General features: G+C 44.5%; 4 protein-coding genes and 1 long non-coding RNA gene across 9 annotated transcripts; 4 read left to right on the top strand and 1 right to left on the bottom strand.

Moving 5' to 3' along the window:
• Positions 1-3444: 3444 nt before the first annotated feature.
• On the top strand, positions 3445-9952 carry LOC133883600 (amino acid permease 1-like). 3 transcript variants are annotated; one of them, XM_062322976.1, is made up of 7 exons: positions 3531-3687; positions 6299-6503; positions 7950-8183; positions 8273-8366; positions 8462-8679; positions 8792-8931; positions 9012-9952. In XM_062322976.1, the coding sequence occupies exons 3-7, from the start codon at positions 8063-8065 to the stop codon at positions 9654-9656; spliced, it is 1218 nt and encodes a 405-aa protein (XP_062178960.1). In that variant the 5' UTR covers positions 3531-3687; positions 6299-6503; positions 7950-8062; the 3' UTR covers positions 9657-9952. The 3 variants fall into 3 exon arrangements, with proteins under 3 accessions (XP_062178958.1, XP_062178960.1, XP_062178959.1); XM_062322975.1 differs by having other exon boundaries at positions 6299-6556; XM_062322974.1 differs by lacking the exon at positions 6299-6503 and having other exon boundaries at positions 3445-3687.
• Positions 9953-14512: 4560 nt separating this feature from the next.
• On the top strand, positions 14513-16672 carry LOC133930096 (amino acid permease 1-like). Its single transcript, XM_062376798.1, has 6 exons — positions 14513-14609; positions 14829-15062; positions 15193-15286; positions 15485-15702; positions 15817-15956; positions 16061-16672. Exons 1-6 carry the CDS (start codon positions 14513-14515, stop codon positions 16670-16672), a joined length of 1395 nt encoding a protein of 464 aa, XP_062232782.1.
• Positions 16673-25911: 9239 nt separating this feature from the next.
• On the bottom strand, positions 25912-31869 carry LOC133883599 (T-complex protein 1 subunit epsilon). The gene is made up of 9 exons (XM_062322973.1): positions 31507-31869; positions 30629-30947; positions 28833-29181; positions 28404-28536; positions 28270-28322; positions 27689-27791; positions 26853-27019; positions 26661-26774; positions 25912-26378 (listed from the first exon to the last, which is right to left on the bottom strand). The coding sequence occupies exons 1-9, from the start codon at positions 31703-31705 to the stop codon at positions 26208-26210; spliced, it is 1608 nt and encodes a 535-aa protein (XP_062178957.1). The 5' UTR covers positions 31706-31869; the 3' UTR covers positions 25912-26207.
• Positions 31870-48384: 16515 nt separating this feature from the next.
• On the top strand, positions 48385-60114 carry LOC133883297 (uncharacterized). The gene is made up of 5 exons (XR_009902850.1): positions 48385-48585; positions 50030-50237; positions 51306-51374; positions 51591-51661; positions 59140-60114. It is a non-coding gene; the product is annotated as an uncharacterized LOC133883297 (long non-coding RNA).
• Positions 60115-60575: 461 nt separating this feature from the next.
• LOC133930457 (homeobox protein ATH1-like) lies at positions 60576-64073 on the top strand. Of its 3 annotated transcripts, XM_062377111.1 has the most exons (6): positions 60576-60862; positions 61032-61108; positions 61560-62479; positions 62669-63045; positions 63576-63636; positions 63746-64073. In XM_062377111.1, the coding sequence occupies exons 3-6, from the start codon at positions 61607-61609 to the stop codon at positions 63854-63856; spliced, it is 1422 nt and encodes a 473-aa protein (XP_062233095.1). In that variant the 5' UTR covers positions 60576-60862; positions 61032-61108; positions 61560-61606; the 3' UTR covers positions 63857-64073. The 3 variants fall into 3 exon arrangements, with proteins under 3 accessions (XP_062233095.1, XP_062233094.1, XP_062233093.1); XM_062377110.1 differs by having other exon boundaries at positions 60584-61108; positions 61548-62479; XM_062377109.1 differs by lacking the exons at positions 60576-60862; positions 61032-61108 and adding an exon at positions 61124-61385 and having other exon boundaries at positions 61548-62479.
• Positions 64074-71001: the final 6928 nt, after the last annotated feature.

The following is a 71001-nucleotide window of genomic DNA, read 5'->3' as shown; positions in this document are numbered from 1 at the left end:
ACATACAGGTCCAAAACTTTGGAACTTCCGTATTCTCTGATCATTGATGTGATCTGCTCATCATCTTGAATTAACACCATGCTCTCCAACCCCCTGCCATTTTTCTTGCAATAATACATATAGTCTGATGAAGAGTACCCAAGATGATAGATCATGCCCACCAAATTGAAATAGCAAAAGTTCTACCGTCGGTAGCATCATCGCAGCACACGTTAAAAGTACACAGCTCCTCAAATAACCTACATGGAAAATCAATGATAAATGGCAACTAAATTTAAGAATAGGTTGTGTGCATGCCTGATGACTAATTAGGAATGGAAGACCGTGGATTACAACCAAAAATAGGAACAAAAGACCAAATTTTTGATTAATTTGATAATTTCAACCAAAATTGTCAAGCCACACGTACCACCCACATCTAGGACAGTTATGGGATTCAAACCGCAACTAAAGTGAAGGAAAAGTAGATGCGTACCCACTGCTGAAACCTAAACCTATATAGATTCGTTGATGGTCTGGTTCCTTTACCCGATCGGTGCCCCTCAAGCCCTCTGCCATGCCCCACGCTGCTTTCTGCCTCCACACTCACCATCTGTTCGCGAATAGGGAGACGGAGCTCTCGTAACTGGGCCTTATACATGAGTCTACGACTACGTTAGGAGCATATATGACGTACATCGCTAAATCACCCAGCTTGAAGCTTCCATGTCAGCACCTACCGGTAGGCCCATGACATCCAAAAGAGGACTTGCTGCAAAAACTGTGGTTTTGTGTTAAATGGTATAAGGCTATGTGGTTCTTCCAAAAAAATTATTACTTGTGGTTTTGTGTTATAATGCTGCGAGTATAATGGTGTTCCTTGAAACTTGCTCTTATATTTAATACGAGTTCACGTGTTGTTAAGCCTTGATCGATCCACGAGTCAAAAAAGGTCGCAATAGATCTGCTTGAATGCCAATCTGCACGCACATCAGGACATGATCCAGTACAGGTACAACTCATCGTGTAGGCATTTTGTTTCGGCACACCTTGTCAGCTCGTAAAACAGAGTTAATAAGAAAATCAGCAGTGTGCCACGAAAAATGAAGCATAAGCAGGCGTATGCGATCGATCATTCTGCTTCCCTTGATTGCAGTTTCTTATAGTACATGCCAGTGAGCTGATCTGTTTGGGGTCGTGTTCTGTATTTGTTTCTGCAAATCTGGCGAGCATCCCCACAACGTTTGGGCTTTACAAATTGATCCCGTAACATCTTGCTTACAAACTCGATCGGCTACTGCGAATAGACCAGTGCTTACTTGGTTATGAGGCACTGTTTGAGCAAAGATTAAATTTAGTTAGGAAAAGACGGTAGGGAAGGGCGTGCTGTAGCTGTATCTGTAGCAGCAGTATAATAGTATGGCCTAGCAGAGCTAGTTAAGAAGATACACAAACGCAGCAGTTCACGCTTGACCATGTAACATGCAGTGGACTCCATGTCTTGTTGTATCCGGCCAGCGTCTTGCACTTGTGCAGCTTTGGCAATCCAGATTCCCTCGTTGCCATCAATCAATAGCCGGCACGACACTCCACAGGTCGCAACTTTCAACTCCTTCAATAATTCGCCATCCTACAAGACCATCTCTAACCATATTTCTTTTATTTCGTTCCCTTTCCGATTCTCTTCTCTGTTTTCATTCTCTTTATTTCCTCTCATATCCAACAGCTTCCCTTCGAGAGAAATTATAAAAGGAAAGAAGAGAGAATTCTGTCTTGGAGAAAATGATCCTGAGAATCCCTTCGTGACGAGAACCATGAAGTGAAACCGTTAGAGCGCTGAAGGGAACGAAAATCCCGCCGTGAAGGGATTCTAGATCTTGAAGGGAAACTGTTAGAGATAGTCTACGGACTAAAGACAATCGAATTGCTCTCTGTAAGTCCTACTATCAATCGGATACTCCCTGGATCGTAAATACATGTTATTTTGATTATAACATAATCTTTAATACATAATTTTAATAACTATTTTTTATTAAAATATATTTATTAAATTTATGATACTATAAAGGATTTTTTTAGACAAGTATATGTATATGATTTTTAAGATTTTCAAACTAAATATTTTGAAAGACATTCTTAGTCAAAGTTTAAAATTTTAATCAAACATTTTTTAAAGTGATACGAGAGGAGCTACCATTTTAGCCAGCAAGGAGTACAGATAACGGAGCACGTGTACAAACACCTCAGATGGGTCACTGACAAACGGGTCTGGCTGGATGCCCGGTTGGGTCCACCTGTAAGTGCCTTATTCGCGGAAGCCGGCACATGTTTCTAGACCGATGCCACGCTTTTAGTTGGTCAGCCACGTCACACCGTAACCCTTACGAAGCACCATGCTCCGATCTGCCTCTGTGCGCGTGCGCATTTCGTGTAGCTACGATGAACGACATGTGGTGTACCATTGAGCATGCATGCACGGCGGCGACTGTAACCCGGTCGTGCCACCGCCACATGTTGCAGCGACCAGCGACGCATAATCGTCCGGGATATGATTGATTGTCCGGGACGACTGGAGCCGAACAAAGCTGCTTTCGGGGAGCCACGGCCGCCGTACCACGTGCATGCAGGCCATATGGCGCTGGTCCCCGGCCGACGGCGACCGCGCGCAGCCAGGTCACATGATCCCCTGCTCGTGTCTTGCGTGGCCCCTCCGGCTCGCTGCTCGGCCGACCATGGATTTGGGATCCACAGCACAGTGCTAGTATTTCTCCGGGTTTGGCACCATATACTAGATCGTATAGCTTCAGCTCCGAAATTATGTTAGACGTATAGTTTGTATGATTAAAAAATAATTCAAATTTTTATTTTTGGTTTAAAATAAAGCTAGATGACTTAATTAATTACCTTTAATCCATTCACAACTCTAAATCTAAAATTTCTTACGGCTAGGTTTGACCCGTTTCAAAAAAATTTAAATCTGATACTATGCCAAATAAGACTTTAATCGAAGTCAAGAAAAAGGTGTAGCACGAGCAAGAGTAAAGATAAGTATTTGTAGGGTACTCGTCCCAGCGTTAAGAGAGGAGAGAGGCAGGGACACGTTGGAAAAAATCAAGTGCCAAGTAGACTTACCCTTTATAATTGAGTGAGATTCTATTGGTCCTTTTATCTCTATTGCTATAATGAGGTCACGTTAATCTCGAAGTAAAAATATATCTTTAACAACATGTTCAATGAACAATACTACATTCCAAACTGTACTCCATATCTTGTGGCTGGTTCAGTACACAATTTAATTCCGAGCCGAATTTTGACCCCCTACGTATGGGTACTTGTTTGGGCACGCGTTTCCACCTCTTTGACTGATTGCTCAGGATGACAGCAGAAGAAAAGAGCGCAAGGGTCAAATCGGCGATCGCCTCCCCCCCCCCCACCCCACCTCCTCACTCGTGTTCGTGTATATATACCCCCAACCGGCGGTGGCGCTCTGCGCTCTCGCCGCCGCTGCATTCACCCGTCAAAAGAAAAAAAAAACTGATCCCAATCTCCCAACCGCGCCTGCATCCCTCGTCCCCTCTAGGCGCGCGGCATAGATGACGCAGGACCTGGAGATGGCGGCGCGCAGCGGCTCCGGCGGGGGCGCGGGCGGGCCGTACCTCCCCCAGCCGCGTGACGGCCTCGACGACGACGGCAAGAAGAAGCGTACCGGTAAGCCCAGGCCCCCGCCCGCTTCTCTTGTGTTCCTTTTCCTGCCTCGCGACAAGTATGCATACATGCATGGCTCGCCGCCGAGTCCAAATCCAAACTCGAACGTGCTCCTGCTAGTCGTGTTGCTGGACTTGAAAGGACAGCAAGAGCAAAAGCTTGTCCTCTGGCGTCCTTGCGTTGGGGCCGGCCGTTCCAAGGTCTGTTTGTTCGTGTTCCCACGATGGAGCTCGGGCGACGGTTTGCTTCCCCCTTTTGGGGGTACTACGGCGACGCCCACTTGTTTTTGCTCGTCCTTTTCTCCCCCTCTCTCGGAAAAGATTGCAGCAATTCCTCCTGAAAGGATACCTAGACGTGTTCTTTTGCGGGTACGCCGGCAAAATCATCACCGATCCCCTTTGCCTTCGGCTGCCTGCGCAACGAAACAAAAACGAGGCGTGGACGCCGACGCGGCACCGATCCGTCCATCCCTGACGTGCACGGCCCAACTAATCGATTTGTCTCGAGACGGAGTGCGTTGTTGCTTAGTTCCCCTTCTTTTTTATGGTACTCACTCTGGTTTTATATTAGATGTGGGAGAGTTTTAGTTGAGATGTTGAAAAACTGTTGTTTAAGGATTTTATGGGTTATCTAGTCTGTTTTATTTTTGCAATTACTTCAATCTTACATGCACCTTTTAACTTCACTTAACATTTATTGCTGTATTGAATAACTCTCAGTACTTAAATTATGATGAGTTAAATGGTAACCTTATTTAAACCGTCTTGATATCTTAAATCCTATCTAAAACGACATCTAATATAAAATTGGAGAGGGTAGCTCTTAATCACACGCATTTCTCACGACTCGAGGGGGGGCCAGAGCTGCACATCTGGTCGCCACATGCGATTATGGTGGTGAGGAACGGCTGGTGGTGGATTGTCTGATTCTAGCTCCAAACCTAATCTAAATTTTTGGTTCAAGGAATATGATAGGTTGATCTGTTACTACCTCAAATTCCTCGTAAGCACATGATTAGCATAAAAATGATGGATGGTGTCATCCCATAAAAATTTATGTGATGATCCCATCAAGGAAGGGGTGATGATCCTTCAAACCAAACACCCGGGATTGTGCTTGGGTTACAAACTTTGAAGTGACCTCCGTGCCACAGCTTAGATATGGCCTTAGGAGCACACTACACATTTGACATTTCAGCTGCGTGAGTGCTAATATGAACATGAAGGAAAATAGCTGGAAGACTGCCCATTCACTAACAACGAAAAGAGCTGCTAGTGTGAATATGAGAGGACAAGCGTGCAAGTTTGTGACCTGTGCGTTTATACTTTATAGATGTAGATTCCTTCTTCTGCACGTGCTGGGAAAAAACATAGCCCCGTGCTTTTTGACACGAAATGTTTAGTAACACTAACCTTTACGCTAAACGTGTCTGCGAGTAATAGTCAGCTTAGATGAGACCATGACACAGTGCATTTGTGTGCAAAATGGTCTTCTACCTCTGGGATAAATTAGTTTTCAACAAATCATTCCGGCCTGAAAGCTCCCTTTTGTCTGGTCTTCATGGCGGTTTCTGAAGCAGTTGAATCTGTAACCTTGACGCGAAACCAACCTGAGATTCCATTTAGGTGACGAGAAGTCTTGCTTTTCTCCTTGATTTGGATAATAGTATGGAAATAAGTACTTGTGTACTCTTCACTTCTGAAAGATGAAAGAAAATACTACTAGTACTGATTCTAGAGATTTATGGTCAGCAGAGCCCATCAAGTACAGAACCTGAGACTATCAGAAATTATTCGCATCGATTCTTCCAACGGTAGATAGAATCTTATCAGATCCGGGCATGCCCGGCTTGTTCGCAAGGGTTATGCCTACTACCTCTAGAAGAAGAAAATGGCCACACCTTTTTGACCCGAGCTGGTCGGCCAGAGATATCAGGCAAGAGTCTGCGGCGATGAGCTCACCGATGCGGGCCTGCCTGCCATCTCTGACTTGTGACACGCACCCATACAAACACTCTGCTCCCACTGTTTTAGCAATGTTTGTTTTTTTCATGGAAATCTTGTTTCACGATATTTATCCACTTATAGAATTTAGAATTTTGTTATTGCGCAACTATTTAGAAAATTAATTAGGAGCATAGTTTTTTCAATGCGTTCATTGTGAAGTGGTCGTTTTAACACTTTTCATCAATTTATTTTTTTGTCCAAACGACAAATAAACGGGAGCTGAAGTAGTAACTACTACTGACTAGCATGGTTGGGTGTACCAGTTGAGAAAAACATGAAATTTTAATGTTTTTGGGTCTCTTTTTTCTTTGTGGACCGGCTAGCTCTGGCTTGTTGCAGCCTAGTCCATGCGGTGGTATATTTGTCACCAGGGCTTAGCTCAGCAAAGGTTACGGTGGGAAATAGATAGAGAACATAGAAGAGAAGGTGGCGGCGGCTGTTGGGCGACGGCAGCGATGTAACCACATCTCTGATCCTTTCGGTGGTCGTGGGATGTTGTAGGGCGTCATTGCGCATATATACAGGCTGGCTCTTTCTTCTCTTAGTGAGAATTTGGATATCCTCTCCATTCTCTTGTCTTTCTCACTTGTTCTCTCTTTCTGGCCTAGTGTGCTAGAGACGAGTAGAGCTCGATCTTTGGTTGGTGGTTCTGAGCAGAAAGAGATTGGGTGACGAAGCCCTTGTATTGGTGCTTGTCGGTGTTGTGTGTGCCGAGGCTCGCCCGCACGTGCCGACATGGTGTGTTGAGATATTGTATTTCTATCTCCCTCTTGCCGGCAGCTACTGGCGGGTGATTAGATTTCTAGGACAACGGTAACTGAGTCATGCCTTATCTCGATTGAGTTTGCCTTTAGCCGAATTGCACTGTGAGTATTTCGGTTTACTCCTCATTTACATCTCTACTTTCTCGATGGCTTGGTGATGTAACATGCTCTGTGATAACTATCTACACTTAAGTTGAGCTAGATGTCTAAGTACAATAGGTGTTGACCTGTTTGTTCTCTGTTGTTGTATTGGTACAGGTAGTTCTGAAATTTGTGGTGTATTTCTCTTTGTTCAGTCCCTGTGTTAACTGTTAGTGTTATGTTCATTGCTCTTTAAGCTTAATTCCTGGATAAGGAGTTGCTGTAATTGTTTATTCAATTTATTTTATTGAATTATGAAAGAACAGGCTATCCATAAGCATTGCTCTAGTATATTGTTGTTTGTTTAGTGATTTGTTCCTCTAAGAGCAACCTTCTACCTTTCAGTTTTCGTGTACAATAGCTTGTTCAAGAAGAAAGCTTAATTTTAGAGAATATTTTTTAGTCTTGCATTTAGTTATGATCTTATCTTCTAAGTCTAGCTCATGATGTGTCAAAAGGATAATTAGGGAGTAGTATATCGGTAGTCCTAGAGCCAATTGTTGAATTTCATCTGAGAGCACTGATTCAGAAGATGTTAGTTCTTTATCATGTTTAATGGGAGGTGTTTTTGCTTATGTATTGTTGGTACTTTCATATATGTTCATGTTAAGTGTAACTATTTTGTTTCTCAATTTTTATATGTGGGATTAAATATTTACTCACGTTATGGCAATATTTACAACAGTACCTAGTTTTTCAATTACTAGGAGTAGCTAGGATGACAATTAGTGCATGCTATGAACATAGAATAGCCTTTCTATGCCGGCGATCCGCGGGCGACGGCCGCAGGAGTCAGAGATTTTAACTGACCGGAGCCAAACGCAAATAAAGGGACCTTTGTTTCTGTTGACCAAGGGGCATGCATGGTGCCTCTTTTTTGTGTTGACTTTTGTTGTGAGACGGCGACGTACGCGTCTCCGGGGTTCAATGATTCATTGATTCTGTGTCTGCTGTCACCGGCCATGGAAGGGTCCTCGTATCTGAAGTCTCAACGCTCATCTGTGATGTGTCTGTCCATTTTTGTTTTCGGTTAAGGCAGCTGGCAGCAGCTAAAATAATTGATTGTTAATTAGTATCTTGTGAAATAGCGTACTATGATTCAGTGAGACTCTGGCAAATGTGAAGCTCTTCTTTCTTTTTCTGAAAAAAAAACCTTTTTGAGTTTTGAGATGAGGATGGAAAACCAACTGTAAGTTTTGATTGTACTGCGTCATATGTGGTGTGGTTAAAAGCGTGCTTTAAAGAAGTTTCCTTTCTTAAAAAAAGAAGTAAAATACTGGAGCAAATTACGACAATGGGATAGCAAAAGTTTTCAGAATGGCTCACTGCTTGTGCAATTTCTTTATGATCTTAGGAACGGTTTGGACGGCGAGCGCGCACATCATCACGGCGGTTATCGGCTCTGGCGTGCTCTCCCTCGCCTGGTCGACGGCGCAGCTCGGCTGGGTTGTCGGCCCGGTGACCCTGATGATCTTCTCGGTCATCACCTACTACACCTCCAGCCTCCTCGCCGACTGCTACCGCACCGGCGATCATGTCACTGGGAAAAGGAACTACACCTACATGGACGCCGTCGCCGCATACCTGGGTACTTCTTCTTGTTCTCACCTCAAAAGTGTTTCTGAATTTTGACATGGAAGATGATGCATGTCGTGTGCTGTGTCTGTGTATATGCAGGTGGCTGGCAAGTGTGGTCCTGTGGGGTCTTCCAGTATGTCAACTTGTTTGGAACCGCCGTTGGGTACACCATTACAGCGTCGATCAGCGCGGCGTAAGTAATTCACGCGATCGGTTCATTCATAGTGTGGCTTTTCTCTATTCAATCTCATCGTCTGAGATTTTTCTTGGTTGGATGATGCTAAGCAGGGCCGTGCACAAGTCCAACTGCTTCCACAAGAACGGCCACGCTGCCGACTGCGGCGTCTACGACACCATGTACATGGTGGTCTTTGGGGTCGTGCAGATCTTCTTCTCCCAGGTCCCGAACTTCAGCGATCTGTCGTGGTTGTCCATCGTCGCTGCCGTCATGTCCTTCTCCTACTCGTCCATCGCCATCGGTCTCTCCTTGGCGCGAACCATATCAGGTCAACTAATCTTCATTAAGAATTTGGTCTCGCAAATGTGTAGCAGTGCGCATGTTTTCTGATCATTCTGTGATACGACATTGTGCCCTGAACAACTTTTGTGCTCTCACAGGTCGTAGTGGTAAGACTACTCTGACTGGCACCGAGGTTGGAGTCGACGTGGACTCAGCCCAGAAGATCTGGCTTGCGTTCCAAGCTCTCGGCAACATCGCGTTCGCGTACTCCTACTCCATGATTCTTATAGAAATCCAAGTAAGCACTGCATTAGAGAATGTTCAGAATTTAATAATGAACACCGATCACTAACTCTGGACCTGAAACTGAAAATTCAGGACACCGTGAAGTCCCCTCCGGCCGAGAACAAGACGATGAAGAAGGCGACCCTGCTCGGCGTGTCGACCACCACGGCGTTCTACATGCTGTCCGGCTGCCTCGGCTACGCGGCGTTCGGGAACGCCGCGCCGGGGAACATCCTGACGGGGTTCGGCTTCTACGAGCCCTACTGGCTGATCGACTTCGCCAACGTCTGCATCGTGGTGCACCTGGTGGGCGCCTACCAGGTGTTCTCCCAGCCCATCTTCGCCGCCGTCGAGACGTGTGCAGCTGCGCGCTGGCCGAACGCGAAGTTTATCACCCGCGAGCACACGGTTGCGTCCGGCAAGTTCAGCTTCAACGTGTTCAGGCTGACGTGGCGGACGGCGTTCGTGGTGGTGAGCACGGTGCTCGCCATCGTCTTGCCCTTCTTCAACGACATCCTGGGCTTCCTCGGCGCCGTCGGGTTCTGGCCGCTCACCGTGTACTACCCGGTGGAGATGTACATCCGGCAGCGGCGGATACAGAAGTACACCACCAGATGGGTGGCGCTGCAGGTCCTCAGCTTCCTCTGCTTCCTCGTGTCGCTCGCCGCGGCGGTCGCGTCCATCGAGGGCGTCACTGAATCGCTCAAGCACTATGTCCCCTTCAAGACCAAGTCATGATTAGCAGATGACCGAGGTTCTCCATGAGGGTTAAGAATTCTATACAACCATGCAATGCGATAGGTCAGCGGTTAACAGTGCTTGCTGTTGTGCGATGGGTTAGCATAGAACTGGTATGAAGCCTTCGCTACGGCGTCAGCGAGAAGTTCTTCTGGAGAGGGAGAGAGAGATCTCCGGTTGTGTAGCTGAGAAATCCGTGAGAGGTTTCGAGGGCATCTTGCATATGTTGTAACTTGTACCTGTAAAGAAACTTAAGAGTTGATATAAGAATTGAGAGTTAACAAGCCTTGTTCGAACTCAAATGAGTTGAAGGGCCGTGTCATATTTCGGAAGACAAACTGATCGAATTGTAATATGTTTGGTTTTTCTCTGTTAGGTGTCCTCGAAATCATCTCCACTCAAACCAACTGATCGAACCAGAGTGACACAAGCTTGGACATACAAGCTGAACAAGGCTGGAGTCCATCCATCCAGCCATCCATGTTTGATTTTGCACGCTTCCTGCATTTCAACACGCCGCTTCCAGATTAGGCGAGGGGGTTTTCGGGATGGGGTGGTTCGGGGTACCGGATTTAGAGAGAGAGGCTGGGGTGATGGTACAGCGAGGCGATAGCAATGGTGCCAGTGCCTTGGGCGGCAGGTGGACGGTGGGTGGGGTTGGCAGTAGGGGGGCGGTGGCGGGTGGTGGGTGTGGATCTAGCGGCAGGAGAGCCACAAAAGATGGCCAGAGGCAGGTGGTGCGGGGGAGCATTGTGGCCAGAGCAGGTGGGAGGATGAACTGACGGTCGGAGAAAGAAGAAAGAAGCACGACCGTCTGATCTTCATCCGATGGTTGAGATTGATTGTCTTAAAAAAAACAGACTTCTAATAAATAGTACCACCCTTAATTTTGACTCGCGGACCATAGATTTGACAAAGTTCATGCATGGAGCCCCCATTGGACATACACCTAGACTTCTCATTCTCTTTTAATATATACCTTCACTTCCTTCCTATTCTATTCTCTTCCACTACGTGGAAAAAATGTCTTCAATGACAGGTCGTAACAATCATTAGTAATGGATCCCGTATTTGTCATCCCGAACACATTACTAATGAGTCATTATTAATGACAAGTCGTAACCTATCACTAATAAAGTCATAAGTGATATATCGTAATAGTGACCCATCACTAATGATTGAATATAAGTGATGGACTATAATAGTTACCCGTTACTTATGATCGATGAATATTTTTCATATTTTTTAGAAAAAAATTAATATATATATATATATATATACCCGAGCCATGCCAATTGACAGGCTAATCACATAATCACATATGACCCACAAACCATGTTATATTTTCAAACTGTTTTTTAGTTTGCATTCTGTAGGCCTTGAACTCACGACCACCCCCTCCCCTACACATAGTTCTCTTACTACCTTACCTGAGAAACCAAGTTGAGATGTGTCTTGGTTTATTATTTTTGATGAGTGATTGACAATGTGTGACTTTGGTTGAGTGTCCATCTGATTACAAATGCATAGTTATGTATGCAATGATTGATCTTGTCTAACCAAAATAGCAAATAATTGGAGATTATGTCGTTGTCTCGGTGCAAGAAGCTTACACTCACTGGATAGTCCGGTGTGAGGGTGTTTGACCTCATTGAATAGTCCGGCGTGTGGCAATTACGAGCATCGGAGTTTTTTCAGCGCAGGGACAAAAAATTCATTCACTAGAAGGTCCGATGTGGGTGAAAGTGAGCATTAGACTAATTCTTGCAGAGAAGAATTTTTTACACTAAATTTGGATAGTGTCGGATGGTTTGGTGTTGGCAATGGATGCACACCGGACTACTCTTTTCAAAAGGGTTGAATATGTGTATCAGGAGTAGTTGTGCTCACCAAATGGTCATGTGTGTGCAATGTTAAACACCAGAAATTTTTTAATGCATAGGGCAAGTTGAAGGTGCCGGATGGTTCGGTGTTGTTAGTGTGAGCACCGAAAGTGGTCACCACACTAATTTTTTCAGAGGGGAATGCAAATTGGGCTCTAGTTGAATTATACTCACCGGATGGTCCGGTGTTACACTAATATGAACGTTAGACCATCCAGTATTGACATTTCTGTTACGTCTAATCTTTTTCAACTTGATTATGATTTGGACTAACATGCGATGATGTTATATAGTTTTGAAGATGCATATTTGCTTGTCTAATGATGTGCAGGTGTTGGACGCAACTTGGTGGTCGACAGCGGGTGATCACGGTCAAGCGAGGTACTTGGTGCCAGACGATCAAAGAGACCGGATGGAGTCAATAGTGATCCCAGCTGTATACATGGATATCAGGCAAAGCATGAGGTGAAGGATGAAGATGGCGTGTTAACAAAGTCAAACGAAGGGGATGCCAGTGCAAGTGATAAGGTGGCCCGAGGGATCGGGAGCGGGAGAGACTTGTCGATGGTCAAGATCGCAAGACGGAGGACACACGTCAACATCGGAAGACTTGCTTGAGATCAAAGCAAGCAGGTGTGAGTCATGCCTTGAGAAAAGCGTACGAGTCGGTTTTCCGGTTTGGCCATAAAACCGCAGGCGGATATAGTGCACGTGGCATCATCGCGAAGCTTACGTCGAAACGAAGCTAAGTCATGAATGCGCCACAGTAGTCCGATGGATGGAGGAGAAAATGGACCAAAATACCCCCGGTTGTATATAGAATTGTACTACAACAGAGGGGTATTTTGAGAACAATCAAGGAAACTTAAGGGTCAAGTTTTCTAAGCTATAAATAGAGGGGTATGGCTGGTTGAGAAGGTGTCCCTTGAGCTATCTGCATGAGAGCTTTGTTCTAGGGTTTTAGAGGAGAGGAAGAGGAGTGCTTAACCTATGTAATAGGTGAGAGTTTTGAGAGATAAATTTTTGTAATTCGTCTAAAATGGGGCTGACCTATTTAAGTAATGAAGTTTATATTTTTACATATACTTGAATTCGCTTCCTTCTAGTTTTTCTCTATTGGTTCCCTTGCAAGTTTGTAAGTTTTTCGATTTTCAGTTTTAATTTTTGTTTTGATTTTTGGTTGAAATTTCAGCACCCTGTGACTCTTCATATTGCTAGAGGTATAAAATTTGTATACACATGCTTATGTGATGGGTTCTTGAATTTCCTTACCTCTAGACAATCAATTTGGAGAGTTTTGTTGTTCGGTACTCATCTTTTATTGTTTCTTTGCAAGTTGTGATCTTTCGAGTGCTAAGACATATGGATTGATCTTAAATGGAACATATGGTTCATATACCATCCGTAGAGTCGTGTTGTCTCGATTTTCTCATGTTAAAACTTCTCTCTATTTTTGCTTTCGCTTAATTTTGAGGTGCGTTGGGTAATCTAAATAGGAGAAGGTCGTCGATTTCACCAAAAAAATTGTTGATGTGCCTATTCACTTTCCCTCTAGTTGTCAATCTCGTTCTACATCTATCATATAGTTGTGGTAGAAACTGGATATTTTATACTTTTAACCCTCTTTGCTGAAAGTTATAAGTGACCGTCACTTATGATTGCTTAGTGATAGGTCAATGACTGAATATTAGTGACAGTTTATAATCTTGGCACGTCACTAATGACTGATTTTACCAAATTTAATTAGGGGTTATAATTTACCAATTAAATTTTTCTTCATCCAAATTTGTACAAATATTTTATGAACTTCTGAATACCTCATCCAAATGTTCGCAATTTGATAGGTGAACAACAGGCACAACTTTTGAATACGGATTCTGATCTTGATATTTTGTGCTCTACAAATATCTACAGAAAAAGTTGCATCCGTTTCTTCCCACTTTTGTCGTGTTGGTCAATTTTTTCAAGGACAAATTGGACCTGGAAGATTGAGTTCTCATCCACCAAAGTTTTTGCACCGTTTTCGAAATACGTGTTTGTGTCCATAGCCGCCGCCCACCCCTTACATCAAATTTAAGCAAAAATATACAATAGCACTAGTTGTATACCTGTATATGCTATTTTTTATTGTAAAAAGCAACTACTACAAAGTGATAGGAGTATAAATACACAGGCACAAAAGGAACCATATAGGACTCAGTGCAGTGAGAAACTGAAAAAAAAAAAGCCAATTAAGCAAGCATAGAATCAATTGCAAAACAAATAAGTATCTTTGGCAAAATAATATTCATAGAGAATTTTATTTCCCTCTTATCATCGAACAACTATAATGTATTTTTAAAGTGATTAGACAGGCTCTAAAAGCATTGCGAATATAGCAAAGAACAATATAGAGATGATAAAATGGTGCTAGCTACGAACATAAACTTGCACACAAACATCATCTAAATTGTGAATATCGTCACTGATGAGTCGTTATTAATGACATGTCATAACTACGATCTATTATTATTATCATCAATAATAGATTATGTTATGATCTATCACTAATTTTATATCTCATTTGTATGTTTTTCCGTAGTGTTCTCTCTTCACCGTTGCATGTCATGCATATTTCTTCATGCAGATGAATACTCAGCTAGCCCAATATATAGTACTTTGCCACGTGCATCTCATTGCGCGGTCTCGCTTGCCCACGACCGCGAGAGACGAGGGAAGAAACCCAAATTTTACGCTCCCACTCGCGCCGCTGCTCTCATTTCCGTCGATGGCGTGGCGCTCGTTGGCTCCTCGCCACTTACACCATATGCAGCTAGCGCCACTCGTTGCCTCTCCCCGGCCCTATTCCCACTCCCGACCACCACCGGCACCGCGCGCTAAGTCCTCCTGCCATCTTCACCCATCGAAGGATCGAGCGAGCGAGCACGTACAGGAATGGAAACCGAACCGAGCCCTCATCATTCCGCTGAAGGCATGGGAGAAGGGATGCGCGTCGAAGCCATGGACATCGACGCCCATCCCCACAGCGGCCACGGCGACGTTGACGACGACGGCAAGGAGAGGAGGACAGGTAAAACTCATTCTCAATCGTACGTGAGCACCGCATCGCGTAGGTCCTACCGTCGTAGTAGTACATGCATGCATGGTATTGAGAATTCTCCTGTGACTCAAGTGTCCTTACTACAAACTATAACCATTTGTTGCTTCTCTTCTGCATTGAAAGAAAAGAAGAGCTCATGCGTGATTTCCCTTGCGAAATTGACGACCTTGTTTCGTACGCATGGTACAGGGACGGTATGGACGGCGACGGCGCACATCATCACGGCGGTGATCGGCTCCGGCGTGCTGTCGCTGGCGTGGGCGATGGCCCAGCTGGGTTGGGTGGCCGGGCCGGTGATCCTGCTGCTCTTCGCGGCCATCACCTACTACATGTGCGGCCTCCTCGCCGACTGCTACCGCGTCGACGACCCTGTCACCGGCAAGCGCAACTACACCTACACCGAAGCTGTCGAGTCCTACCTGGGTATATACTACTACCACTCGACTGTGAATCTGTGATCACCACATCCAAATTGAAGTCAGACATCTATGAACTTTACATGCAAAGATCGACGCCATTGGTATTGCCCTCTCTTTCTTGTGTGTATGTGCAGGTGGGTGGTATGTCTGGTTCTGCGGCTTCTGCCAGTATGTCAACATGTTCGGCACCGGCATCGGCTACACCATCACAGCGTCCGTCAGTGCTGCGTAGGTCCCTAAACTTGTATGACTTAGACGAAATTGGACTAGCCCGAAAACTTAATCGTATGAACTAACCAAATAATGTTTACGTTGTAACGGTACATACTAGTGCGATTGTACATACCTGCCAAGCTTAACATGCTGTACGTGATTCATTGATCGACATGATCGACTGTTTTTTTTTTTCTTTTTGCTTGGATGCAGGGCTATCCTCAAGTCGAACTGCTTCCACTGGCACGGGCACGACGCGGACTGCACCCAAAACACGAGCTCGTACATCATGGCGTTCGGGGTGGTGCAAGTCATCTTCAGCCAGCTCCCCAACTTCCACGAGCTCTGGTGGCTCTCCGTTGTTGCTGCCGTCATGTCCTTCTCCTACGCCACCATCGCCGTCGGCCTCGGCCTCGCGCAGACCATGTCAGGTATCACCTGTTTACCACTTATCAGTTATCATTCACATACATCTCGGTTCTGAAATCTTAACTAACAAAATATACATAGTATACCACTGATTATCTGTGCGCTCGATATGCCAGGTCCCACGGGGAAGACGACGCTGACTGGCACGGAGGTTGGAGTGGATGTTGACTCAGCGCAGAAGATATGGATGACGTTCCAGGCCCTCGGCAACATCGCATTTGCCTACTCTTATACCATAATCCTCATTGAAATCCAGGTGAGAAAAGCTACTACGTACTCCAGTGGTCAAACAAGATACTCTGTGTAAACAACAGCAACTCGGTGACAAGCTATCAAGCTTCTTTGCGGTGACGGGTGCAGGACACGCTGCGCGCTCCCCCGGCCGAGAACAAGACGATGCGGCAAGCGACGATCATGGGCGTCTCGGCTACGACGGCATTCTACATGCTGTGCGGCTGCCTGGGCTACTCGGCGTTCGGCAACAGCGCGCCGGGGAACATCCTCACCGGCTTCTACGAGCCCTACTGGCTGGTGGACTTTGCCAACGTGTGCATCGTCCTCCACCTCGTGGGCGGGTTCCAGGTGTTCCTGCAGCCGTTGTTCGCGGCGGTGGAGGGCGCCGTGGCATCTCGGTGCCCCAGTTCGACGCGGGAGTACGGCGGCGTGAACGTGTTCCGTCTGGTGTGGCGCACGGCGTTCGTGGCCGTGATCACCCTGGCCGCCGTCCTGCTGCCCTTCTTCAACAGTATCCTGGGCATCCTGGGCAGCGTGGCCTTCTGGCCGCTCACCGTGTTCTTCCCCGTGGAGATGCACATACGGCAGCGGCAGGTCCCGCGGTTCAGCGCCAGGTGGGTGGCGCTGCAGAGCCTCAGCTTCGTCTGCTTCCTCATCACCATCGCCGCCTGCGCTTCGTCCGTGCAGGGCGTGTTCGACTCGCTCAAGACCTACAAGCCCTTCGAGACCAGGTCGTGATGGACTGGCGCGCGCATGTTTTGCACCGGTCGAACCAGTGCCGGCTCACTCGCTTGTGAAGCAGATCCTCGTGCTGGGTTTGATGTGGATCTAGCTTGCGGCAATGTAACAAGCTGCTAGAGATTCTTGATTTTGAAACAGAGGTCTGGGATTCAAGGGTGCCGCGCGCTGTGATGGATAAAATGGGGATGGGCTGGAGCAGATTCTGGTTGGTGTTTAGCTATTTTATTCTTCTAGCTAACTAGCCAGTAAAATGGCCGTGCTCAGCCACGGGAAAAAAAATCTAACCAATTGCAACCATAGGGTAGCAATATCCGTTACATTTTTTTTGGAACAAGGTAGCATAAGCTTTATGTTAGGAGAAAATAAATCAGTCTGAGAATAATAGTTGAAGATTACTATCTAGGTCTCTCCGGAGCCTTGGTCTCCGGACCCTCAGTTAAAGGCTCGATCTCCAAAGTCATCATATCCCTTCACGGTACCCCTTCGTACCTGCGAAGCCTTCCCTTGACTCAGCCGACTCGGTCTCCCGAAGCCTTCCAAAAAGCCGACCTCTCAAAGCCTTAGTCCCCTGAAGCTTCGGCCTCCTAAAGCCCCGGCCTTCCGGAGCCCTGCTTCTCCAAAGCTTTCACCTCCAGGTCCCATGCCTCCCAAGGTCTCTGCCTCGGGCTGCTCGAGTTGCCTTCCCAAAGACAGCAAGGTGAGTCAGCAGGCTTTATGAAAGATCTGTCAAAAGGGAAGCACCAGTCGTGTTTTGCTTGCAAGGAAGTGACTGACATTAAAAGCCTAGGCTAATGGACGCCGCTTTAACACCCCGGTGTGATGGAGGCTATCCTGACACCCCTGACAGTGCGGCGCCGGGCCGCAATCGGCGATCGGCTCGCCACACTCCAGGGGGCAAGCACCACGATAGTTACCACGGTGGATATTTATCTCCACCGATCAGGTAGAAAGTAGTTATCCGGGATAAGGCCCAGTAATTTGTCAGATCTCAGATATTTGTACATTATGATAACTTGTACGTCAAGTTACGCATAGCCCTATAAATAGGAGGTCATGGCCCTCTGGACAGGGGACGGGCAAGACAGAAAAAAAGATACAAAGGTAAAAATACACCAAGTCACGTTGTGATACTCTTTCCAGAGCGATCCATTATTTCTACCATCAATATATTCGTGGTGTTCCTTCCTCTTAAACTTCGTCTCCAAGTTTGAGTCTCCTACTTAGAAGAAACTCTCGTCGTACTTGATAGGGCAAGACGAACTCTTGCTCCAACAACGCTCCGTTCGAACATAGAAGTGCTACGAGAGGTAGGAACCTACTAGAAAAACCACCAAAGGGTTAGCTAAAACCGTCATACCCACCATTGCAAGCATGTAACCATATGCATGGCTGCCTTAGCCATACGCACAGTATGCATGCTACAGCCCCGCTGCCATGTGGGACGGCGTTCCTCCGACCTTGGCCAACTGAGAACCCTGGGTCGGTATAGGAACTCCAGACGGCGTGGAGGCCTTCCAGCATCTGCACGACGAAGACCTCACCGCCTCAAGAGAGGACGCGGCCAAAGCCACGGCCAAGCAGGCCGTCTTCCAATGGTTCTGGGCGGTCCAACCTAGGAATGCTCTCACCTGGACTTGGTCCCTAGGTATCCCATTCGACCACACCTGGGATACCCCGAGCAAGCCAAAATCTTCGAAAAGTCTGTCCACCTAGCGCCCTCCTTGGGCCCCTCAGGCGAAAGAGGGTTCCAAGGAGACGGAGGGCTCCAGGATGCGCGGACCCCACTAGCGCCTCCGACGCCGCCCTCGCAACGCCAACCGCGCACAGGGAACCTCGAGCCCACCTCGTCTGGGGAGGCATAGTCAGAACCACCTCAGCCCCAAAAGCCGATGCACCGGGTAGCCTCGATTGTCTCCCAAAGGGAAAGAAGACCGGGGGGAAACCACTGGCTCTGGGACACACAGCCTTTAGCACCGACCCCAATGACAACTCCAAGCTCCAGCGCCCCCGGACGCACATGGGTGCGTCCTGCACGGACTAAGGCGCGGCCACAACACCAACAACTGCCACACCCTCATGACCTTCTGGGAGGAATACCTCGGAAGGCAAGCAGAATACCTGGCCGCAAAAGGAGTGGGCGAAGGACGGCGTAGGGTCCGAAGGCCTGGGGCCACCTTTTGGGCAAATCCCCGGCCCCTCAACCCTGCACCATCGCTACCGACCCTACCAACGGTACCACGTCCAGCAACGAGAACTGAGTCACGGACACGCCATCGCCAGGCTCCGGACGGAGCACCTCTGGAGCCGGGCAGCGGCTAAGGGCCAAGGCAGTCTAGGACCGCCTCTCCCAACTAACCTTCGACTACGCCTCCAACATGATGTCGCCAGGCTCCAGAAGGATTACCTCCAGGGCCAGGCAATGGCTAAAGGCTGAGGGGGTCAAGCACCGCCTCTCCCAGCCTAACCACAAGCTTCGAGGCCACCAAGCCTCGCAATAGAGGCCTTATTCCTACAAAGGTACACCCGCTATTAACCATCAAGTAGTTTACCTAGTGATCCGTCTTTTATACGGCCAGGTTAGAGTCTATTGGATGCCTCCAACCTTACTGCTAGAAGTCTTTTTTTTCAATAAATAGCGACTAGGTAGAAGCAGTAGAACTTAAGTTAGATTCTCATTTAAACAGTTATATAACCTAGTTATATTCTACGCTACTACTAGCTTCTTATTGCCAAAAGTAGACTGCAAAACTTACCAAGTATAACCATGCAAAATCCCTACACTTTCGCAAACGCATTGTTCCTAGGTCGCCTGGGGGGCGGGTCTGCCCAGGTTTTCTGGAAGGTATTGTGCGGCCTCGGAAGTGTAGTTGCCACATATCAAGGGATTTCCTTGATATACCGTGTTGCGGCGCCACCCGTAGGACATCTTCGGGTGACGTGACAAGCCCGCATACCGCAGACGTAGCATGCCTAGGTCACCTGGAAGGCAAGACTGCTTAGATTTCCTGGAAGGCATTGCGTAATCTTGGTAGACATTGAGGCCCACACACCTCAGGCGCTGCTTATGCCTAGGTCACCTGCAAGGCAGATTATGCCTAGGATGCCCTGGAAGGCATTTGTATAGCCTCGGGTATCGAAGCCACACCCCAGGGGATGTCCTCGGTGGCGGAGTTGCGGTGCTCCGAGGAATGCTGTCGCAAGGAATCCTCATTGCACGCCTTGCCTACACACCGCGGGCGTAGCATGCTTAGGTCACCTGGAAGGCAAGACTGTCTAGGTTTCCTCGAAGGTATTGTGTAGCCTCAATAGTGTGTAGATACCGGTTATCAAGGGACTTTTTGGTAATGTAGTTGCGGTGCCCCAGGGGGATTTCTCCGGAGGCGTGACAAGCCCACGCACCAGTAAGCATTGCTTGCCTAAACCCAAAGGTCACCTGAAAAGGTTTCCCGGAGGGTAGGCTTTGCCCTGATAGGAAGTGGAGCTCACACACCGCGGGCGTCACAAGCCTAGGTCACCTGGAAGGTAAGACTGTCTAGGTTTCCTGGAAGATATTGTGTAGCCTCGATAGTGTGTGGACGCCACATATCAGGGGACTACCGTGATGTGAGGATGCGGTGCTCTGAGGAATGATGTTGCAAGGAATCCTCTCTACACGACATGCTTATATACCGCGGGCACCGCTTGTGCCTAGGTCACCTGCAAGGCAGATTATGCCCTGGGTGCCCTAGAAGGTATTGCATAGCTTCGATCATATAAATGTCACGCGCTAGGGCACATCCTTAGTGGATACTGTTGCGGTGCACCCCAGGCGTTTCCTTGGGAGCACGACAAGCCTACACACCGCAGGCGTAGCATGCCTAGGTCACCTAGAAGGTAAGACTACCTAGGTTTTCTAGAAGGTATTGCGTAGCTCTCATAGTGTGTAGGACCTTTGGCATTAATACATGCCAAGGAGTCTTACAAACATCTAGCAAAAACAAAGAGTCTTACAAAAACCTCTGGTAAAAACGGAGAGTCTTACACAAACCTCCGATAAAAACAGAGAGTCTTACAAAAACCTTCGACAAAAACAGAGAACTTTACAAAACCTCCGACAAAAATGAAGAGTCTTACAAAAACCTTCGACAAAAACAGAGAACTTTACAAAACCTCCGACAAAAATGGAGATCTTTACAAAACCTCCGGCAAAAACGGAGAACTTTACAAAACCTCCAACAAAAACGGAGAGTCTTACAAAACCTCTGGCAAAAACGGAGAACCTCACAAAACCTTCAACAAAAATGGAGAGTCTTACAAAACCTCTGACAAAAACAGAGAGTCTTAGAAAACCTCCACACAACGGAGAGCTTCACTAAACCTCCGGTAAAAATGGAGAGCTTCACCAAACCTCCAGTAAAAACAGAGAGCTTTACCAAACCTTCGGTAAAAACGGAGAGGTTTACCAAACCTCCGGCAAAAAACGGAGAGCTTTACCAAACCTCTGCACAACGAAGAGCCTTACAAAACCTCCGGCAAAACGGAGAGACTTCCAAAAACCCCTGCGATGGGGATGTTTTTCGAAAACTCCAAAGGGGTATAAAAATCCCTCTCTCTACAGGGAAAGGTATGACCCACATGAGTCAAACACGTATGGTAAAAAGTAAAATCATTACCCTACCATATCCCTTAAAGACACATTTCATACGTCATTTTATGAGTGTTATACTAACATTTAATAAAAGCCCACTCTTAGTGGCATGGGAAACATACTGGAACCCTCAATTGTCCATTACAGAGACCGCAATTCATGGTAGTGGCTAAGGGTCGAGGGGGTCGCGGACCGCCTCTCCCTCCTAGCCTTCGGCTTCTCCTTCGACGCGCCATCGCTAGGCTCTGGACGGAGTACCTTCGGAGCCAGGCAGCAACTAAGTGTTGAGGGTGTCGCGAACCACCTCTCCCGCCTAGCCTTCGGCATCGCCTTCAACTCGGGCAGTCGCTAAGGAACTTTAAAGGTCAAGGACCACCTCCAGAGCTCGTCTCCAAAGATTCCAGATGGACTTCACTGAGTTGGAAATCTGGAACAAATTGGGAAGGAGGCCCTACCAAAGCCAGGCCCGAGAAGTACGCAATAACCGGAGACGACAAGGTCGCCACTGCTCCACCCGATTCTCCTTAGTTACCCTACATATCTATCACCACCAGACTCCTGAGGCCACCTCTCCCCTAGAAGGAACGAAATCATCGATGATCTATACGAAGGCTCGATGCCCCGGTCATCAGAAAAACTAGCCATCGCCTTCGAAGGGGACGAAGAAGCACGGTTTGGAGGCACGAAGGCACGCACGCATGCGGTCACCCATTCGAAAGATCCCCTCGCACTTCGATACAAAAGGAGACACGACCGTTCCCGAAGGTCCATGTTATATTATTATACAACTAGTACATCTAGGGGAGACATACTGAAGCAACAGTACAGAAATTGCCACGAAGAAGATAAATCCCTACGGAACAAAACAGGGTGAGAAAGAATACAAGGTGACTAAGTTCAGCCATGAGACATGGATATATCACGGTGTCACCAAGTACGCCATCCCAGTGACCACCTTCACCTCCTACAGGTCCCGGCAGGGGGCACGCATGGGACGGCGTATACGCCTCATCTGCGGCCTGCCGCTGTGGAAGCCGATATAGTAGCTGGCTCCCGAGCTTTTGGAGGACACTGAGGAGTCTGAGGAGGTCGCTGGCGGGGACTTCTCCCTTGCCTTCCCGGCCTCCTCCTGTTTCACCGCCGGCTCCACAGACGTCTACTCGCTCTCCCCCTGCAGGAGATCCCAGTCAATCTCCTCATCGTCATCGGAGATATCGATGATCTCGACAGGCATGGCCTCCCCAACCAAAGGTCGAGACAGAGCGACGGGCAACCACCTCCCCTGCAGAGATGAAAGCGGCCTTACCACTGGCGCCTCTGTCGACGACCGAAACGGTATGGCTCCTGAAGAAGCCATCGAGATCATCGACATCTCCGAAGAAGATAAGGAGGAAGACGATGCCATACTTAAGTCAAGGTTAACTGCTCGCTCGTGGGACTATGGAGACTCTAGCCGGGTAACCCCAGCTATATACCCAGGCCACGCAGCCACGTAGGTCCAGAAGATGAAGCGGAACCAACACTGTCGTGTCCCCCCATTGAATACCTGGGCGGGCCATGGCCATATCCGAGTTTCCTCCAACACGTGGCGGCGCTCCACGACGAATGCCTCATTTTCTTGCACGGACGTCATGTCACATTAACAACTTAAACCCCTTTCGGTGCATAACAGAGGCGTGGGCACAAGACCCTAAACGACCCCCCACATTGTCCAGTCAAAACGCGGCAGTGGCACATCTTGTCCTGCAAGGAAAACGCGTGGGATCCTCCAATCCCACATGTAACCTCTACTATACCTTGAATCCTCCACTTGAACTCGAATTTTGGAAGAAAAGAGAGAGTGAGCTTGAGTGGGAGAGTGAGAGGGGGAGAGCTGCTGCTGCAGCTCGGTGGGAACATGGGGAGTGAGGAGAGGAGAGAGAGAGGGCAGGTGGGGTGCTGCCCACTTGAGAGAGGGAGTGGGTGGGATGGTGGGGCCACATGTGGGGCCCACATGTTAGAGAAAATGAGTATTTTCAATGCAATTTCTATTCTTTTCTCCCCCAATTTTTTTTCTCATCCAAATGATTTTTAACAAAGTGCATTAGCGCTCCGAATTACCATTACGCAAAATTAAGCATAATGCTTAGGAAGTATGATTTTTCTTAAATGCGTGATTAAGAATTTGGGACATGACATGTAAAGTGCAATATATTTAAAACCAGAGGTTTTTAATGTAAAATGACAATTCATTATATTTATTATAACGCAATTAAACAGAAACCCAGGGTGTTTTTTTGTAGAAATGCCAATGGCCTTAGTGAGCCAGCCGAATGGGGCAAAGAAACTTGGGCTTAGGCCCATATGGCCTTTGGGCCCATTCGGTTAGGGGGAACCGTGCCGTATAAGGGGGGAGGTTAGGGTTTGCCAACACCCCCCTAGCTGTCATCGGAATTGGGCAGAGCGGCCGTCGTGGCCGATGAGGCCGGCTTGTGCAGAGGGGAGGGCGGCACCACGGTGCAAAGGTGCCACCGCCAGGTTGCTGCCGTGGGAGAAGGAGGGAGCACGGGCGAGGTTTAGCCGACTGACCGTCGGGCGCTGCCAGAGGAAGGCGCCGATGCCGGTTGAGGCCAGCTCGGGCATGAGCTGGCCACCGCTAGGAAGCAAGCCAAAGCCACCTCTGGGCAGGTCAGACCGCCGCTGGACAAGCCAACGCCGCCTTCGGGCAAGTTGGGCTGCCATGGAACATCGTCGACTTGGATGACAGCCACCAAGAAGTCATGCTGGAGACATCGCACCATGCAGTCGAGGCTGTGTTGCCTTTTGCCGGTGGGGTCGCCAGTCTAGAGGGTGCTCCACCCCCACCCTCTCTCGCGCGCACACGAAGAAGCCCAAAGGGCCCTTGCCCCATGCATGCGCGGACACGGGCGCGCTTAGGCGCCATCGAAGGGTATACCCACTACCGTTGTCGCTGCTTCCCGGTTAGCCCAAAGGGCCGCCACGGCGGGAGGAACCGCCACCGGTATCTTGGGCTATGTGTGTCATCATCTGCCGGTCTAGGGCTATGCACCCTCAAGGGGCGCCGCTTGGGTTGTCGCCGCCTTGAAGTCGAGCATCACAGAGAGGTAAGATGGATCATGGATGCCATCAACTTACATTTGCTCCTGTTGTTGCGGTCATTTGATTTGTTCGTCCACCGAATCAGTGTCTTCGGTCGGTGTAGTGAAGGACGGCGACACCGTTGCAGAGGGATGCCACCACGGAGTTAGTGGTGCCGGAAATGGAGAGAGCTGCCACTGTTGCAACTGTAATCCTTCTCTTGTTGTATCCAGTGTCTCCGGTGAAGAAGGATGAGTCGATGTTCTCTATGCATAGGCCTTTGTGCCTCAAGTGTTGTTCGATCGCTCTATGTTTTGGCATTTTGCTGAGTGGAAACTGGCTTCTCATTGTGTTCTGGGCGCCACGTTCGTGCGGTTTGCTGATCCGCCGTCGTGCTAAGATTCGTCGTGTGCTTCATGGCCATGAAAATGATGTTCATCCTTCTCTGTAGAGGTCGTCGTGCCTATGTTCGTGACCGATCTGTTCTCGACTGACAGGCATCGTTGGCCGATTAGCATTGAAGTAGAACTAACGTGGCTGATAACGTATTGCAAATAGAAAGTAAAAAGAGTACAACTCTTGTATTGATTCAATAAAATATTTACATACAAATGATGAAGGGGTGTCATTAAAAAGACATGTATCTCTCAAATGGACACAATAAAATGGTATGAAGTCTCTTAACCAAAGACATGTCCCTTTGCTAAAGATACCTTGTTGCTAATTGACCACTAACTGTAATCAAATTCTAACACAAATGATACTATTAGTGTATGGTTAGTGTGTATTAAGTGATATTAATATATTTCAAAGAATATTAAGACTTAAATAGATAGACTAAGGACTATAATAATACAATAACATAAAATAAATATCATGATAACACTTATTTATATATTTTTATCTCATACAATATATCTTTCTACAAACAAATAAACATATTTCTTCTCAAGCAATCTGAAATAATAAAAACAACCAAACAAATTACTACTACGTATACTCAACCTAGCTTATATATACGGACCAGGAACCAAATGCACCCAAAGTGAATCCAGGCACGTAGTTATTCTCCACCCCTGCCGAACCAGCATTGCTCGGTTAAATATGTGCAACTCTCGAAAACCCAAACCAGCCTTTTCCTCCATCGCGTATGCCGCTCCCACCCAATCCAGTGCATTTGTAAGTAAACCAACAAATGATTTATAGGGTGTAAACTCTCGAGATACTTTAGGGGTGTAGAGTGTTTTTTTTTTCCAAACAATAAGATGCAGCATAGAGCCACCTGATAGGATCAACAAATTGGCCAAAATCTGAAAGATGCATAGGCTGACGAATTATGCCCACCAGAGTTAGTGAAATGATTGTATGTGCCAGTGTGAGATTACGCAAAAACTGATGCAACTACCTCATACACTTGATAGACAACCAGAGTTAGCGAAATGCTGCACATAAATGGCTGCCTAAAAGACAACCCAGAGGGCCAAAACCATGATCAGCAACAATAGCAAGCCACCGTTTTTAAGAATCTGAAAAGGGCAAGGCTTCAGCTCACTAGTAAAAACAGACAGTACAGCAACCATCTGAACAGAAATGCAGCATAAGAGAGATTTTCCATCCAAGCGTCTAGACTAATTTGAAAGGTATGCTATCATGCAATACAAAGTGTGGAACAGTTTCCGTAAGTCACAAAAACAGATAGGCAGCTCATCAGATAAAACAAGCGACCAACGCAAAGGCAGAATAATGAGTACACTCCAATCAACGAATTGGCAATGCTGTCTACTAGACTGTCATCCAGCATAGCTATCCATTCCTTTGCAGGCTTCATCAGTACTCAGCCGGCGAGATAACATCATCGATCTTGAGAATCATCTTCACCACCTGGGTAGCAAGTAAGATCTGCTGCTGCTTGCCAATTAGAGTCTCGAAGACATCCTGTTCTTTCATGTCGTTGGTGCCGACGTCATTGCAGTCTATGCCGCAGTGGGGGTTGCTCTCCTGCAAAGGTGTTCAGCAATCGAGGTCACCACAGTTTGCAAGCAATAATTAAGGAATGAATAATAAGAGCATATAGTAACACTACAAAGAGATTGAGATCACAATACATCAAGGGCTGCAAGGTGGTCACACAAAGCTAATTGTAATCACAAGCCCAACACAAACAAGGAGTTGGGCATGAATCTGACTGGCATAAAAGGATCCAGAGCCCTTGCATTGCATCAAGAAGCCACATCTGCTATTAAACAGTTTTTTTAAGAAAGGAATTTACAGATCCAATACCTTAACTTGTTGAGCTTTTACCGCAGTTAATGTATCAATTGGTGGCAAGCCACTGTTTTCAGCTAAGGCTAATGGGACAGCATCTAATGCATCAGCAAATGACCTGATAGCATACTGCAAACAAAAAAAACACAATCAGAAGGTAATATTGCATCATTTTTGCAACTACACGCTTTAAAAGTCAATAAGTACCTGTTCAACTCCAGGGTGTCGATCTGCAGCAGTTTCAACAGCAATTGAGCAAGATATCTCCGCCGAGCCGCCACCATACACAATTGAGTTATTGCGGATAAGATTCCTTGCCACGCAAAGAGCATCATGAAGACTTCGCTTCGTTTCCTCAATCATCATTTTGTTGCCTGTACAGCAGCAGTTAGTTTTATCACAGAATCTCAAATCAGAAAATATCATTAAGCATAGGTGACAACTGAAATGAACTTGTGATTGAAAAATAATGATAAATATATGGACACAAACTTAATACTAAACAAATAACATGGCCATCAATTTTCAACCTAAGTGCATTGCTCATTGTTTTTAGCTAGCAGCTGAGTTTGCTGTTTCTAAGATGTTATCATTGCAATTTGAGGTCTAAGAATAAAAAATAATTGTTGTTTCTAAGATGTTTCTAATCCGACTCTTTAAGTACAGCATCAAGACTCTCAAATTATGATCTGAGTAAGAACCAACACAATAGTTTTTTAGTTTGTTATACACGAACAAATGAACTGTCTACAATATGTTTCACTGCACAAATTTGTATATAATCTGGATTTCTGCATCCAAGATTAATACCAACAACTATTTAGGTAAGTCCAAGATTGGACAGTTTAATCAGAATAATGAAATCACCACATAGCATCAACACTGACCAAAGATATACAATCACTTCCACTATCAGATAGAACTGTTGAGTGTCGCCAAATCAGAGGAAAAATTGGTGTGTAAAACATGCATGACCTAACAAAGGATATAAACACATGCACATATTAACAAGAAAGAAAAAGGATATATACAACAGAACATACCACCACGAATGAAAATAGTTACAGCTCTGGAATTGGCACACTTCTCAATGTAAAGCATACGGTCCTTTGTAGTTCCGAATGACTTCTCTCTGACTAATCCAGCCTATTGAAGCAGAGCAAGCAAAAGACATAACATGTAGCTACTTACAATACAATATGGCAAGCAAGTATTTTATGTACTGTAAAATTGCACGGGGCGTTCAAAGTTCGAACAGTCTGATCAAGATGACATGACTAACAAATCGCTAAGCTACCAAGAATGGCATGATGATAACCATGGTAACGGTTAAATATTCAGTTTATTGGCCAGTGGTCAATCAAATCACCTTCACAAACCAGTTGAAGTCAGTACATATCCTAAAAGTTCAACAAGTATATTTTTTTATATCCAACTAATATAATTGCTCATTATACTTCTTGTCAGAAACAATTAAGTAGTAGGTTTCTCCACGGATGATCTCTAGTCTTAATTACTTTCAGTTCCATGTACACAAGGCACTAAAATTGGATAACTGAAGACCGCATCATCAATTCATGCATATTCTTTATGACTAAAACTAAAAATACATGCAGGCAGATACCTTCCCAAGCTTTTCAGGACTCAACTCTTGGAACCTCGGAACAATCCGTCCTCCTGCAGTCAGTTTCAAATGTTGGGTACTGTCATTACAACAAGACATTAATAGTCACATAAGAGTGAGATGAGTGCACAAACCTGTAGCAATGGCAATCAATTCCAATTCAACGCCACCAACCCATCTGACTGCTGGCAGATTTCTGTGCATCAACAAATGATTGGCTTCATCATCGAAACCCCATTGACAAATAACCAGGGTTGCACCAGCATCCTGCAGAAAATAATATGTGAATAGTTATAGAGCAAAGCAAACACACACGATGAAACGAATACACTTCATCCACTCGTAATACCTAAATTGATAATTGGAAGTGGAAGTATTTCAATATTTATTACAGCACTTGCTAACCAAGGGAAACAAATGAAAACTGAGAAAAATAACAGCATAAATTATTTTAAGGATCTTACATCCAGACCATTATGAGAAATACGAATGCACGAGACATTATCACCTGGGTCTTAAAAACATGGGTATTCCTTACTACAAAAAAACAGTTAAATGTTTACCTTGCATTTCTGAACCATTTCATCGAAGTATTTTTGTTCTTGGTCGCGCAGTGTCTGGAATTTCTCTACAGTGTCAATGTCAACCTTATGCTTTGTCTTGGGCTTTGGGGGCTCGAATGGGCAGGTCAGGATGGCAATCTTGGCATCCTCAATTCTCTTTGGCATTTGTGGGTGGCTCATATCTTTGTCAACAACAATTCCATATATTAGCTCCGTGTCCTCCAGCTTTCCACCAACCTTGCCTTCTACTTTAATTAAATCCAAGTTTACATCCTTCCTCTCCAAATCAGCAACCGCAAGGACTGCTTTAACAGCAATCTCAGCCAGTGCCCGCTTGCAACGGTTAACACTGTAGAATAAGAGCATTGGATACCATCAGACTAGCTGTTTTTCTACAGTAAATTTACTGATGTAGAAATTATTCTAAAGCAGTGGAAAATATATTCTGATAGATAATCATTATCTGCAAAAAAAAAATCATGCTAGGAGTTGAAGGGCATAGTTGACATTGTTCATTATAAAAAAAAAAAGGAGCTTACAGAAAAACCATAAAAATGGAGAGGGCAGGAGCAAGGTGCATATAGCTGAGGTTGAACAGTTATTATACATGTGAGAACTAATGCGATCTACTACCCTTTTTCTGTCAGGCAAGCTTAGATAAAAGGCGAGGGAATCATGAAAGTTTCATGGCAAATCACCTTTTCCTGGCAAAACTTTTTCCTTTTTAGAAAAAATAAGTGATGCAAGAGCAACAAAGATAAAACAGGAAATTTCATGCATATCACCAAACCAAATGTAGTACCCAATAATACCATAAAAAATCCCCCCGAGCCATTCATACCACCGTCCTTTCAAAGTTGTTTCATCCAGACCACCAAAACGTCAGCTTCTCCTTCACGGTGCTGTTTCTTATTCGTCTTTTCCCCAAATACCCTCCTGACCTGATATGATCTTCAACGAGGTGCCCATGCGACAGCAAGGAGAGGAAGGAATTTGTGCCAGGATAAGAAGGGGCAATAAAAACTATCGCAGATGCGGAAGCAGAGCTGGACAAGGCAGAGCGACGTATAGAGGAGATTAGCTATTTCGATTGCATTTGTTTACCCGATTCCCAATGAAGGGATTCTCTCTTTTCACTCTCTTGCAATCGATCAACTCCAATTCTGGTTTCTCCTTCTCATTTAGAGATTGCATCAATTTTCCTTCTTTAGCATTGATTCCTCTTCTAGAACATGGCCTTCATCAGACCAGGAGCATCCGTCCATCAGGAAGATGCAGGCTTGATCTGGCTGAATGGGTCGTGTCCTCAAAGGCCATTGCAGCAGCAAGGTGGCTAGCGACCTTGGATGGTGTTAGGCTGCCCTTTTTTTTGGGGGGGGGGGGGGGGTGGCAAAGGTGAGGCGAGACGGAGGACGAACGGGAACGGCAATTTCGTACCTAGGAGATGGAGATAACAGGGAAAGTGATGGTTGATGGTATGGATGAAACAGATTTGAAATGGTTGTCATGGATGGAAGGGAGAAAAATTTTATGGTATTATTAGTTATCACCCTTGGTTTGGTGGTATTAATGAAATTTCCTGAAGATAAAAAACATTATCTAACTTCAACGCACTGCCAAAGCCAAGGGTTAAAAATTACAAAAATGACATCAGAAACAAGTCAAAAGTTCCTGTAAGTTCCTCTGAGAACCTATTCACCATAGATGTAGAAAATTCTAAGCAACATCCATAACTGAATTTAATAAAATCTGCATCAAAAAGTTGGTTGAATATTCATTATGAGTTTATGACTTACATCTTCGACGACAGAGTTGTCATGCAGGTCTGAACAAGGGGCTCTATATTGTCTGCACTGAACTCGAACTTTGTGGAGATGCACTCAAGGTGGTCAAAAGCTATCCTTGACGCCATCTCATAACCTTCTGCGACCCTTATCGGGTGAATACCACGTTCGAGAAGTTTCTCAGCCTGCTCAAGGAGAGCCCCTGCCATGACCACCACCCCGGTGGTACCATCCCCGATTTCGTAGTCTTGACTGCGGGACAGCTCCACCATCAGCTTCGCAATCTGGTTGTCAACATCCATCAGCTCCAGGATCGTCGCCCCATCATTTGCTGGCAATTCACAAGGCAGCAATTTCATTAAACAAAGGAAACACTACGAAATCACTTACATATATAACTAAAAAACAACTGCTAATGCAAAACCCCAGATGTCAATCAACATCCCCTGTCACACTAATCCATTGCATAGATCCTAAACTGCAGGGGCACCTCACGCATTGCAGCAGTAAAAGGGGTCACTAGAAATCCATAGAGTAACTAGCTAAACGTCAACAAGTTCTCAACCGAGCTGACACTAAGAAGGAAACAAGATCCACTACAGGAAATGGCCAACAAACTACACAAAAACGCTGCTTTTTCTTCCCCGCGCGATCAAATCGGTAGATCCAATACGAGCATCAGTCCAGCAAACATCTAGATCTCAAGTACTGCATGAATCACAAAAAAAACCCTAACCCTCACAACACTACCGTTCCACCAGCACCGACGATCCAGGTGCGATCCCTCCCAGATCCCAACACCCAAGCTAAAAAACGACCTACAAACACAGCGAAGAAGCGAAGCAGATGCAAAGCAACGAGGGGGAAAGAGAGAACGCGGGGGCAGTTACTGATGGTGACGTCGCCGTCGGGGGACTGGAGCATCTTGTCCATGCCCTTGGGCCCGAGCGAGGTGCGGAGGATCCGCGCGACGGCCTTGCCGGCGGCGATGTTGGCCTTCTGCGCGTCGAGCCCGCGCAGCCGCGACTTCTTCTCCTGCTCCCTTAGGATGATGAAGGGGCGACCGAACTCGTCGAAGGCGAGCGCCATGGCCGCCGCTCGTGCGGAGGGCGCCGGGTGCCCCTCGCTCCGGAAGCTTCTGGAAGGTCCCGGATCGGACGGGCGGAGGCGGCGGCGCGGGTAGAGTGCGGGGAGGGAAGAGCGGGGTGTGGCAGTGTTTCTAGAGGCGACGGCGCGGGGCGAGGGTTTCGCGATTCCTTTTTCTTCTTCCTCACTCTCCACCAAAACCCTGTTGGGCTGGGCCGGATAGATGGGCTGCCAAGGGCTTGTGCACAACCTCTCGCGATTTTTTTATTTTATATATTTCATTTTTTTTATTTTATACGTGCTCAAATATTTATAGATTGAAAAGGATGAAAAAATTAAAAAGTTTGAAACGGACCGAATGCACAATACAAATAGCCTGTTTCAACCTAACTGGATGGGGCGAGTGATAAAATTTGTAATGAATTTTATTGTTGTCATATTTGTTTCTTTTTTACATAGAAATTGATTTCATAATTTTTGAATTAACAAAATGATTCCAAATCATACATATCGAATCATACAAAATAGAAATAGAATTTTGACATTTGTCAAATAGAAAAGAATTTATAATGGAATGACAGTTTATGCATGATATATGCGCGGAGTAGATGGTAGAGATAAACCAAAATATAGCAAATGTCATGCCATATTTGTTTCTATTTTTCTGATTTTTTGGTGATTTTTATTACTGTTTTTGTTTCTCTTGAAATTTACTGAAATTCAACAAATCTTTCGGTAAATCGAGAAATTCGAATTTTTTTTTGACTAATTCAACCGAAATGTAGTCAGTTTTCGGTTGTATTCAGTTGGTTTTTGCTCAGTCGATTTGGTTGTTTTTTGCTGTGGTCAAACCCGCTTGACCAAGTGAATTCAATTGAATTCTCACCAAATTTTGATTGAATTTCGGGAAATCATTAACCTCCGTATTTTGGTTGTCAAACAAATCATTAACCTCCGTTCTATGTGCATGGGAACTTGTTGAAGGAAGATAAGCTTTGACAAGAAAATGAACATTGCACATTTTCTGTAAATAGTTTTGGAACTGAATTATCAAACTAATTTGACCTCGAACAGCAACTATTCAAATATGTAGATTGTTGTTCGAAAATAATACAAGTAGATTCGTCCAAAGAAAATAATTCTCAAAAAATGGTAGCTATTTTCCGTACGGTACAATGCCAGCATGCCCGTAAAGAAGTGAATTTTGTTCATGGTGCAGAAAAGAATATTGAAATGTCCAAAATGACGTGGTTTCCCATCTCAAAAGCTTATCTTATTTTGTGTAGAGATTATGTAGTAACTTATATAAGTAACTATATTTTTTGTGTAGAGATTATGTAGTAACTTATATAAGTATCTATATTGCTACTTATTTTATATGTCTTATAACAATTTATATTAAGATTGTATAGCAACTTACGTTGAATCAATGAAATTTGACAAACTAGTGAATGTTGAGGTTAGGTGAAACCACCCGTGCGTCAATCCGTCTCAACCCATGTACGCACTCACAGTAACAATAGGCTATCGTCGTTGTTCATTGGATGAGAGTTAGATCTTGCTCTCACTCGATGAATGGGTGATATTCTGTGGGCCTCGCCGATTAGAAATAAAAAAAAAATACGGTGATGTGGGGTCTCGTCCGTTTAACGGGCGAGAGCAACGTTCAATGAGTGAGATTTTGCTTTTGCCTATTGAACGGGCGATACCTTCCTCACAGCGACGTCCGGTGGGGCCACCCAAAATGTGCCCATTATTCGAGCGAGACATTTTGAGTATAAAAACCGCCTATGCCTTTCTGGCTGATGTAAGCACGTCATTTGCACAGCACAGCTGAGAGAAAGGGAGACGGAGACGGAGAAGAGAGCGCCATGAGAGGGAGAGGAGAGGAGGGGGGAGGGAGGGGAAATTGGAGGCAGAGCTCTACTGGTGAAAAGTGACATGTTTTATCTGTTTTTTACAAACTCTATAGGATAGCCACTAGTCATAGGTTTTAATGTAGGTTAGAGGTTAGATCTAAGTTTTTTTTATAAACCCTGTAGGATAGCCACTACACATAGTTTAGAATGTAGATCTAGATTTAGAATTAGGATTAAACATAGTTTAGCCATTAGATCATGTGTGTATGGATATTTTAGCAATTAAATATAGTATTTAGATATATGTTAGATATTAGATGTAGGATTTAGATATTGTGTAGGCATAACTAGTATAGTAGATGTAAGATTTAGAGATATTTGATGTAGCGATCTGGGATATTTTATTGTAATGTAGATTAACTGTTGGACCATATTTTTAATAAATGTTGCATTATTGTAGATATAGCTTTACTTAATTTTTTATATTATGTCGTAATAATGTTAGGGTTTTTTATTGATGGTTCACAGTATATCGGATAAGTGACATTTTATGATTTTATTTATGGGGACAATGAAATATTATAAGTAAATGTAGGGGTAACATTGTTCGTATTTGAGTCAATGGACAATTTGGTATCTCTAGACCTATGCAGAAGAGTGTCGGATACTTATACGCATGGTTGATGCGGGGATTCAAAATAGACCCCAAGGTTCAAGAGATGACCATTAGCATTGTGGAAAATCGTATGAGAGATGCTGTGTACTGGAAGGTGTACCCGCTCAAAGAAGATCCAATCTGGAAGATGTACCTGCAGGATGTTGTGCAAAGAGGTTGACCACTGTGAGGAACCGGACAAATTATATTCGAATTAATTATTAGGAGGGTCATTTTATAAGATGAGAGCTAGCACACACCTATTTTTTACATGCCACGTGCTAACCTGCATCTCACCACAATGATCACGACCACAATGATTAATCCGAATCTAATTCTGGTAGTCTCGACTTGTGTTTTATGTCTAAGATCAGAACACATACATTTACAACATGCTTCATCACACCAAGGCACAATAAAGAGCGAGTAATGTAAATATATTACAAGTCCTTAAGTTATTATAGTTTCGATAATTTACAAAACGACGAACACAAAGAGGACAAAATACATAGTTTTGTCTCCTAGCCGGTTAGAGTTCCTACGTAGCGGAAGTAAAGTTCATGAACAACAAAAGATAGGTGACGCCATTTGTCCTAGGGCACCACCTCAAAACAACACAAGTAGCTAGCACTATTCTTACCCATCGCCAACATCAGCGGGCATGAAGTAATCATACACTACTTCTTTCTCACATGCAAAACTCAACAAAAGCAAGATGTGTACAAAGATACTCGCAAGACTTATTTCGTATTGGATACATATAATAACCTGACTCCAAGGATTATGCATTTGGGAACACGTAGCAAGAAATTGGCTCAAATGTTAAATAAATTTGTTCGCAAAAGTATTTTATCCACTCAAGGGTGTGTGCATCTACCACTTAACCACTTGTACCTTACTAACATAATATCATAACCATAAATATATGCGTCACTTGATCATACTCCTTCCAACATACCCAATATTAGCCACTTCCCAACATAACACAAACATTCAAACATTGAGAACCCTATAATTGATGTGGATAGACATAAGCATGCTCATAACAGAGAGTGCAACAATTTGAATTGATTTTACACACTGCAGGGGGTAAAGCTTTACCCACACGACTCGGGTCCATCCTCTTGACCCCTAAGACAACCTTTCTCATACCTGAAACTACCCACTTGCACATGCCCCTATGGCATCGAGGTTACCGTGAGCGTGTCCCAGACACCTCCGGCTCCCCGTCGCCTTGCTTCTCCTCATTCTTTTTCTCTTACACATTATAGGGTCACAAGTTAAGCGTTAGCATGGCATATGATAATCGGCTCATTCGTACATTTATTGAATATGTGGAAGTATAGAAATTTCTTAAGCCAATGACAACCAATGGTCGGTGCTTAATCGATGCAAACGGTATATGACATTCGGGTTCCTCTTCCGAACTATCCTAGGCACCACTCACATCTTATCTCATTCTCACAACTCATACATCCCAACATCGTTTTCATTGTGAAGCAATAATTAAGCCATATAACTCATGAACGATGATCGAACCATCACTCGACTTCTACCGATGACTTGTGTATTGCTAAGCATCTTAGATATCTTTTAAGTTAGATCTCAACATGGTTATACCCAACTTATAAGGATAGGGATCATCGATAGTTCAAGGTAGGAATGATGCATCAACATATGTTCTACCCATAGTTCCCGACATCGACTCGCTAACATGCATAACATATATAAAGTGATAATTTATCAAATTAGACATCACACGATCCAAAATAAAAGGTAAAACATGCTTAGATACTTGCCTTGCTGCTTTGGCACTTCGCTCACATACATATCCAGTTTGGTGTCAGCCTTGACCACTTAAAACATTGACACATCACTCTCTAAACAATTAAAGAACGCATCGAATAAACAAATGAACAAACAGAAATATATGCTTTCTAGGGGGTTGGCCAACTCTAAGGAAGTTTCGATTCGAAGATCGGGCTTCGGGGTGGGGTTTGATCATGAGGTGGGAGGAATCGCATGGAAGCATCTCCAGTGAAGAAGACGGCGGGAAAGAGCTTGAGGAAGCCTTCGAGGAGCTTGGGGACTCCGTCAATCTCTAGCCATCGAGGTGGGAGGTGATCCTCTCCCTGTCTCTCGCTTTAGTGAAGAGGGGGGAGTGAGTGAGACCGAGGGAGAGTTGGTCGATAGCTTTAAAGGGAGCCTCTACTCTCTAGCAGTCAAATTGTGGGGGTTCCTGGTCAGACCGCAGAAAGGGGCCACATGTTTAAAGTCTTTGTTCTTTTCCTCATTTTTTTTCTTTTCTTTTTCTTCTCCTTATCAAAGGACCTTCGTGTCTTCCTAACTATCTCTAAACATTTTTCACTCATAACACATGTACAGTGGGAACACGTATTGACCAATTATGTAACAATTTCAGAGCATGTTTAAATACTTTAATCAAAATCAACAACATAAAGAATGATATCATGATGTGTATGCATGCTTAATGACATGATTAAGGTTTTGGGATGTGACAACCACCTAAGTTGCTTGTGCAATGGAAGAATAAGGAGGCAGTTGAGAAATGTAGGGTGAGGAGTATGAGAAAGAGTATGGTAAGGGTGAGGGTAATGAGGATGTCGATCCAGATGCTACAAATTAAGGCAGACGATAGGGAACGAATCTCTTCTCTAATTGAACAGATGGAGCCGGATGATCTTGAGGCTGACATATCTTATGAGTATGACATGCCAGATGATGAGGACAATGCTCTTGTTCTAGTGAACTAGAACAATCCCAACTTTAATAACTTTGTGGTGAATGAGGAAAATCAAGTGCACTAGGAGTATACGTAGAATAAGGTGACCGTGTGTGCTAGGTATCCTACCAGTCATACTATGAAGGATGATGTAACTCGATGAGCAACGCCACTTCGATGTCAATTTTATGTTGTCAAGCAAGCAATAAGAAATATGATGTCAATTGCGTAAAGGAGGGTTGCTCATAACGGGTGCACGACATAAAGTGGAAGTGGGTTGAGTATTGGGATGTGCCGATTGTAGTGCACCATACTTGCACGATGGACCAATTTGAGCCCAGCCACAGAAACATCACCTCAGTCTTTGTCGCCAATATGATGTACGTCCAGATTAGGAGTTAATGGGAACAATCAAGTGCTACCATTGGTCGTTGTATTTGTGGAGAGTGACAACACCAATAGTTAGTATTAGTTTATGTACCATGTCAGAATGATAATTGTGGGTGCTCAGTCGAACTTGTGTCTTATACATGACCAACATGTAGGGATGCTCAAGGCTATTCAAGACCTGCAAAATGGAATGGATGATGGCATGATGATACTTATTTGGCTAGATCTACAGAGTAGGTGGTGCATGAGGCATTTGGATGCAAACTTTTCCTGCCAATTCAAGACCAAGAACATCATGAACAAGTTCAAGAGATTGTACGGTCAGAACCAACAACAAAAGTTTGATGCTCTTTGGAAGACACTGGATGAGTTGATGAAGAAGTAAACACAGGAGTGTACACGGAGGCCTATAAAGGGACTGTGGGACAAACTAGTATCTCCTGAGTCCCTGCCAATGGATAGTGGAGTTGACATAACGTGGAGGATTGGGTCATCTACCAGGTCATTTAGGGTGCGTTTGGTTAGAGGGCAAGATTGGATGAATGGGGTCATCCCTATTTTTTGGGATGGGATGTTTCAATTTTCTATTTGGTTAGATAGATGGAATGATCTAATTTTTTGTTTAGTTGGTGGGATTAGAGTGGATATGATGAACCAATTTTCTGTTTGATTGGATAGATAGTTTGAGCTGTGTTGGTTGTGATGACCTTTTGGTGAACTTAACCATTGGTTCTGAAAGCAACTATATAAATTGATTTTCAAGTGATATTAGCATATTATTACCATCTCTGAATTATATTTTGCTCCACAGTCGTAGGTTCACATCTTGTGTTTTGTTGATGAATCAATTAATGACTTGTGAAGAAGCTTTCAGCCTCCTATGTATTTGCTGTGTACTTCAAAAGACAGTTGTTGTCCCAGCGCAAAGCCTCTTTCAGTATGAGAGATAGCTAACAAAAAGGGCAAACCATACACAGCTACACTAGCTAATAAAATTGATTTGGTTACTTGATCAAAGTACAAATGAGGAAAAAAGCTATACAAGAATTTACATATTGGAAAAAAGAAAAAGAAAAATAATATCCACAATAAGTTTCTAGCCTCATTTCAGCCCAGGAGTTGTGCCAAGTCAGATATCTACTTCATAAACAATTGTTCTCACTGCAAGTTGCAAATACAACCTGGAGTTCCAAATACAATTATCTTAACTGATAGAATTGGAATATGTATATAGTCAGAAGAGAGAGTAAGCAACAGCAATTACAATTTTCAAGTTGTAGGTGATGATGCCAACCATATCTATTTCGATCTTGTCATAGAGAAAATTATCACAGCTTAAGTACCAACAACTTGTACATATACTACTAATGCCCAAGAAATAGCACAGATTAACTATAAAACAAACTTGTCTCCATTGCAAAACACCAGCACAACAGACCATGTTGCGAGCTCCCCCTTCTCTGATTCCCACATCACTCTTCCTTCCAAGAAATACCTGTCTATTGTTATTGTCTGCTTCTCTCTTGAGAGGATCATTCGATGTAGAGGAGAAAGAAGAGCACACGGGAGATGGCTCGGGAGCAGTGCCAAAACAATCTGTGCCATTACAAAAATCTCTTGTTAACAATACCAAAATCAAACAATTTAAACCTTACTTGAGTCAATAAAGTATAAGCAATAACAAACTAAAACCTATGCACCTATGCACTATTCTACTAATACTCCCACTTTTAGATATGTACAAAGCATTTGAAATTATAACATAAGTAGCATCCAATATGTAATTCAAGTTATGCTCGATTCAAATACTCAATCTAAAGATGTTGATCATTCATTCTGGCCATGGTTGTTGTGCAGAGCAATCTGGGGTGGGCATTAATGTAGAAAGATAACTACATGGAGGTGTAGGGGGCGTACCGGCAAGCGCTACTCATTAGTCTACGTGGCACCAACTCCCACCTCAAGGCCTACGAATGTGCACACGAGCTAGCTCTTCAACGCGCTAGTGCTGGGTTCGTCCTCTAGCATCTGACAACCGTAGTAGTGCATGACCCCTTGGGAAACCTAAAGAGGACATGGTCCCGCAATGCCATGGACAAGGCAAGAGCGATGGAGAAGGAGCATGCCACAATGGAGATCTGCATCTATAGGGAGATCTGCATCTATTGGGAGATATGCAGTGCTTGAAGGGGGGGAGGGTCCGACAGAGGAGGGAGACATACCAGTGCTCGAAGGAGGGAGCGTCGTCACGGGATCTTTGGATCCAGCACTAAATGATGCTCATCTAATTTATGAGACGAAGACTAAGTACATGAAAGATAAGACGGAGAAAGCAAAGATTCACCGGGTGAAGGACATGAGAATTGAACAACACAAATACGAAGTTCTTTATAGGGACAAAGGAAGGAGGGGGGCAAGCTTAAGGGAGTTATCCAAGAGTGCATCATCTTCGATGACAGATATGTTTGCAGCTGCTACAAGTCGATGTTACTGCACAAGTCATGCTCACGTGAGATTGTCGCGTGTGTTGTGACAGGGATGAGAACTCGAGGTACGTTGTCGGCTACTTCAAGAAGGAAGTTTTGTTCAACACCTGGAATCATAAGGTCTATGGTTTTAGTATTTAATGGTTCTTTCACGAAGAAACATGGGCCTGATTGTGTGTTCATCCCTGATTTCGAGAAAATGAAGTAGAAGAAGGGACGAAGAGACTCTATAATGACATGGGCAAAACAGAAGCCAGTCGTTGTGTGAAATGGTGTAGCAAATGCAATGGAATAGAGCGCACTTACAAGAAATGCACTGTTGGTATGCCAAATGTTAACCCCGTGGAAGCAATTCCTTTCGGTTCAGCTATAGATGGGAGACGTCCTCGTGCTCTTTGATCGTCAGCTTCTTCGACTCATTGTGTTCAATTAATGATGTAATTCGTGCTATGATGGATATTCGTGTGCGTAACATTATAGTTTATTGTTGTAGTAGTGACACTGTTACTATGTTTGATGTTGTAACATGTTAAGTTGTGATTCGTTAATATATTTGTGTACAATCTATTATCTCATGTTACATGTTACACACTTAATTGTTACTCTGTGTTTGTTTTGCTTATCAAACTATAAATAACTTGTGAACATGTAGGAATGGCGCAACTGAAGCTACTTGACCCTCAGCTCGACGTTAGGCACCGTTCGTATTGCATTGCCATACAGGCTGAGGAGTTCTTGGTACTACGACCCCGTATACCGGATGAGCTCATGAGGGTAGATATGTGCTGGATCCCGATGTTTGTATCATTTGAATATAATTTTTTATATGACTTATTATCGGTATTGCTCGTTAACTGCATTTTTGTTTGCATGCTACGTGTTGTTGGGCTATTTCTGCTATGTAGGATGGTGGAGATGGACGCGTTAATGGGGGCCTCGAAGGCGCCCACATGGTTCAGCTATGACATCTCACCGTCGGCTGCCCTGCCCTAGTCTTCATTGATCGATATAGCTTCAGTTTCTAAATACATGAGTGTCGGAGGGTGAACTCCTAAAGCAGGGATCCGGAGGGACCCCCTTTGAGATTCGGCCGAGGGGATGATTCTGAATCTGTTTTGCGGGTGAAATAAATGGGCGTAAATGCGATGGTATGTGAAATGGAATAATCAGATGCAGGATGCAGTAAATGCACTGGAGGTTTTTAGACAGGTTCGGGCCGCACGGAGTGTAATACCCTACTCCTGTATGGATGCTATAAATGCACTGAGAATGTCTCTCAGGGATGTTGCTGGTTACAGGAATATTTGTCTATCCTAGAGCTTCGGGCTCCTTGTTCTTCGGTGATCTCAGCTTCTGTGCTTGTACTGGAGTGTTCTTCTGTCTTCAATCTTCGTCCGGGATCGAGAGAGTCTTTCCGTGTCCTCAGGCTCCTCTTAAATACTCGCCAGCGGTAACGTGCCCAGAAAGGGAGGGCACGAGTTCCAAGGCGCTATAAATGGAAAAGCAACCATCATGGGCTGCTACGCGAAGTGACGGGGGGTTGAAAACGCGCCTCCGCCCGGTCTCGGTCGTCATGATGTCGTTCTGCAACGGGCGTCGCGAAGAGGGCCCACTGGGCAGCCACTGAACGACCCGACGTGCCCGCCCGGTCTTGTATGCCTGACACAGCAGAGCGGCAGGCGGGGCGCCTTGGGCCTCGCGATGCTATCCCGAGGCGCGTCGGATGACGCGAGATGGGACCCTTGCATTAAATGCCCCCACGCCCTCCTGCCAGAATGTGGCAGGGACTGACACCGAGCGTGGTAGGAGCAGTTGGAAGTGACAGGCCACGCGCCCTCTTAAATGCGACGTCGGACCTTTCACTGGTTAACACCTCACTGTTGGACCTCTGTGGGGGGGCCACCGGCGAAGGACTTCTTAGGCCGTCGGGGAACCGAGTGTTCGGGGGTCACTGTTCACATCCCCAAGCACTCTCTCCCGGATACGCTCTTTCTTGGTCCTCAGGGAACTGAGTGCTCGGGGGTCACTGTTCACGGCCCCGAACACCCTCTCCCAGAATTGACCGTTCAGATCCTCAGGGAACCGAGTGCTCAGGGGCCGCGGTTCACGGCCCCGAGCACTCTCTCCCGGAACTAACTCCCTTGGGTCCTCGGGGTACTCGGGTGCTCGGGGGCCGCTGTTCGCAGCCCCGAGCACACCCTTCCCGGTACTCGGCTTTTCTGGTCGTCGGGGGACTTGGGTGCTCGGGGGCCACTGTTCACAGCCCCGAGCACTCTCTTCCCGGCACTTGGTCTTCGCAGATCATCGGGGAACTCAAGTACTCGGGGACCACTGTTCATGACCCCGAGCACCCTCTCCCGGGACTTAGTCTTCTCGTACCTCGCGGAGATGATCTCCGCAGGAGGGCGCCACGTGGCAAATTGCTGATCTAGCCTCGGGACTCGGGGACCCCTGGTTCCTGATTCACCAACAATGAGCATTTTATAGAAGCGTTGTAGCAGCATATGTTCTTTTACCACGGTGTAATATTACTGTCAAATTTGTGATACCCGCACACATCCAACTATAATAATAAAACATGTACTCTATTTTCAGATCTAGCCTTTTCATAATTATCTTTCTCATCAGTAGCCTTTTTAGACCAACATTTTTTAGACCTAGCATTTTCAAACGTAGCCTTTTTAGATGGAGGCTTTTCATAATTAGACTTTTCAGAAGTAGACTTTTCAGATATAGGCTTTTTAGAAGTTGGTTTTTTTAGAAGTTGGCTTTTTAGAAGTAGCCTTTAAGTTGGCTTTTTAGAAGTAACCTTTTCAGTTGATATAACCACTTCTTACTGCAGAATTAACTACTTTTCGAGGGTCGATTTCCTTGAACTTAGTCCATGCACTATCACGAATCCACTGTATAAATAGATGATCGGAGCACTGGCCGCCATGGCCCAAACGAAAGTCAAAATACCTCTAGCTCATAGTTCGATTGGACATTCTCCTGGCCACATGTAGAACCAAACCACTAGCGTCAACCTCCACAACTCTGACAAAAATTGCATCTGATCCTTTCCTTAAAAAATACTTGCCGGATACTACGTATGATGGGGTCGAAGTGTCCATGTGCTGGTGTGAAAACATTTGTAGGATCATGAAGTCCTCCGAGTTCTCCTACACCTATGGAAGGAGGTTCTTCATGTGCCGGGACTACGAGTACGATCCACCATAGGGAAGCACCAATGTTGGCTCTCACAACCAAGTAATAACTTCTGGCCAAATTACTCCAAAAACTACTAAAATCTATCACATAATATTTGGCCTACATTGCAGTCGCTGCAACCACTATGTGACTTCTTACAGTGACCAGATACTGAGCAGTTGGAAGCGAATGTGTTCCTGCTTCAAACTCAGCATCGGCGCCGCTTAGAGACGTTTCCATGAGATGGAAGCCAATGAGAGGAGGGAGGCTACGCGCAGATGCATTCAGGAGGAGCAATAGGAGATGAGGGAGGAGCATAACCATAGAAGCCCATGAGGCGGAGAGGGAGAGGAAGAGCGAGAGGGCACGTCGGGTGTGTGATGCAGGATCATAAGCGATGAGGAAGAGAAAGTACTCACGTTGCACTCGGTAGATCAGATGTTGTAATCCTATTGTTTATATTTTCTAAGACATGGTAGGTTTAGACACAATACTTATTTATGTTAGAATGATCATATACCGTATATGCGACTGTCCTTGTCTGTCGCAGTTCCCATAAATCACTATGTTCAACTATATGTTTCCATCAAATCCAGGTATCCAAAATATCTTACAAATATCTAATGGCACTAGCCGAATCAACAACAAAATATTATGATGCACAGACACCTATTCTACTACAAATAAAATAAAATTCGGTCACAATAAGGTGTCGCCTGTTCATTGGACGACACCTTACTGTTGCATGTTCACTGGGAGACAACGAGCGGGACCTTGCTCTCCATCACGAACTATCTATGGACCTTGCTCTATCATTGTTTTTTTTTAATTTCTGGTTGGTAGTACCCATAAGGTGTCGCTCCATAAACGGGCAACACCTTGCTCTCTATCAAAGACTGCCCATGGTCTTGGCGTTGGCTTTGTGGGCTGGAGTGTTAGATTGATTCTTGGCCCAAGGAGACAGGCTAGGGATACGATATAAATACAAAAGCAGAAGCCACATGAGAAGGGAGCAAGGTTTACAAAATTATTTGGAGTATGAAAATCGAGACCTGACGGTAACCGAAAAATCACGGTTATCACGATAACTGCTCGAAATTTAGTGAAAATTCGCTCAAAATTCACTCGGTCAAATTTGAAATTCAATGAGAATTTGGACCGGATCGACCGAACGTTAACTGCTCGGTTTGCAGCGGTTACCGAGCGGTTTCACCGATTTATTGAGCGTATTTTTCGCATTGTCGGTAACCACTCGGTTTTGTCAGTAACCGTTCGGTTTTAGCAATTTATTGAGCGGTTTTCTCGAATTTCAGTGATGTTAAAAAAAACTAAAAAAATAGCTCAACCTTGTAAAATCAATAACTAATTCATCTGAGCTTCAAATTAAGTGAAACAAATTTTGTTGGTTTCCTTGTAACATGATCTACATAATAAAAGTATTTATGCTCATAAAAAAGTTGAATATTTTCTATGAGCACAGAAAATATATTTGCTAAACAAAGTTAAATGCATAGTTTACTCTTTGTTAATCCAAAAATCATGAAACAAATTTTTTTAGTCTTCTTACATGATCTTATGTCTTTTAAAAATACATAAACTCATAAAATAGTTATTGTAACATGCAGGATTGTATAAATGTGTTACAACTAGATTAATTCATAACTAATCCATCACACCTCCAAAATTAGTAAAGCCACTTTTATTAGTTTACTTATATTATGCTTTATGTAGGAAAAATAATGATAGACATGAAAAAGTTAATTACAATACTGTTTCTTAACATATTCACTTTTATGCTTATGAACTTTGTAAAAATCATGAAGAAATTAATAAAACTTTAATTAAAGTGAAACTAATTTTAAAGATTCTCTTAAGATACACCATACAGAAGAAAAATATGAGTTTGCATATTAAATTTTTTCTTAACATAAGTTAATAAATGAGCTGCACGTTTTAAATTTTTTTTCAAACTTCCTCCGTGTAGAATATGATGCAAACAATATTATTTTTAAAAACTATTTTCACAGACGTTTTTAGAATTGTATGTAGTTTTTAGGATTTTTTCTGATTTTTGTTTTAATTCAAATTTGGTAACTAATCTATTTATATTATCAGAGTAGAGGGGTAAAATCGATTACCACGAATTTCGAACGATAAACGACGAATTTGTTAACTCTGAAGTGACAAAGGAACGATGGCTTCTCTACCTCGGCTCTCCCTCCTCTGATCCCTGCTCCTCCTTGAATACTCTATATTCTTGCTCTTTTTAACCCTCAATTCCTATCTGTAGCTATCAATTTATATTAGATAAATTGTTATAAGAGCTTGGATTAATCCATCACCACCGGTGATGATGTCATTCGAGCAACAAAATGTTGGGTATCGGGTGTTGTTGCAGCAGATGAAGACGATGATAGCGAAGATGGACGAAAGCAGCCGCATCCTCAACGTGGAGTTGAAGAGGGTTGAGGTGTCCATTAACCGACAGGAGCTGGCGGCAGCAACATCGGCGTCTCCCTCGATCTCGGCACCACCCCAAGACGATGTCCTCGATATCCCCATCTCCACCACCGAACAGCACCTACCCACGCACGCCAGGTGTTGACGATTGGTCTCGACCTGGACATCGTCTCTGAAGGCCACCCCTGCTGTCCCGGTCGCCACAACGGAGTTTCCCCAAGCGACGCACGCCAAATGTTCGACGCTGGGTCGCAGCTGGAGCATGTGCGTTCCAGCGTCCGTGAGCATGGAGCTGAGGCCACCGCCATGACCATCTTACAGCGACATCACCAAGAATACCCCTGCTCCACAGATTGGCATGGCCCTGTTGTGTCTTGACACCAGCGTCCGCGACGCACGCAAGGTGTTCGAGTTGAAAATCCCCTGGCCACCACCTACTTTGGTGTATTCCACAGGAATTGAATTGGCTATGGTGACAGTGACCACAGGTTCATGGATGTTGTTTGGGTGCAGCCAAGGTAGAGTGCAATTTATACTGGTATGGCCCTTATTTGATCGATCGAGGAATGTGGAATCAACTACTGTTGCAAATAGTAAAGGTATTTGGGATTATCTACCTGCTGATCCTTTATATATCTGTTGCTCCTTGGATCATATGAATTGGCAGTAGGTAGGGCTCTTGCATTTAGCCAAGTATTTCAACAATACTTGTGGTGATTTTCTAGAATTGATGCTACGAGATGCTAAAAACACTTCAATGTTTACACTCCAACAAGATGATGGTGATGATCAGAACCAAAGAGCAGACAGGTTCAGAGAAGGACTCGTGGAGAGTTTTGTTGATAAAAGGCTCAAACTGCACGAAAATGATATCATCCATTTCTGTAACAGTCTCCATGATACATGTGTTTCCATTGCTTTCACTAGTGGATCCCACCAGGAAGGCAAGCTAACTAGGAAGGAATTTATGAACCTTCTGACGGCAGCATCATCTATGAAAGATGTTAAGAAGCTGGCCGCATCATCTATGAAAGATGTTAAGAAGCTGGCTGGACATTTGAGTTACATACTGAAGCTCGGTGTTAATGCAAATGGGTAGCAATCAGTTCCATATGCTCCAACATGGGAAATGACATGGGATCCTGGTTGTATTATGACTGATTCTTTCAGACTATTGTTTTAGAGAGAACTGATTCGGTTGGACCTTGGAATTTGTATGGCTGATCGTACTAACTCACGTATGGTGGACACTGCATGGGATACAGATGGATTTTCATTTGTAAAAAAGGATGCAAGTCTGATACCTGGTAATAGCGATGGCCATTTTGAAGTTTTTTCTTGTCTGGGAAGGTATATGGAATATCAGCTGCTCTCAGAAGTGGGTTTCTTTAGTACCTCTACACAGAGTGATTACTTGGCAAGGTTGCAGCCTTGAGCTTGTTATGGCGCATGTTGTTGAAGCATTATATCTTGGTGATGGCTGGCTCAGGGTATACATCGAGTATTTTCAAAAGCATTGGGATCCAGGCAGTTCATTGCTTTTGAGTCGGGACTATTAATGAGTGAGCAATCTGAAATATCTTCATGTAACTCAATCTCAATTGCTGTCAAACTGTCAATAGTTCTTGCTCTCATGTCTTGCTGGGAGTTAACTGATAATGAAAACTCAGAGTGCAAATATGTGCAACTGCAACTCCTTGGAAGAACCAAGGAGGTCATGCTACCTTGTTTTGGTTTACTATTGAGAAGCATGTGGCTATGGAGATCCTATCATTCAGTCCCACATCAATTAATCTGGTTGTAACACAGTGGAAAGCAACTAAGCATCCTTGGAGGAATACAAGAAAGAAGTGGTGTGTTCAGTACATAACATTAGCTATGAACAAGGTGGATGGGTTCAGCAGTAGTACTTTTTGTATCAGTACAATACTACTCATGCGTATCAGATCCATATTTTCTATGCCTTGGTGGAAATCTCTTCGCTCAACCTGCCAGCCATAAAGTGTTTGCACTCCACAAAACTTGAAGTTCAGACCACCATTGAGCAGGTTTTTGGCCGGCATTGGAGTTTACCTCAATACTTTGGTACTGGGACATGCCAACAAAATGCTGAGGGCTTACTACATGAAACCCGTGTTATCAAGTGGCTATTTGAAGGCAGCATTATACACACGCAATCAGTGGCGATTTGCACGGGAGAGCTGGCGCTTGACATTGACTCGATCGTGCCATGGGATCCAAGAGGCATCAAGCTTGAAGATTTTGCTTCATCGGTTGGGGCAAACCGATTCTCAAAGGGAGGAATGTCACAGACTGCCCGTGGGCCATGGTGTTGGCTTTCTGGGCTAGAGTGTTGGATTGATTCTTGGCCCAGGGAGAGAGGCTGGAGATACGGTACAAATATAGAAGCAGCAGCCACGGGATAGGAGAGAAAGTAACGATGGCTTCTCCTACCTCGGCTCTCCCTCCTCTGATCCTTTCAACTCCTTGAATCCTCTGTATTCTTACTCCTCTTGGACCCTCCACTGCTCCGAACCCTTAATTCCTATCTATAGCTACCAATTTATATGAGATACATATGATAAGTAACACTCACCTAATTTAGGTGAACGAGCGGCGGAAGTTTATTGTTATAATTTTTTTGAAACGAAGTGTAATTTTACAAATATTATATATGTATATATAATCCGCGCTCACACCTATGCCTGCCAGATGCAAGCAGGCCGGCCCACGGGCATGCCATCGCTCGCGCGATCCGTTGCTTTGTAGACTTTTCGATCCGAAAACTCTCAAATTCTACCAGGCCCGGCCTAAAATGCATTTCCTAGGAGGGATCCTAACAGCCCAGCCGACCGCTTCGAATTCGAGCCCACCCATCCTTCCCCACCGCAAGGCCGCAACTTCCCCATCCATCCGCCATCCCAACCCCGAGCACGCGCTCCCGCCGCGCCCCGTGGCCTCCGCTTGTCACCCTTCCGGTCGGCGGCGGCCATCGGACGCGAGGTGCCGCGCCCACTCCGCCAGCGCGGCGTACATGCGATGTGAACGCCGATCGTGCAGGTCCTCGCAAGCGACTCGCGGATTGCCGGATCATTTGCGTGGTAATATTCTTGAACGAGTTCTTAGTTTGCCGTTTTTTGTTTTACGTAATTTGCCTTTGAGTTGCTCGGAATCGGAGCTTATGCTTGCGAAACTCAGATTTGCTTGCTCTGCCTGCTGCCGAGGCATCGAAGTTTACTATCGCGACTCAAAGTTTATGGAAAATTTGCTCGGAATTGGTTCATCTTAGTATCTTATAGTACCCAGTCTCATTCAGTGCACATGAAAAAAAGAGAACCCTTTCTGATAGGGTTTGGTATGACTCAAAATCATGGTACAGCACGCGCTGATCTAGCGCTGCTCAATTACTGGATGGAATCATGTGCCCCACTGGTTATTTTTTCTGATCAGACACTGCAGCTAGTATGCAATGCAATAATCGCTCACTGCATTGCGTGATAGTGGAAGGTCCTGGTACCTCACATTCTAGAGCTAGACTAATCAGTCTATATACTAGCTGCTGGCAGTGACTGTGAATGTGGATGTGATTATATCATTGTCATAAAACAGTTTTCATGAATCATGTTCATGAGGTCTGTTTGAGTTGAACTGCTTTATTTCTCAGCACTCAGAAATCAGAATGTAATTAGGAAAAAAAAAGTGAATCATGGATTCATCAGTTTCCCAGGCTTTACTTCTTCCCTAAATCTGCCCTTTGTCTCATGTTCTATCTTTCATGGATCTGCATCTGTAAAAAAAGGTCATGTTTGGGTGGGATTATGCATATGATAACCCACGTCTATATAAATAACTTCTATTAGAATTCCAGCTTATCAAGCATCTGAAAGAAACAAAGCCCTTCTAAAGAAGACCTAGAAATACTGTGTGTGGTAGGTGTAGAAAAATTTGGCATGATCGAACTTCCTAAGGATTCGGTTAAGTGAGGCTGAATGTATTAGTTTGGTCAGCTAGTACTCTGTAGATGCAGTAAATTAATTTTAGTTCAAAACAAATTCTTTCCGTTTAAATATACGCTTCCCCACGTCATTTTTTTTTTTGAAACACTGAGCAGGAGCACTGCTCTTTCATTTAAGCAGGAAGAGTATTCGATGAATTACATTGGTTTTGTTTACGTAAGAGAACAGGAAAAACGCCTCAGAAAGAAAAATACCATAGCTGAAGCACCGGCTGGCCATAGGCCAACATCCGCATACTCATCTCCTCCTTGATGAAGCTGAACACCTGTATTGGCAGCGCCGTTTTTTGTTCAAAAATTCTTCGGTTTCGCTCCTTCCAGATATTCCAAGCTGTTCAAAAATTCCCCACGTCATATGCTATTTGATTTTGAAATACACTTCGACATGTTCTGGAATCTAACAACATCAATGGGTGCAAAGAGTACTGAAACAGATTGTATTTTGTTCGTAACTTTTGTACGAGTTGAATTGTTTATGTCAAGTTCTTCCTTCAAATGAAGCTTCAATTTTTGTCCTTCTAACTTTTCAGGTTGGTCTGGAGCACAAGAATTTAACAAAATAAATGCGATTTTTATTTCCAGAAAGCAGTTTATTTTCTATAGGAAAAAATGTTTTTGTATAGAGAAAGATGCCACTGATTCGTTACTGAGATTGACTCATGAGCAGGGGCCATGACCACTAAGGTCCATTGGGCATGAGTAGAAAAGGAGCAAACAAGGAATTCTTTTATTGCCACTGTGAGGAATTCCCATCGTTTTGTATTATTAAAATCTTTATCTTGACACTGCATTCTGTCTCCGTCTGTGTTTTGCCGTTTTCTCTGGCATATACTGCACATATCAGTGTATTTTGTATAAGGGCTCTTAAAACATGGAAATGAATTAATCCTTAGACGTCATTCTGGTTCAGATAACGCAGTATGCACTAGAAATAATACCTTTCAGAGCAGAGGAAAATAGAGAAATCCACATATTGTGTGGCCATATATGCAAAATGGTCCAGGCATATTTACATGTAGCACATAATGTTAGATTTAATAGTTTTAATATTTCAGAATACCCATCTCAATAGGTTCTGATGTGGTCTTCATGAAACATTTGTGCACAAAAAATGGGGTTGCATAATTTAAGGTGGGCTGGGTCTCCTGCTTGGAATATAAAGATCAGAAAAACTGATGTCATATGTCAGAAGCCAAATCACTTCAGGTTTGTTGGAACTATGACCAAAACAATACTTGATTTCATTGCATTGTGTGGTAGTCAAAGGTTTTAGTACCTCACATTCTAGGGCTATATCAATCAATCTCTTAGCTGCTGGCCATCACTGCGAATGTAACAATTTTCAGATATGCTATTCATGAGCTCTGTTTGAGTTGCATTGCTTTCTAAGCACTGAGAACTCAGAAGGTACCAAAGATTTAGGCAGGTATTCATCGTTTTCCCAGGCTCTACTTCCCTAAAATCACTATTGGTGTCATATTCCGGCTTTCATGGATCTGTAATTAATGTGATGTTTGGTTGAAGTCATGCATGTGTCAACGGTTAAACCTGCATATGAACATGTTCTGTTAGAATTCCAGCCTACAAAGCGTCTGAGAGAAACAAAGCCCACCTAGAGGAGCCATAGCAATACTACACAAGGCGAGGTGTAGAAATTTGTCATGATCCAACTTCCATATGGTTAACTTTAGTGAGGCGTAATATATTGGTTGGGTGAGCTAGTATTCTAGAGATGTAGCAATTTAGTTTTAATTCAAAATTCATTCGTTTGCTACTTGATCTTGATGTACAATTTTACATCTCTAGGTTATAGCGACATCGAATAGGCGCGAAGAGTACTGAAATAGATTATACACTGGTCCATTTTGGAACACAGTATGTTTCCAAAGCTTTTGTATAAGTTCCAACTTTTATCAAATTGTTCCTTCCAATCGGAGCTTAATTTCAATACCGCATAACTTTATGGCCTGTTTGGAACGCAATAGTTTCAATAAATAATATGTTTTTTCACAAAACAGTTATGTTCTATGACATTGTTTTTGGATAGAGAAAGGGGCCACTGGTTCATTGCTGAATTTGACTCATGACCAGGCGCCACGGCCATAAATGTCTACTGGGCACGAGCAGAAAAAAAACAAACAAGGATTTTTGTCATCGCCACTGTGAGTAATTCCCATCTTTTTGTACCATCAAGATCTTTATCTTGACACTTGCATGACGCTGCGGTTTGTCGCTGTCTGTCTCTTGCCGTTTTCTGTGGCTGCGCACTTCACAAATCACTACCATTAGTTTATTGTTTACAGTAGTTCTCAAAACATGAAACTGAATCCAAATATTAGGTGACGGTATGATTTAGACACAACGGACTACCCACTTCAAACTACATACTCCAAAAATTATATATAACTATAGAAAACCACGAATAATGTGGTCGCCAATGCAGGATAATCCATGTATCTTGGCCTGTGGCTGTGGCACATAATATTAGGCTACATGGTCTGTTTTTTGGATCAAAGGTTATATAATCTCAATGTTTCACAATACCCCAACTGAAGGGATTCTTACTGGGAGGCTGTGAAACATAATGTGCATAAAACATGGGGTTAGTATGTTCCAAGGTGGGGTCTTCTGAATTATGGAGACCACAAAAAGTGGTGTTATCTGGCTAAGATACCTGATGTTTTCCGCAATAACCAATACATTATCCGAAATATTTCCCTCTTATGGAACTACATTTCAGTGATAATGGTTGTTTTTATAAGAGTATATGGAATTCTTAGGAACCGAACCTAGTTCAGGTGGTTGAGAGTGTGGATGTACCATAGTCACCTAGGAATGTGGAACTATACCATGTTCCTCGTCTTGAGAATGTCATCACAGTTTTGGAAACGCGGGAACATTTTAGTTATCGCCTCGTCAAAACCTTTCGTAAGTAGCGTATCACATTCTTCGATCTTATTCCTCGACGCTATTGACACGAGAATTTGTTGACTATAGAATATACGTTTAGATCATTTAGATTTGAGTCCTCTTTAATACAAATTTGGATATTTGTTCTTTCTTATTTATAATATTACCTAGCTCTTCCTAAATTGATTGAGTTTTTTAATAAGAATTCCTGAACTCTAAACAAGCATTATGCAACTTAATATTCACAAGAACTGAACTTAATCAAACTGTGCAAACCTAGTGTGTTGAATTATGAACATGTCATTCTCAAAAGCACAATCATCGATAAATGATCCACAGTAGTTTTACTGTCCGTGCACCAAATTTACAGCGAGAATTTACAGTGGCCTATGAATAGCGAGCAATAATGCGGCACAGAGCCCCAGGCCCTTCAAATCTCTGCACAGATTGGGGAGAACAGCCTAGGACCCATAGGCTACAGGCAAACAGGTAATACGCTTCTTGCAGTGGATTACCTCAATGTGCACCGTTGCAATGCACATTAGCTACTAGCACACAGATGCACTTGCATGCTCTTTAACTATTCTGAATACTTCATTCCCCAATTTACCACAAGCCACCTATCCTCTTTCGAATTCTTGCATACATATTCATCTCGTAACTAACCACTTGAATTTGCATACACGGTACAGTTTGAAACTAGATAATCTGAAATGGCACTGTGGCTGTTGGTAAGCTCTAGTTAACTCCATATACAGTATTGGCTTTTTCATTCTAATTTTTTTTAAGGTAATGCAAGTTTTTATAAGAGCACAATAACACGCATACTACACATGTAATTTATATTCATACTATATTTACACAAGCGTGCATGTTCATACGTACACTATAAAAAAGATTGAGAGGCAGAAAACCTCAGGAATACACAGTACCACTATATATATATATATATTCTAATTTAATCTGAACTAATCCAAAATGTTACTCGAAAAATACCCCATACTTGTGTAATTTATATTCATACTATATTTACACACGCGTGCGCATTCATACATACGCTATAGAAAAGATTGAGAGACAGATAACCTCAAAAATACACAGGACCACTAAATATATATATATATATATTCTAATTTAATCTGAACTAATCGGAAATGTTACTCGAAAAATACCCCATACGACACCCACTCTGGCGGATAGGCTGGCCACTCCCAGCGCTAACACCGAGCCAAATCACTGTTCGCAATGCAAGTTTTACCATGTCTGACTGTTTGTTTGAGGAGGGCTGAAGTGATTTGGCTAGAGAGAGAAGAAGCCGAATGGGGAGGGCCCGAACCAACACTGCCTGCTGCTGCAGACCTGCAGATCAGGACCCATGTGTCTCTCTTCCTCTTTCTTCCCAAGGAGATAAGGGAAACGGACTTCCTTGATTTTGGAGCTCCCCTTTCACCCATCTTGGCACAGTGACATGCCAATTATTATCGTCTCCATGCCTAATCATTCCCTAAAGCTCAACGCTAGGATTTGGGTATCTCTCTCAAATTGATACTGCAAATAGGATAAAACTGCTGAACCTTTTTAGGTGGTGATTGATTGCATATCCTATAAAGTCTTACTAAATTTTGTCCACGATTAAACTTAGGGTACTACTAAAATTTGGTTTGAAATATTGTGTTTGTTTGTGACTAAGTTAAAGTTAGTATAGTGTCAAAATTAAGGTATTATATGGTGATTGTATTGTAACCATGCTAAATTTTTGTTTAAGTTATGAGTATGACATGTCGACTCTATATGTCATAATTTTTTAAGCATCAAAACATATCCAATATATGTCTTAATTTATAATTTAATTACAAGTAGTACAATGATTTAAACGGATTTGCAATTGGATGTACAATATAGCAAAAATTGTCATTAGAAACTTAATAATCTAAAACCAATGCATTTAATGCATCCATTCACTAATTGACATGTCAGCTATGGCTGCCCGTGCGGCCAAGCCAAATCGTGGGCGTGCGAATCGGCCGCCCGAAAATGGCTCAGCTTCGCTATTTACTGTAGATGGGCTGCCAAATTTATCTAGATAGGACCAAATTTTGGCATTCAACTAAATAGAAACCAAAACAGCTGAATTAAACTAAATTTTGGCTTGGCACATGGAGCCTTCAACCAAACACGGCCATACCGCCCACCTTTGGGAATTCTTGTGCATAATCTGTTTCTCTTTCCATCTTAATTGTGCCAATAATGTTCTTGCCTTCCGTCAATCAATAATAATTTCTGCAATTCCCCTAAAAAAATAATTTCTGCAAGTAGGATAAGGGGCTGTCTGAAGCAGAGAAATTTCACTAATTGGTCTCAAACCTGTGCATAGATCTTTCTGAGACTCATTTTCACGGAAAGGCCTAAAGATATGTTTTGATGCATCAGATGTTAAAACTTCACCAATTGGTCTCAAACCTGAAAATGCTGAACACTAGGCTTAATGACTATTACTTTTCAGCTTCTGAATTTCATCTTGACGAATCTTGCTGGTGTTTATTTAGATTTCCTATTTATTTGTACGTAAACAACAGCTTCGTACGAGCCATAAACAGCCCCCCTTTTGGCTCTTATTTGATTAAGTAAGTTCTCTTTATTTAGCATTTAGCATAAAAAGTATTATAGATTATTTCGTTAATGCATTGATAAACTTGCACTTTCGGTTTGTGCCATTGCTTTTTGGCCAATAAGTCCCATGCAATTGATTTGCAAAAATTGTGCTGGAAACTTCATTGGTGTAACATCCCAAATTTTCAAACAATCTCGAAATCCAAAAAAGATCTTTTGCAAAAGGATCAATTCAGATCATTCTCAAATCAATTTCAAAACCTTTACTCATTTCTTCTCCCCTTGGGCTCAAACAAACTGTCTCTCTCTTTGTCCAGCCCACCCTCTCCTTTCCTTTTTCTTTTCCTTCGGCCTGACTCACCCCTCCGGCGCACTGTCTTTCTTCTCCCCACTGCTCACTCGTGCCAGCCAATCGGCCTGTCACCCCTCTCCTTCTTGTTCCTCCCGCCCTTGTTGTTTGCACGCACGTGCGCCCGAGTGTCTCGACGGACCCCGCCTACCTAACTTCGTCGTGCCGCCTATGTCGCCCTGTCTCCCCTCCCCTCTCTACAAGGTCGCCTCGCATAGGAATCGACGATGAGTGCACAACTCCCGCATGGACTGAGCCACGTACGGGCCTCAGCAGGCCGCCGCTGACTACGGTCCCACCGCCCCTTCCATCTCTCTCTCCTGCTCTCTCTGTACCTGCACGCGCGTGAGGTCAGCTCATCCACTAGCGCTAGTTGATGCTGGCCCCGCCGCTTGCCAAAGCAGCACGCCACGGTCGGCATCCACTGTGTCTTCTGGCCATTACTGTGGCTCCTTCCACCTCCTCTTCCTATATAAGCCGCCTGCTCGCTCCACCGCAGCTCACCGCCATCCGCCGAGCTCTCTAAGGTAAGCTCCACTCTCTCTCTCCCTTTCTCTCTCTAGCTATTTTCAGCATAATTGAAGTCGCTCGTAGTTGATCCACTAGCAGAAGCCGTCGTTGGCCAATTGGACCCCATGACGAGCTCCACCTGGCCACCCTCCACCCCTCGCCCTTCTGCTTAGCCCTACCCCCTCTCTTTTGAGCCCCCACTGAACCGCAGTGACCACTGGCCGTCGCCTCCGTCGCCAGCCATCGGTGATACTTCGCCGGGAAAGCCAAGCGTGGAGAGACCTTCCCCGCACCCCATACATGCTCCTGACGCCCAAAAACCTGACCCTAAACCATGCTCCTGTGTTTTCCCCTATTGGCCGCCACCATCCCCATCTTCAACGGGTTGCTAGCCCTGTTCTGGCCATCGGTTGTCGTCGATAACCACACCACTAGCTCTGTCGTGCCGTACTGGTCCTTGTGGACTAGTTCTCGATCAGATCTGAGATTGAGAGCCATCGACAGTGAGCTCTCCAGCGAGCCCCCGCCGCGGGCCCTCATCGCCACCATCGCTATCTTGTCCTGGTGACCAAATCCCCTGTGCTGACATGTGTCCCACCACGTCGACGCCACCTCGACACTTGCCCCACCCCTTTACTTATTTATCGGTATAATTTAAATTTTTAAGCTAGTTATGCCCTATAATAAAATCGCTAGCCAAATTGATTTGACTTGAATATAACTTTGGTAACCCTAGGACAATTGTCCCGACAACTTTTATTATGCAAGAAAAACACCATGTTATTAGTATGTTTAGGATTATGTACCTTGTTGTGATTTTATGCTTAATCTTAATTAGTTATGCGAAATGTGTGAAACTCGGTGCTTTGGTGTTGTGTGAGTTGTTGGGATGGGAAGACTTACTGGATAATGATAACAGTTGTGAACCCGTTAGAGCTGAGACAAATCAGGGTTTCCGACAGGAATGCCTTATGAGTTTAAGTGATGCCTGTGTGGCAGACTTAGTGTTGAGATGTTTGTCTTGGCTCGATTAAGGACCGAGTTGGTGTGACATATTACCTAATCTTCACCGTGCAATCACTCGACTCTGTATGTGGCAGAGCTTAGCCTAAACACCAGTAGCTAGTCTATTGGTCGTCCAGAGGCAAGAGTATAACGGAAGACCATGGAGCAGGTGCAAGCAAGTACAAGATTGTTGACCCGGTTGAAAGCCTAGTATAGGTTAGGAACCCCTAGTTAGCTCCCGTAGGTAGCTAGTGGGATGATGTTGTGGTGGGTAATTGCTTTGTTGAGACACACTTCCACGATGGTGGTTTGTCGCCAAGCTCAACTTGTGGGTAAAGTGTACCACTCTGCAAATATAAAATTATTCGAATAGTCGTGTCCAGGGTTACAGATAAACTATGATTCAGTCATAGCAACTAGCATGAGTTATATGTGTTTTTCCTTGAAGTGTGAGTGGGCAATGTGTGCCCGTTTTGGAAATAGGTCCGACAGTGTGCTGCGAGTTGCTGTGAACGAATTGTCTGGTAACATTAAAACTTACGCCCTGGTGACCTTTCACCGCGACCGAACCCCCCCCCCCACCATTTTATATTGATGACATGGTGTTTTCCTAAAACCCACCTTATGAAAAAGAACCATTGCATGAGAAATTGGTTTTTTCAAAAAATTAAATTTATCAAGTAATGGCATAATCCGTAAGTGCAAATTTTCAGAGTCATAGAACGAAATTTCCCAAGCATTGTAAAGAAGACTTCGATCGGATGTACATGGTATAGCTTTGAAAGTCATCAATTACAAATGTAATATTAAGTGCTCATGTGGAATGTTAAGGGTAAGCTAGTTGGCGTTCATTTACATTTATAGATCTAACCATGAGGAGAGGCTCTTGTAGATTAGTTTCGGTCTATTTATTTTAGTTATAATTATAAAAGATACTTTATAAATTATGGATTATAAAAAAAACTGAATTGTGAAAGCTAGATTGTACAATCTAGCTCATAAATTATAACAATCTAGCAATCTATCTTTCGTTAATGTTTTCACCAAAACGGATTGCTAGATTATTACAATTTAAAAGCTAAATTATACGCTATAACTTTTACCATTCAACTTATTTATTTCAGCCTACAAATTACAATCACAATCTACTACCAAAACAAACATTTCCATAGATTGATGTGCATGCTAAAACAAACATTTTCTTAGATTGATGTGCATGCTAAAACCACTGTATGTAAAAACCTGGTTACTTTTGTTGCTTCCTCGATCCATAAATAGCTGTCAGATATCTAACCGCTAGACTTGGCTGACCTCAACCTGGCCAGACCTTCCCAATGCTGCAACATTTGCACTGTTTCAGAGAAAGGAGCCCATTCCTCCTGCTTTTTATTCCATGTACTCCCAAAGTTCATATAGGTGAATGAATGTGCACCAACCTCCAAATCTCTATTGTGGAAATAAGTGTATAGGCTTTTTTAGAAAAAATAATGTAAAGAAAAAAAATAGTGGAATATCAAAACCTGTGGTCTCGAGTCTCTGGACGACCATGGGTGAATATGTTATGTCCATGGTTACTGTTCACAGGAGCAGGACTACTGTTTACATTCAGGATTACTCTTTGTAGTTTTATATTAGTTACACGGCTATCGTCTTTTTAATCCAGTAAAGAATAATTAATCTAATATCTTTTAATATTTTGTCTATCAAATCTATGGTCTAATCTTTTAGTAGTCGATGTCGTTCGAGTATCCTCCATGTGTTTACCCTAACAGAATACCTTCTGTCTACTTCTTGGCCATCTCAAATACATATATTCTATATAATATACTATTTTTTTCACGAACGAGACCCACACTCCTAGCTTTAGAGGGCTGGAGGCACCTCGAAGGGTGAGCAATAACCACCAGGGACAGAGACGCGTCATGAAGAGGCAGCGTCCGCGCATGCAAATATCAGGGTTCGAACCCACGGTAGCAGGTAAGAGTCCATTTGCATGCTATTTATATTTAATATGGTTATGCTTATTATATCAGTGTGTGATATATTAAAAGTCCTATCAATAGTGTCTGTCTTTACTTATATTCTATACGATATGGCTGGGTATTTATGGCACATGTTGAAATTCTATGAGCAAGGTAGGCGACAGACTGTAATGTATAGTAACAATAAACAGCATATTATATTAAGTGACGACATTGTGTATTGGAAACAATGTGGACACATTCTTTTGATTCACAAACGGCACTATCATTTCAGGATCATAATCCTGAAGATGCTACCCTCAGTTTAGATTCTACTGCAATAATCATGGAAACGATGTCATGGCCCCATCATACAACAAGATCCTAGCAGTAAATACATTGGGAGACTCGCATCCTTGCCTTAAGTACAGCGGTACAGGTAGGAACATGCTCAATACTACAATGGAAGCAGGGACTCCAGAGGATGCAAGTGCTTATAAATTCCACCTATTTCTTTCAGGTGCCAGCCTGCCAGGACAATGGAGCAGGAGAGGCAGCGCAGTAGTGGTACTCGTTTGTCTGAAGGTGCATGTCCAGCTTAATGCTGAGGGATAGCACAGCCTGCCACCAGCAGCAGGCAGCCAATCTGCAAGCAGATTCCAGATCTTTTGGCTGCCTTGATTATTTTCGCAGAGCGAGCAGAGATGCAAATGGATGCGAGGTGTGGGCAAAACCAAACAGATAAGTGCATGCACATCGCTGACACAAAGAGATGGAAAGGCAGGGGACGGGAGTGTCCTTAAAAAGCATGCACGCACACACACATCTCCTTGTTTTCGTTTCTAAAAAACTTTTTCTCATTGTTTTCTTGCGCTGTTCTTTTTGCTAGATCACAACGATGCATGCTGCAGTGCTGATTGATCGATATGGCATGTGCATGCTGCTGATCAAAACCCAAGCCTTAAAGTTCCCTTGGACACATTTGCCACGCTTTGTTGCATTTGCTCAAGCAAAGGGAAAGGTGAGCTGGTTGCGCCAGATATGTTCTCGTAGAGCCTGGTAGGTAAGAGTAACTGGCCTCCTAGTCCTGCAAGAGGCCTTGTTTCTTTGCTACAATTGTAAATCCATACGTCCACCGCAGTGCCTGGGATGGAATGAAGCCATGATTGGTGTTGTTGGTTAGTACGACTTAGCAAACATATGCATGAGGTCATGCATCTTTTTTATAATTATAATTATGTAGTGGGCAATGTGCATACATTGGTTTGGAGATTAATTTAGTGGCTCATTGTTTGTCCTACAAGGATGACAATCATGAGGTGATAAGTCCCATAAAGCTCTCATTTTATATCTTTTTACATCCTTCTCTCTAACACATAGCCTCCCTCCCCTCCCTATGGGGAAAAATCCTCTGACGTAGCTCGTTTTCCGTCAAAGGAGCACAATAATTTGTCTGCCGCTACAGTCCTCTGGCGTAGCTACAGTGAAAAACAGTATTTTAGCTGCCGTCCGTATGGTTACTGCACACCTGTTACTGTTTACCGAGGTACTGTGGTAGGTTATCTGATCCGTCGGTTTCAAATGGAACGTCAAGATTAATTGGACTGCTAACATCAGGGGATCCCAATCCCACCCCATGCCTGTCTTTTGCTTTGCTTGCTACTATGTGAACCACGTAGCTGCGTATGGGCATCGGCCACTTTCAGTTTGGGGGAGCCATTTGCTTGGCATTAATTGAGTCGCTCCTAAGTAGGACCCATCTTCTCTTGTTGGCTTGTGAGCGCCCAAATCTCTCTCTGATCAGGGCCAGGATCAGTGGGGGCCTTCTGCTTTACAAGTGGGCTAGGCTTGGCTTGTTGATGTGTGCGTGCATGCTCTGATCAGGGTCCAAATTTCGTCGTCTCTCTTCTCTCTCTCTCTCTTATGCTTTGGTCATGGTGCCCTGCATGATAAAACCTCTCCCTGACCGGATTGTTTTCCTGCTGCTTGGCTGGGGATGTTAAAAGAATCACCTCAAGGTCACCCACCACACACCACCATTCTCCTTGTAGGCGTTTTATTAGGAAACGCTCTGCTTTCCATTTTAGTAGGCAAGCTTGAAGCTTTTCGAGCTTCATGCATGCTAATCTCTTGCGATACTTGAAGCTTGGTTCTTGTGTTCTTCTTCTTCTTCCTCCCTGCTCTCAGGTTGCTTCCTAGGAGACTAGGACGCAGGGTGGTTGGCGTTGCATAGGTTGTCAGTGTTCACTACATTATTTGATAAGGTTTGGCCCCTAACTCCTGAGCCTCTATGGTTGCTTCGCTTCGAAGAGCCAGCTTTGCTTAGCTGTTGTTGTTGGTTAAGCCTATTTTGCGTTCATGATGGTAATTACCACTGTATTTTATACCTCTAGCATTTTCTATTTGATAATTCAGGCTCATGTACTATTACTACTGTGAAACATCCTATTTTATTGTATGCTTTAAACGAGTACTTCAAGTTACACAGCCTACCTAATAGGATGACTTTTCCTCCTATGGTCTTCCAGAAATTATTTTCATGTATGCTCTGTGCAATTGTTATGTGTTCATTTCTGGTATAATGCCCATGCTAGATTGCCTGGTTCCTTTTACATTTTTCCTTTCTTTTGTGGTTGGAGCAATCTTGTAACCTTGTCCTGAGCAGTGTTCATGTAAAACATTATTCATTTATTCCACTCACAGTGCTGCTTTCAGGCCCTTTTAAAATCGGTACAACGTTTGACACCTTCCCAAGCCTGAAGATGGCCGGCAACACATCTTATCAGCAATTTGGAGTGGACGCCATGATGAGCGGCTGCCTTGTCAGCGGCGGCGGCGGCGGCGGCGGCGGCGTTTGCAGCGTGTTCGGCGCCGACGCAGCGATGTTCCACTTCCCGGAGTACACGCCTCACTATGGCATCTTCGGGCTCGGCGAATCGGCTGACGTCGCCTCGAGTTTCTTGGCCGATGGTTCGGTGCTCGCCGGCCAGCTGGTCCGTGCCACTGTTCTGCAGAGCATGTCGCCGGAGGAGACGCATGGCGCCTACAAGGTCGCCAGCGGGTTCCGCCCGTCGCAATCAGATATCACCGTTGCTCACGCACCAAACACGACCAAGCTCGCCGGAGAGCCGCAGGGCAGCTGGACCCACGAGCCGTACTACCCGGCATGGTTCTCCGGCGACGGCTTTCCGGTGTCGCTCAGGCTTGGCGCCGAGTCCTCGTCAGCCGGCATGGTGAACCTGCCGGACCAGTCCTCGGAAGTGAGCTGCTCCGGCTTGACCCATGCAAGCAGCAGAGCCGGGCAATGCCTGTTCCAGCACCCTTACGGTGACGGCGGCGGCGACGAGCTGGGACGAGCGTGCCGGCAGATGTCGCGTCCCAGCTCCCTGCATTTCTCTCAGGTCCTGTCGCGGTCAGGGTATGCGCACATCGTGCAGCAGACGCTGGACGAGTTCGTTGGCTGCCTGCTGCAAGACGTGGCCGGGATTGCCAGCTCCGCCAACGGCGAGGCAAGCTGCCCGATGCCCTCGTCAAGCTGCTCCAAGACGACGTCATCCAACCCGTCGATGATTCTCAGCTCGGAAGAGCACGCGCATCAGATGCTGAGGAATGATCTCCTGAGACTGTTGCAGCTGGTTAGTTCCAGTTCTTTTTTAATGCTTTTGGCATATACATCAAGACCAGTTTGGAACGTATGAATTTTCTCGATTCCCAGACAACAAAATGAATTGTTTCCCGTGAAACTTTCTGTAAAATTCATGCGTTCCAAACGCCGACACGGTTAAATTGTCAGAATTACATTGTGATGCCAAAACTTGTTGCAGATGGACCAACGGTGCAACCAGTGCCTGGACGAGATCCAGAGCGTGGCGTCCAAATACGGCAGTATGGTGCGTCCGGCCGGCGGCGGCCTGTTTGCACCGTTCGCGCACCGGGCGGTGTCTGCGATGCACCGGAAGCTCAGGGCGCGGATCACGAGCGAGATCGCGGTGGCGACGCAGAGGCAAATGGGCCGGGAGCCGTCGTCGTCCCTCTCTCTGGCTGAAAGGGAGCGGAGCTGGGAGTCGGCCTTCATTCAGAAGCACTGGGCGCTGCGGCAGCTCAGGCGGGGCGACCAGCAGTCGTGGCGGCCGCAGCGCGGGTTGCCGGAGAAGTCCGTCGCCGTCCTCAAGGCCTGGATGTTCGAGCACTTCCTACGCCCGTAAGTTCAGAGAATGATAATGTTTCTGCTCTGAAATCAGAATCTCTTACTCTGACAGTAGAATGGGTACTTTTACAGTCTGCATTTGGTTCGGGGCTAAAGGCTTTAACTTGCTAAACAATGGTGGGTTTGGCATGGTTAAGATAACCCGATCAAAGATTTTTTAACACCGTAACAAAAGGTTATCCAATATCCAGTTATCCACTTTATCCACTTATCCTGACCCACTAAAATGTTAAACAGTAATTAGCCGACTAGGTTAGTTGCCAAATGTGAGTTATGCTAACCCAGTTGGGTACTTGGGTTAAGGTTAGCTAACCTGGTCATTGTAACTGCGAATGAAACACAGCCTTACATGTCAAACTGATTGCTCTGGTTGCTTTTGCCGCTAGAAAACAGTGGCATCTTTAGGCTTTCAACAATCTTTTTTCATGAAACAATACAATTCGTCAGCTGAAACCTGGCACAATTCCATTTTGCATTTGATAACTTTGTAATACACAATCATAATCCAACATCTCATTACCCAGGTACCCGAAAGACAACGAGAAGGAGATGCTGGCGGCGAGGAGTGGCCTGAGCAGGAGCCAGGTACAGTTTCAGCTGATGTAGCATCAGTGCAACTTCAGATAAAACCATGGAACCTTATATGAGAAAGATAGTCATATGGCCATTCGTGTTGTTGCATTTGCATTGCCAGGTCTCCAACTGGTTCATCAATGCTCGCGTCCGGCTATGGAAGCCGATGATAGAGGAGATGTATGAGGACCTCAAGAAGGCCTCTGGAGGCGGAGAGGGGGTGCCTGCCTGAACATCTGAGAAGCAAGGATGCAAGCTACAAAATGATGGCTCCAACTTTCAGATGGGGATTGTGTAAAATCTTTGCATTGCTCTGGGAGCTTGTGTACAAGTATTGTTGCCGCTCAGCAGCCACTTAGGAGCTAGGACTCCGGCTGTTCATCTCATCTCCTGCCATCTATGTAATCTGTAACTTTCCTTGCGTATATATGATTGCCAATTCCTTCCGTCTTAATACAATGATACCCAGCTCTCCTGCGTACTAAAAAAAAAAATGATTGTCAATTCCTTCAAGTTGCAATAGACCACTTTCTGCCTCTTCCTCCTTGTTTCTTTTCTTCATATTGCAGTTCCTGAATCTGTTCTGAACAACAGAAAGGAAATCATGAGTCTCATGCAGGTAGCTCCAGTTTATTTAGGCATATCATTGGTCGATTCGAACTGCGAATTTTCTCCTTTCTGTCTTGCTGGATGCACTGAGATGGTTTTGAAGAACTGATTAGTACCATGGCTCTTGGAAGTTGGAACCATGCCCAATGTATTGTACAATTTACGATGGCTGCAATTTACGATGCCCAATCTGGGATTGAACTTGAAACATGTTCATTCCCCCAAATAAAGAAAATTGAAACAAGCGGGTTCAAGCAAACATTCACTGGTATTCACGCAGTCAAATTTCAGCTGATGTTCAATGATGGGACGACGTTACAGTTACACCACATGATTGCTCATAACAGTGAAAGGTTTGAAAGATCTGAAGTGCCCAGAAGTACAAGCATGCTGCTGTTGCTGATTGGATCCTTTTTGCATTCCACTGCTCCATGTTGCAATCACACTGCCCTGCTGTTGTTCACGGATTCCATCATCAGCACATGAAATGTTTGGCGCCTACTTTGGCGTATGCATAGGCTTGAGCATTCAGAATTGACTATAAATGCTTTCGAAGGCCCCATTTTGATTCGTAGTTAAGGCACCATATATACAGAACTACGGTAGGAGTCCTGTTTTTCAAGGTGTAGCTGGGCTGTTTGTTTTAATTTTAGATAGTAGGAAAGCGTAGCTAGGGTTTAGTTTTGGATCGTAGGAAAGACGATATGCACACCAATAGTTTTTCCTTTAAAAAATTATGAATCTTTTTATGCGCATGCAGAACGATTTCAAAATTTGAAGGTAAATTGACAAAAAAGGACCGTAGTTGCGTGCAAGAAGGACAAAAGCTTGAGTTCCTAGTACATGCTGGACGCACCAATATGCATGAGCTGATGATACATGGTAGGATTTAGGAGTCGTCGTGTCATGTGCATCAATGAATTTGATTGTACATAGCACCACGCATGTGAAGCTACCTCCGGGATAGAACACTATTGCACTTGACTAACACCAAAAAACACTAGCGACTAGAGAAGTCTTGCGATTTTTCTTTATTTATCGTTAATATTCTCTCTTTTTTCTTGTGAGGAAAATTTGCATTCTTGATCAGGAATTTGCCATAAGCCTCGTAAATGGGAGAAAAATGGATTATAAGATCGACATTGGAAAATGGAGTGAATTGGGCTGCAAGCGAAGTGTGCTGCATATATCATGTGTGCAGTATACTGGGCCTTGCCCAAATCTTGAATGCGTTCTTAGAGGACCGGCCCAACCAATTAGAAAAAGAACCGACTAGCAAATATCTTTTTTTTTCCGAGAACGCAATTAATCAATATTTTATTTTAACATAAGAAAAAAAGGAAAACACCTAATACTTGAGTAACAATAGGAGTAATATTGTAAACCATCTTGGTATTGGTGTAATTATATTATAAAAATTCGAGTGCATGTCAAGTGAAGTGTTTCAAACACAGGGATTTAAGGGATCCCCCTATAAACTCTACAACAAACGGTGTAATTCCATCATAAGCTGTGGAGTCCAAATGGGCCTCAATCCGTGTACACTAATGTCAATTCTTGGTTTCAACAATGGAAAATGGCAACAGAAGCACAATCGAAAAATTTCGCTCATAGGAAACCTTTTCCCTTTTCCCTATCAACATATAATCTTTAACCTTCATTAAAATAAGTATATTTACATCTCGATACTCCCACACTCCACCACACCGAACCCATCCAAATATCATGAAATGTAGCTCGATCTATAAACTTTGCTTTTGTGGGACAGCAGCTGGAAGGTTGTGAATTCTCCCACAACCCCATGCATCTATCTACGAAACCTAGATATCCATTTTCTGTCAGACCATATCTTGTTAATGGGAAGTACAACCCGGTATGTTTTTACACACATATGGTCTATCTTAACCGTCTATTTCTCTCACCTAATACTCATTCATCTTTTAATTCTCCTACCTATGTTATGATTTTATTTTACTTATCTCTTAAACACGAATCTCAAAGTAAATAAACAACGCTCACATGTCCGAGTGGAATTTTCTCCGCTTTGCCTTCAGTAGTGGCACAGTTGGCGATTGACTTTTTGTGTATGTGGACAGGGGAACGTTAATGGGCCATGGACAATGCATGCAGCCGCATCGTGCCACTGTCAGCAGAGGATAGATATGTGCTGATCCAATCGCCTACGATCCGGTGGCTCCATGACTTTGCCCTTCGCCAAACACTTCATCATTTTCACTTATCGTTTTTGAAATTGACAGACCTTCTAATACTCGCTGAAAATGTTTCACATTATAATGGGTACCTTTATGACAAATAGATCTTCTTGTTGGGTACCTGCAGCCGTACGTACGGCACACAGCCTGTCGGCCTGCCTGCTCCACCCCGGGCGGCTTCGGCTTGGCCAGCACAAGCACGCCCGACCCAGGCTCTGCCGGCTCCAGCCTGGCTGGCTTGGCCCCTGCAGCAGCGTCGAGCTCGACAACATCTGACAGCACGACGACAGGGACGAGCGGCCATCCCATGGTCACACGTGCCAAGGATAGCATCCACGTACCACCCTAGCTCTTCGACCTCGACACTTCCATCACGTTTGTGTCTCCCGTCCCGAAGACATATTGCGGCACCCTCAATGACCCCAATTGGTGAGACACAATGATCGACGAGTTCATTGCCCTCCCCGCCAACAATACCTGTGATCTCGTACCTCCTCCACCGCACGCTAATATCATCTCCAGCAAGTGGATCTTCCACCACAAGTACAACTCCGATAGCTTCCTTGCATGCTACAAGGCGTGTTGGGTTCTACGTGACTTCTCCCAGTAGCCTGATATCGAGTACGATGAGATCTTTAGCCCCATCTTCAAGCTGACCACCATTGGTGCTCTCCCTCGCCGTCTGTAGCAACTGGCCCATCCACCAGCTCGATGTCAAGAACACCTTCCTCAATGGCAAGCTCGAGGAGACGGTCTTCTGCCAGCAGCCTTCTAGCTTTGTCGATGCTGACAAGCTGAATCACATCTGCCTGCTCAACAGATTGCTCTTCACCCTGAAACAAGCTCCTCGCGCTTGGTACAACCGCTTCTAGAGCTTCGTTGTTTCCATCGGCTTCCGCGGATGCAAGACGGACTCCTCCCTCTTCGTCTTCAACTATGGCACCAACATCGCCTACCTCCTGCTATACATCGATGCCATCATCCTCACGGCGTCCACTATGGCTTTGCTTCAGTGACTCATTACCACTCTCCGCAACGAGTTTGCCGCGACCTCCACTATTTCCTCAGCATCTCGACGCATCGACATTCTCGTGGTCTTTTTCTCTCCTAAGAGAAATATGCCACGGAAATTCTCCAACAAGCCAACATATCTACATGCAACCCTATGCCACGCCAATTGAGGCATGCTCCAAGCTCCCTACAGAAGCAATCCGATGCTGTACAGGAGTTTCGTAGGTGCTTTCCAGTACCTCACGTTCACCCGTCCTGACATTACGCATGCTGTTTAGCAAGTTTGTCTCCACATGCACGATCCACGAGAACAACACTTCCAATTGATCAAGCGGATTTTACGGCATGTCAAGGGGACACTGAGCCACAATTTGTAGCTCTATCGTAGCTCCTCCCATGATCTCATTGTCTACTCCAATGCAGACTGGGCGGGCTGTTCGGACACCCGCAAGTCTACCTACCTCAGGCTACTGCGTCTTCCTCGGCGACAACCTGATCTCCTGGTCCTCCAAGCGCCAGCACACCGTGTGTACCAGTCGAAAAATAGTGGTGTCCCCCCCCCCCCCCCCCGAGTACGAATGCGATGATCGACGAGTTCATTGCCCTCTCTGCCAACAATACCTAGGATCTCGTACCTCCTCCACCACGCACTAATATCATCTCCGAAAAGTGGATTTTCCACCACAAGTACAACTTTGATGTCTCCCTTGCACGCTACAAGGCTTTTTGGGTTCTTCGTGACTTCTCCCAACAGCCTAACATCTACTACGACGTGACCTTTAGCCCCATCATCAAGCTGAACACCATACATGTGGTGCTCTCCCTCACTGTCTGTAGAAACTGGCCCATCCACCAGCTCGATGTCAAGAACACCTTCCTCAACGGCAAGCTCGAGGAGACAGTCTTTTGCTAGCAGCCTTCTGGCTTCATCGATGCCGACAAGTTGAATCACACCTGCCTGCTCAACAGATTGCTCTTTGCCCTGAAACAAGCTCCTCGTGCTTGGTACAACCGCTTCCAGAGCTTCGTCATTTCCATCGGCTTTCGTGGATGCAAGACGGACTCCTCCCTCTCCGTCTTCAACTGCGGCACCGACATCGCCTACCTCCTGCTATACATCGATGACATCATCCTCATAGCGTCCACTATGGCTCTACTTCAGTAACTCCTCGCGACTCTCCGCAACGAGTTCGCCATGACAGATTTGGGCAACCTCCACTATTTCCTTAGCATCTCGGCGCATTGACATTCTCGTGGTCTTTTTCTCTCCTAAGAGAAATACGCCACGAAAATTCTCCAACGAGCCAACATATCTACATGTAACCCCTGCGTCACACCAATTGAGCATGCTCCAAGCTCCCTGCAGAAGCAGGTGCCCTTGTCTCCAACCCGATGCTGTATAGGAGTCTCGCAAGTGCTTTCCAGTACCTCATGTTCATCCGTCCCGATATTACACACGCTGTTCAGCAAGTCTGCCTCCACATGCATGATTCGTGAGAGCAACACTTCCAGTTGATCAAGTGGATTTTACGGCACGTCAAGGGGACATTGAGCCACAATCTGTAGCTCTCTCGTAGCTCCTCCCATGACCTCGTTTTCTACTCCGATGCGGACTGGGCGGGCTGTTCGGACACTCGCAAGTATACCTCAGACTACTGCGCCTTCCTCGGCGACAACCTGATCTCCTGGTCCTCCAAATGCCAGCACACCGTGTCCCGGTCTAGCTAGTGCTAAAGCTGGGTACCAGGTCGTCACCAATGCCGTCGTTAAAGCTCGCTGGTTGCACTAGCTCCTTGTCGAGCTTTGACGCCCGTTGACCAAGGCCACACCGTCTACTACGACAACATCAGCGCAATCTACCTCTCCACCAACCTGATTCAACATCAACGGACCAAACATATGGAGATTGACCTATATTTCATTCACGAACAGATGGCACTAGGCGACATCCGGGTTCTCCATGTTTCGATGACACTTCAACATGGACATTTTCACCAAGTGTCTGCTGACTGTGGTATTCCTGGATTTTCATTCTAGTCTTAATATCCGTGAGGCTCTTAGTAAACACTGCGGAAGGGTGTTAGAATGCTTGAGTATGCCCGGCCAGCATGGCCGGCCGATCCCTGCAGCCATGCGGCACATAGCCTGCCGGCCTGCCTCCCCCCTTTCTCTCTTGTCTATAGTTTCTTGTACAGAGATAGGGATAGATTTGACTTACAGTTTAAACAACCTCTGTATATTGTATTATATATAGCCCCAGGCTCCCTGAATAATCAACGCTTGAGATTATTCCTCACTTTCCAGTCTTTCACTTCTAACACTATCTTAGCATGAAAGTTTTTTTGTGTCTTGTTAATCGAGTAGCTGCAAAAGGTATGGCTTGCCGCACTTTAATGATAAGAAATTGTGGCTCTCATGTTCGTCTAATGGCCCAAGTAACAACCTCACGTAAGAGCATCTTGTACATGGCCTGAACCAATCGACAGTTCAGTTACTGAGTGAGAACCACCAAAAGTATTCCATTCCATGGTATACATGTGTTGCCTTTGGAATGCCTTTTTTCTTTCTGGAAAAAAAAAGTGCGAGACCCATGAAGCCACACCGTGACCCCACAGAGGAGCTTAGCCACCCAATAATTAAGCAGCTAGTCAGCTGCTAACAATTTCAGATATTATTCTTTTTTGGAGAGTATCTGCTAACAATATTTGCTATTTTATAACAGGAGCAGCACTTGATTTGCTTAAAGCATTGACATGTCCGAATGTGAGCCAATTGGTCTCATTGCTTTTGAAGAACTAGTGATCTGCTTTGGTTACCAAGCAATGGCGGCCACTGCTTTTGCAACAACTATTTTCTGAAGTCACATTAGTCAGAATTTGTTCACCTAAAAGGCATAAAAAATCTTGTTCATCCGGAAACTTGAGAATCAGGTGAAGAACTTGAAAGGCATTCTCTTTTAACCATAAATGTGGAAAAAACACAAAAAATATCACAAAACTTCGTTGAGGGTGCTCCAAAGAATGGGTTCCAAAGAGCAAAGTTAAGAGCCTGTTCGGTTCCTTTTCCCCAGCTTCAGAAGAGAGCTTTCTAATAATAAGTCGGCCACAGAGAAGTTTTTTTAAGTATAGCACACACGCACTAAGAAACACGCTTATACACATATGTAGATGGGTTCTGATACACATCTAGATAAGATTGAAGATGTAATCACATAGAGCCTTAAAATAGGAGCTTTTATTTCTTAGTTCATTTTGTTCTCCGGGCTTCAAAGCCCAACGCGTTTGGCTGTTTTTTCTCACTTCAGCGAAGAAGCTAAGCTGTCATTGAAACTACCGATGAGGTTAAAAATGTGATGATTATCACACACGATTAATATAAGAAATCGTTTGCGTAAAATATTATTTTCACATACGGTTTCTTATGTAAGCTGTCTGTAAAAATAAATCATTATAAATTTTTCATATGAATTCGGATGAGGACAAATTTTATATGAAAATTGTACCACTCGACAAGATTTACAACTTTATAGTTGAAACATTTTTCA

Source organism: Phragmites australis, chromosome 10 (genome assembly GCF_958298935.1).
Source record: "Phragmites australis chromosome 10, lpPhrAust1.1, whole genome shotgun sequence".
In the NCBI taxonomy this organism is placed as follows: domain Eukaryota; kingdom Viridiplantae; phylum Streptophyta; class Magnoliopsida; order Poales; family Poaceae; genus Phragmites; species Phragmites australis.
The sequence above is the reverse complement of the archived record's forward strand: the minus strand, read 5'-3'. Positions and strand labels throughout refer to the sequence as shown.

Excerpts from the sequence above, each read along its gene's own strand:
- LOC133883600 (XM_062322974.1), top strand. The coding sequence starts at position 3,573 with ATGACGCAGGACCTGGAGATGGCGGCGCGCAGCGGCTCCGGCGGGGGC. Across the intron at positions 3,688-7,949 it reads CGGCAAGAAGAAGCGTACCG|GAACGGTTTGGACGGCGAGC; the intron begins GTAAGCCCAGGC and ends TTATGATCTTAG. Across the intron at positions 8,184-8,272 it reads CGCCGTCGCCGCATACCTGG|GTGGCTGGCAAGTGTGGTCC; the intron begins GTACTTCTTCTT and ends GTGTATATGCAG.
- LOC133930096 (XM_062376798.1), top strand. The coding sequence starts at position 14,513 with ATGGGAGAAGGGATGCGCGTCGAAGCCATGGACATCGACGCCCATCCC. Across the intron at positions 15,063-15,192 it reads AGCTGTCGAGTCCTACCTGG|GTGGGTGGTATGTCTGGTTC; the intron begins GTATATACTACT and ends GTGTATGTGCAG. Across the intron at positions 15,957-16,060 it reads TAATCCTCATTGAAATCCAG|GACACGCTGCGCGCTCCCCC; the intron begins GTGAGAAAAGCT and ends TGACGGGTGCAG.
- LOC133883599 (XM_062322973.1), bottom strand. The coding sequence starts at position 31,705 with ATGGCGCTCGCCTTCGACGAGTTCGGTCGCCCCTTCATCATCCTAAGG. Across the intron at positions 28,537-28,832 it reads AAATGGTTCAGAAATGCAAG|GATGCTGGTGCAACCCTGGT; the intron begins GTAAACATTTAA and ends TATTTTCTGCAG. Across the intron at positions 26,379-26,660 it reads TAAAAGCTCAACAAGTTAAG|GAGAGCAACCCCCACTGCGG; the intron begins GTATTGGATCTG and ends ACACCTTTGCAG.
- LOC133930457 (XM_062377109.1), top strand. The coding sequence starts at position 61,346 with ATGACTTTTCCTCCTATGGTCTTCCAGAAATTATTTTCAT. Across the intron at positions 62,480-62,668 it reads TCCTGAGACTGTTGCAGCTG|ATGGACCAACGGTGCAACCA; the intron begins GTTAGTTCCAGT and ends AACTTGTTGCAG. Across the intron at positions 63,637-63,745 it reads GTGGCCTGAGCAGGAGCCAG|GTCTCCAACTGGTTCATCAA; the intron begins GTACAGTTTCAG and ends TTGCATTGCCAG.